At 53.6% G+C, this 67,934-nt stretch overlaps 5 protein-coding genes across 6 annotated transcripts in view; 3 read left to right on the top strand and 2 right to left on the bottom strand.

The window, feature by feature from the left end:
• Window positions 1-17,465: 17,465 nt before the first annotated feature.
• On the bottom strand, window positions 17,466-29,145 carry CES3 (carboxylesterase 3). The gene is given in 17 exon segments (XM_035024519.1): window positions 17,466-17,661; window positions 17,766-17,835; window positions 17,994-18,089; window positions 18,092-18,142; window positions 18,776-18,923; window positions 19,969-20,049; window positions 25,100-25,239; window positions 25,584-25,671; window positions 26,208-26,312; window positions 26,413-26,566; window positions 27,089-27,222; window positions 27,389-27,459; window positions 27,462-27,517; window positions 27,621-27,674; window positions 27,676-27,790; window positions 27,793-27,822; window positions 28,902-29,145. Coding segments are annotated over 17 exon segments (1,671 nt in total). The 5' UTR covers window positions 28,984-29,145.
• A 2,371-nt stretch (window positions 29,146-31,516) lies between these two features.
• Window positions 31,517-43,770, bottom strand: CES2 (carboxylesterase 2). Its single transcript, XM_035025029.1, has 12 exons — window positions 43,695-43,770; window positions 39,154-39,358; window positions 38,140-38,281; window positions 37,186-37,319; window positions 36,846-37,104; window positions 36,483-36,581; window positions 36,076-36,216; window positions 35,876-35,956; window positions 35,480-35,624; window positions 34,927-35,064; window positions 34,328-34,400; window positions 31,517-33,869 (listed from the first exon to the last, which is right to left on the bottom strand). The coding sequence occupies exons 1-12, from the start codon at window positions 43,768-43,770 to the stop codon at window positions 33,683-33,685; spliced, it is 1,680 nt and encodes a 559-aa protein (XP_034880920.1). The 3' UTR covers window positions 31,517-33,682.
• Window positions 43,771-45,169: 1,399 nt separating this feature from the next.
• CIAO2B (cytosolic iron-sulfur assembly component 2B) lies at window positions 45,170-47,081 on the top strand. The gene is made up of 5 exons (XM_035025038.1): window positions 45,170-45,377; window positions 45,535-45,614; window positions 45,855-45,980; window positions 46,434-46,479; window positions 46,871-47,081. The coding sequence occupies exons 1-5, from the start codon at window positions 45,233-45,235 to the stop codon at window positions 46,966-46,968; spliced, it is 495 nt and encodes a 164-aa protein (XP_034880929.1). The 5' UTR covers window positions 45,170-45,232; the 3' UTR covers window positions 46,969-47,081.
• A 5,551-nt stretch (window positions 47,082-52,632) lies between these two features.
• On the top strand, window positions 52,633-55,918 carry RRAD (RRAD, Ras related glycolysis inhibitor and calcium channel regulator). Of its 2 annotated transcripts, XM_035025039.1 has the most exons (5): window positions 52,633-52,742; window positions 52,986-53,370; window positions 54,032-54,105; window positions 54,236-54,440; window positions 55,286-55,918. In XM_035025039.1, the coding sequence occupies exons 2-5, from the start codon at window positions 53,001-53,003 to the stop codon at window positions 55,561-55,563; spliced, it is 927 nt and encodes a 308-aa protein (XP_034880930.1). In that variant the 5' UTR covers window positions 52,633-52,742; window positions 52,986-53,000; the 3' UTR covers window positions 55,564-55,918. The 2 variants fall into 2 exon arrangements, with proteins under 2 accessions (XP_034880930.1, XP_034880932.1); XM_035025041.1 differs by lacking the exon at window positions 52,633-52,742 and having other exon boundaries at window positions 52,971-53,370.
• A 3,578-nt stretch (window positions 55,919-59,496) lies between these two features.
• CDH16 (cadherin 16) overlaps window positions 59,497-67,934 on the top strand; it is an 8,966-nt gene continuing 528 nt past the window's right edge. Inside the window, exons 1-17 of the mRNA XM_035025042.1 lie at window positions 59,497-59,610; window positions 59,895-59,978; window positions 60,394-60,549; window positions 60,620-60,758; window positions 61,142-61,300; window positions 62,070-62,266; window positions 62,878-63,000; window positions 63,210-63,360; window positions 63,550-63,777; window positions 63,858-63,934; window positions 64,007-64,195; window positions 64,291-64,532; window positions 65,092-65,225; window positions 66,017-66,259; window positions 66,387-66,494; window positions 66,796-66,912; window positions 67,679-67,934. The exon at window positions 67,679-67,934 is cut by the window's right edge and continues 528 nt beyond it. Of these exons, the coding sequence (XP_034880933.1) occupies window positions 59,566-59,610; window positions 59,895-59,978; window positions 60,394-60,549; window positions 60,620-60,758; window positions 61,142-61,300; window positions 62,070-62,266; window positions 62,878-63,000; window positions 63,210-63,360; window positions 63,550-63,777; window positions 63,858-63,934; window positions 64,007-64,195; window positions 64,291-64,532; window positions 65,092-65,225; window positions 66,017-66,259; window positions 66,387-66,494; window positions 66,796-66,912; window positions 67,679-67,776 (2,490 nt within the window). The 5' untranslated portion in view covers window positions 59,497-59,565 and the 3' untranslated portion in view covers window positions 67,777-67,934. The remainder of the gene's footprint in view (window positions 59,611-59,894; window positions 59,979-60,393; window positions 60,550-60,619; window positions 60,759-61,141; window positions 61,301-62,069; window positions 62,267-62,877; window positions 63,001-63,209; window positions 63,361-63,549; window positions 63,778-63,857; window positions 63,935-64,006; window positions 64,196-64,290; window positions 64,533-65,091; window positions 65,226-66,016; window positions 66,260-66,386; window positions 66,495-66,795; window positions 66,913-67,678) is intronic.

Below are 67,934 nucleotides of genomic sequence, written 5' to 3' on the forward strand. Positions count from 1 at the left end.
CACCTTCCCTCCCAGTTGGCCTCCAGGCCTCTGCTCCTCTTTCTTTCTAACCCAGTTCAGTACACTGAGCCATCTCTCTAAATGCACATCTGGCTGTCACTTCCCTGCTTCAAATCTTTCCCAGGGTATTTTGAATAAAGCTGTTTAGCTTTTCTGGGCCTCAATTTCTTCATCTGCAGAATGGAGAAAACTTCTCTTTTTGTAGAACTGTAGAAAGAGGAGACTTCCCTTTCTGGATTGTTGAGGGAATTGAATGAATACACAGAAACGGTTTAGAAGAATGTCCGGCACACAGAAAGTGTTCAAGCGTTTCAGTATTATTACTGTGGCGGGTAAAGCCCTGTGTGATGTGGTCTCAGCTCACCTCCGCAACGTGGCCCTCAGAGGGTACCTGACCTTACACCCCCACTCCAGGCACACTCCAGGTCAGTGGTTGCTCCCCAGTCTCCAACCCAGGCCCCTGACTCCCAGGCCTGGTCTGGGCCCCAGCCTTGCCCACAGGACAGATGGTGCACTCTGTTCAGGGGATAGAGCTTTTGGGGGAGGTAGGGAGACAGGAGGTGCTGGGTGACAATGCTGAGTATCCCTACTCTCAGCATTGTCCTCTCTCTTGGACTGGCTTGGTTTTCTCATCAGCGCTACCCCTGGCCAGAGTGGTACCCTTGGCCGGGGTGAGGGCAGGTCTGTGGACCTGCATGGTCCTGTACACGCACATCTGCACATGCATCTGTGCAGTGGAGGATGCACTCATGGATTGCGGACCTGAGTCTGTGCTGGGTCTGCCCGGGGACTGCACTCACCAGTCCCGAGATAGACATGGCCCACGAAGACTGGCCAAACAGGGTTACGCAGCCTGGGTCTCCACCGAAGGCTGCGATGGTTTTTTTGTACCCAGGGCTGAGCCGCCACCTGGTCCAGCAGCGCCCAGTTCCTGCGGGTCTGCGTGTCGCCCGCATTCGGAGAGCGGGGCTTATAATCAGGGTCCCGAGCCCCGACCGTCTGGTTGCTCAGGGAATCCTGCCTGGTTCCGCCTGGCCCTGCCTCTCCTCGCTGCGTCCCTGAGACACCTGGTCTTGGGACCACACCTCTTACCCTAGAGTTAGGTCCCTCTCCATCGCAGTATGGAGCGTCCGCGGAAGTTAGGCGCAGCCCCTGCACGCACCTCTTGCAGCCAAGCCCCCACAGCCCCCTCCCCTCGCCTTCCACCCGGACCGCACCTCCTCCGCCCTGAGCCCAAGTCCGGAGGAGGCCGGGTCCCTTGTCCCCCGCGCCGGTCCCCGGCCCCGCCTACCTCAGGACGGCCAGCCTATGCCGAGCCTATGCCGAGCCTATGCTGCCGCAGCACAAGCACCACTTTCTCGCGGGCGGCCAGTTCAGAGGCATCGTACGTGGAAGCGGAGCCCACGAGGAAGGCGCCTCCTGGGAACCAGACCATCACCCGGGCGTGGAAAGCCGAGGCCTGAGCGGGGCGGTGCAGTGGCTGAGCCGGGCGGCGCGCAGGAAGATGAATACTCAGCCGCAGCAGAGCGTCCGCAGGCGCGCGCTGGCGGTACACGGTCAGGTACAGACCGTCCTCGCTGAAGCTCAGCCACTTGGATTGTTTGCGCGTGTTGGGATACATGGAGGCGATATGGCCCAGGCCTCCTGAAGCCCCCTGCGGCCACGATACGAGTTTGGGCCATAGAGTGTGGCCAATGTGGTGGCCATAGAGCTGAGAATGGTTGAAAACCCAGGTTCCGCATTTGAGGGAATAGAACCAAAAGCAATTATTTAGGCAGTGTGTGTGTGTGTGTGTGTGTGTGTGTCTATCTGCCTGTGTCCGAGTGGCTTCCACTAGCGTTAGGGTCCAGGGGTGGGAGGCAGCTTGGCTTCCCCAAGATCCACCCCTCTGCCTTGAGCCTGGCCCCATGAGTCTTTGTGGGGAGAGGTTCCCTGCTCCTGTTGGAGAGGCTGTTGGTGCTGTCAAGCCAGAAACCTGGATACCCTGGGCACCTCCTTGTCTTTCATATCCCCTCCCCTCCCTCAGTCTCTGATCTGCCTCCCAAACAGCTCTTAAATAGGCCTCCTCCTCTATTCCAGAGCTGCTGCCCTGCAACGGCCATTACCACATCTGGCCAGGACACTGCCCCAGCCTCTTTATATCCCTTCCAACTCATCCTCCACAGAGGACTGATAGAAAACAAAAACCTGACCTTTTCACTCCCCACCTTAAAACCTTCCTGGGCCCCCTGTGTTCAGGATTAGGTCCAGATTCACCTGCACTGCCCCAGGCCCTCTCCATCTAGCCTTCTTCTGGCCACCCTTTCCTGCAGATACACATGGACCCTAGCCTCCCACCTCTAATTCCCTTTGCTTCTGTCCCCTCTGCCAAATGCTTTCTCCTCTGCTTGGCAAACTCCTGCTCATGTTTAAGGCTCAGCTCAAGTGGTGCCCCCTCTGCTGGGCAGTTCCTCTCTGTGCTTCCCCAAAGCTCTATCCATGTTGACTATAGTACTGGGTTGGAGTTGAACCATGTACTCCCAAGGGGCAGGGATGGATGAGGATTTATCTGAGTCCTGGCACCCATGTGGACATTTGTGGAGCTTGGCTCTTGGGCCACCTCACCTTTTTTCCCTGCTGGCCGAGCCCTGAGAGTGGCTGTTCTCAATAGTTGGGGCTGGGTCCATCTGACTGGCTACAGGAGACCCTCTGCCTATTCTGCTCCATTCTCTGCTTGTTCCCTTGCTGCTCTGGCCCCAAACTAGTCATTATCCAAACTAGTCACTGGTCTTCTTCCCCTCTTAACTACCATCCCGTAGTCTGTTCTAAGCCATCCACAAATTCCTATACCTAACACTCTGTGTTGCAAACAGCTGTTGTCTGACAGTTCATGGCCAGTGTTCCAACAACTGACACCCAGACTTCGGTGCAGTGGATACCCCAATCTCTAAACCCCTGATCCTTGGGGCTCTAGTAATGGCTATCCCATGTTCTGTCACCTGATCCATGGGATTCCAAATAACAATCACAGAGTGTTCAGAATGTCTGGGCTTCTCTCAGTGGTAGTCATTGTTCTAATGACTAACACCCCAGCACTCTAGTAACAGCCATTCATGTTCTAACAGTGGATGCCCTGTTCTCAACAAATAGACACCCAGGGTGGTGGTTATAGTTTTTTTAACATTCTTTTTTTTTTTAAGATTGATTTATTTGAGAGAGAGAGAGAGAGAATGTGCATGAGCAGTGGAAGGAGCAGAGGGAGAGGGAGAGAGAATCTCAAGCAGAATCCACATTGAGTGCAGAGCCCTTGGCGTGCCTGATCTCATGATCCTGAGATCATGACCTGAGCTGAAACCAAGAGTTGGTCACTCAACCGACTAAGCCACCCAGGCACCCCTCCCCCCTTTTTTTCTACAGAGCGAAAGGACACCTGTGCTTGTGTGGGATGGGGGAGGGGCAGAGGGAGACAGAGAAAATCTCAAGCAGGTTTCACACCTAGCGCAGAGCCCAGCATGGAGTCCAGTGCAGGGCTTGATCTCACAACCCTGAGATCTTGACCTGAGCCGAAATCAAGAGTCAGAGTCTCAACCCACTGAGCCACTCAGGCACTCTGGTGGTTGTAGTTTCTTTCTTTTTTTTTTTTTTTTTAAAGATTTTATTTATTTATTTGACAGAGAGAGACACAGCGAGAGAGGGAACACAAGTAAGGGGAGTGGGAGAGGGAGAAGCAGGCTCCCCGCAGAGCAGGGAGCCGGATGTGGGACTTGATCCCAGGACCCTGGGATCGTGACCTGAGCCAAAGGCAGTCGCTTAACCGACTGAGCCACCCAGGCGCCCGGTTGTAGTTTCTTAATATCAACTGACACCCAGGTTCTTACAGTAGACATTTTTCTAAACCCAGTGCTTTATCCAACTAATTGTTAATGATTGCCACAGAATACTCTGGACAGTGGGTTACTCAATGGTCTGAATAAATAATTAATACATTTGTTCTGGGTAAATTCCCAAGCCCAAGGCTTCAAAAGGCAGTCATAACCTCAACATGCTCACGTGACTCAGGGTTTGAGCCTTGCTAGAGATTGCATTAAGATTCTGGGACATTAGGGCGCCTGGGTGGCTCAGTCGTTAAGCGTCTGCCTTCAGCTCAGGTCATGATCCCAGGGTCCTGGGATCGAGTCCCACATCAGGCTCCCTGCTCGGCGGGAACCCTGCTTCTCCCTCTCCCACTCCCCCTGCTTGTGTTCCTGCTCTCGCTATCTGTCTCTCTAATAAATAAATAAAATCTTTTAAAAAAAAAGATTCTGGGACATTAAAACTGAACCTGAGCCTGTGACCTCCCCATCTTGGAGCTCCTTCTGCAGTGAAAGGTTGGATGTGCCATGTGGGCTTGTCCTTGGGCTCAAGTCCCAAGTGAGAGGGAAGAGCTCAGGGTTCACTGAGTATGGGCTGTGTGTGTGTGTGTGTGTGTGTGAGTGAGAAAGAGAGAGGGGGAGAGAGAGAGAGAGAGAGAAAGAACAAATGAACTGCTCCTCACATACTTTTAGGACAACTCAGCTCCCCAGAAGGTGCCAGGGGCACATCAGTGAGCACCTCCTCCTTACCTGGAGCTCTCCCATGAGAGAGCCAAGAACAGAAGTATCAGTGCCTTAAACACCATCCGGGCCAATTACTTCATTATATAGGTTTGTAAACTGAGGCCCAGAATGGGCCCCTGGCCCACTTACGGCCACACAGTGGACTCTTTTTAGTGAGTTGTTCAAACCCTGACCCAGAGGCAGGCATTGGTCCACCGCCCTCCTTAGGGTTTGCCCACCTCCCAGACAGTAGTCCTTTGGCTCTTATGCAGGGACATAGGTGGTGGCATTTCTGAATCCTTCCCAGGATTCTGGGGGCCCTGGGGCAGTGATCCTGCAGGCACCCACAGGAGGTCTGGAGAAGGAAACTGCTAGGAAGACACTGATGGGTGTCTTCCCATGTGCATCTATTTTCCTTGGAGGGTCCCATATTTGGTAACCACTAGAGGTTCTTTGGTGTGCAGGGTACCTAGGAAGAGAGGAGAAGGGTCACTCTGGCCCTGAAAGAACTCTGGCCCATCTGCCATGGCACCAGTTGCAGCTTGCAGCTTTTCACAATTGCGTACTTGCCCACTTTTTCTGTGTTTCTCTCAGTATGTTTCTCTATCATTATTTAAGATCTAAGATTTCAACGCTATGTTGGTAGGTGCGTAAAGGTTCATGTCTGTTATATAAAATATTTTCTGTCATTTAATGCATCATTTAATGTCAATATCATTGTATCATTTTGATTCTGCTTGTCTGATATTGATATTACCATATCTCTTTCTTATTGCTAACATTTACCTGGCATACTTCTGGGAAGAAATCACACACATATAGGCATTCTCATTCATATATCTGCTCAAATTAATACTCACATGTACATACAAATCTACACATACATAGGTACATACGAGCTCAGCTTATCTACGGTGAAGCATGCAGAAATGCAAGAGCTAAATGCACACCCATATGCATACATACATGTATGTATGAACAGTTATATAAAGGTTACAGTGTATCCATATGTAGCATACATTGATTCACATGTTACACATAGGCACACAGACACACTACAAGAAGATCTACACCTTAGCCAGCTCTTGGACTGAATATGAACTAGACCAAGTTGAATTTACCCTCTGCCTATGGCACTTCCTCCTCTTCTGGGCTCTCATCCTGCCCCACTCGTGTTGCCAAGCGTCACTTAGGCCTCACATCTGTTGCCCTTTCCTGAAGCACCCTTGTCATTTCTTCCCCTCCTTTATCAAAACTGAATTGTTCTGTGCCCTGGTCCCCTAGGGTTCACTCTGCAAATGACAGAAAGCAAATATGATCCAAGTATTACTGAACTTGGCTGTGTATCAGAATCATGTGGGGGAAATCATTGTTAAAACCCAGGTTCCTAGGCCCACCCTCTGAATGAGAATCTCAGGGTTGCATCAGGAAAGTGATTTACAAACACCTCCTGGTTTTGGGAATAGCAGTTGGAGTTGGTGTGATAGAGGACACACTCCAGCTGCAGGTGGCCAAAAGTACCTCTCTGTGCATGTCCCCAGGTCTCTGCAGGGCTGACGAAAGCAATATCTGAGCACAGAGGGGTGGTTGTAATGGTGAGCCCGCAAGCACGTAGGCAGGACAGTGCGGGCAAAGGGTCATCTCAAATCTCCTATGTGTGCTGTTCTTTGCAGTTTACAAAGCCTTTTCACATGGTCCTGCCATGTGAGCTTCTCATTGGCCCTGGGGAGAGCTGGGGGAGGCCTATGGGCCCAGAGAGGGACAATGACTAGCCTGACGTCTCATAGGACAGAGCACGGAGGCAGAGGTCTGCCACATTATCTGGGTTTGCCCTGAAGCCTGGGTCCACTCATGATCAACTAGCCAACAACCATGAGTTACTGATCCTCTGGCGCTGTGCCAAACACTTTACATGGACTATCTCACCTTGTCCTCCTAAAACATGTAGAGGGTAATTGTTATTATTATTGCACCATACATATGTGGCAATGGAAGCTCAAAGGGGTTATATAACTTGCTTAAGGTCACACAGTGAGGCTCTCCTCAGAGTTTTGCTCTAAGCAGTGTTGTTTTGCTCTCCTCACTCCAGTCTCTGGGGGCACCTAAGCATGCAGCAGAGTGCTCTATACCCCTGAACAAGAGCTGCCTTGGAGTGGTCTTTTTTTTTTAAAGATGCTTCACTTTTTTTTTTAAGATTTTGTTTATTTATTTGACAGAGAGAGACACAGCGAGAGAGGAAACACAAGCAGGGGGAGTGGGAGAGGGAGAAGAAGGCTTCCCGCTGAGCAGGGAGCCCGATGTGGGGCTCGATCCCAGGATCCTGGGATCATGACACGAGCCGAAGGCAGACACTTAATGACTGAGCCACCCAGGTGCCCCTTGGAGTGGTCTTCATCGCAGCCTTGTTATCCAGAGACAATAGGTAAGCACTTATGAAAATATTCCACTTTTTGAGTAGGCATAAAATGTTAATTAAAACCAGGAGTTAAGGGGTGCCTCGGGGGGTTCAGTTGGTTAAGCATCTGCCTTCAGCTCAGGTTATGATCCCAGGGTCCTGGGATCGAGCCCTGCCTTGGGCTCCTTGCTCAGTGGGGAGTCTTCTTCTCCCTCTCCCTCTGCCTGCCACTCCCCCTGTTCGTGTTCTCTCTCTCTCAAATAAATAACAGCAAAATCTTTTAAAAAATTGTTTATGTGATAAGTATCCTGTAGCCTTGTTGGCCACAGTCTCCCCCGCCCAACATGACCAGAAGGGATGGGTGAGGAAGGGATGTTATATCTACATTATATAATATATATTACACGGTCAGTAATGGCATGTTCTGTAAGACTCTGTAGCAGCAGATGGCTTAATGTGGTGGCTCTGAGCAAGGCTGCTGGGTTTGAATTCCAGCACTGCCATTCATAAGCTGTGTGACCGTGGGAAAATCACTTACCTTCTCTGAACCTCAGTTACGCCATCTGTGAAATCAACATAATAATAGTACTTAACTCATACAGTTGTAGTGAGGGTTAGATGGGCTCATGTAGGGAAGGCACTTAAAACAGGGGAAACCCATTATGTTAGCTGTTGTCATCAGTACTTGGGAAAAAGCTGATGTCGTTCAAGAACTTGAAAAGGGCAGAATTTGAAATTATATATTAGTCATGGAGAGTGAACACCAAAACACTCCAAAGATGTCTGAAGTAACAGGAAGGATTAATGTCAAAATGGTGTCAGTGGTTGCCTCTGAGTTGCAGGCATTAGTTACCTTGATTTTTTTTCTTTAACTTTTCCGTATTTTCTTTATCAACATTAATGGAGGGGGCGCTCAGTCAATTGGGCGACTAACTCTTAATCTCATCTCGGGTGTTGATCCGGAGTCGTGAGTTCAAGTCCCATGTTGGGCTCCATGCTGGGTGTGGAGCCTACTTAAAAAAAAACAACCAAACAAAAAACAGTGGAGAGTTCAGCATCAGTGTGGGGTTCAAGAGACTAGGGATGGGAAGACAGGGAAGGCAGGACCAAGGAAGTGGGGGTTATCAATAGTTCTGTCTGGTCTGGACCACAATCTTCTTTCTGGACCACATTCCCCTCCTCATCACTTCTACCAGCCTCCCCTGCAGGTTGTGTGTGGCCACATCAATAGGAATATGGAGCCCCATTTAGAGGAGGTGACAGAGCTGCTTGTTTCTTCTGCCTAGGATCTGACAAGTTTGGTTTACCTTAATGCAGTAAGCATGTGTCACTCAAAGCAAGGGCCAAGCCGGGGGTTGGAGGACAAGGGAAGGGAGTGGTAGAGAAGGCAGACAAGACTGTGAGTCTACCTGCCAGGCCTGGGGGCCAGGCACATAGAGACTACTCCACTCAGCTGTGCAGCAACTTGGCCAGTTCTTTTCTCTTTTTAAAAAATTTTATTTATTTATTTATTTGAGAGATAGAGCACAAGCAGAGTTGGGGGAGGGACAAAAGGAGAGGGAGATGCAGACTCCCTGTTCAGCAGGGAGCCTGATGTGGGGCATCCCAGGACCCCAAGATCATGACCTGAGTAAAAGAGGCTTAGCTGACTGAGACGCCCAGGTGCCCCACATCTTGGCCAGTTCTGGGTGGGCCTTAAGGTCTGGTCCTGCCAACACCTGGCTCTACTCCTATCACTTCTCCCTGAGTAAGAAACAGCCTTTCACCTGGTCCATCCATATGGGGAGGAGTGTGGGCTAGGACTCACGTGGGCTCCATCCAATGTTCACATGGGGCACAGGGAATGTCGAATGGGGAGCTGGGTCAGCCAGGTGGCCTTGGTGCAACGCTGTCTTAGGGTTAAGAATCTGTGATTCTGATATGTAGCACAAAGTGGCTCCTGTTCTGAGTCACCCAGCATTCTGTTTTTTGTGGGGGGAAGACCGAAGCCCCATCTGGTCCACTATTGGGCTTTACACATAAAGAGACATGTCTAACAAGTGAGGTGGAGTGTCCTTAGAGGCCAGATGACAGGGTGAAGTCACAGTCCTGGAGAGAGGAGACTTGCTTGGAGCTGGCCTAGCAGTTGGGCCTGGGGTGAAGGTAGAGGGCCTGGTTCTGGACCCACCGGGGTTCTGATGTGACCTCCCACCCACAGGGGCAGTAAAGGGTACCTGTGAGGGTGGAAGAATCCTCTCACTGAGCTGAGATCCTGCGCCCAGGCTGGTCAGGGATGACTCTCATCAGGGTATATCAAACATGGGGGAGGTACACTTCTCTATTCCAAACAGCATCAAAGGTAGCAACTGCAGACCCAAGGAGAGTGTGTGTCTGCCAGGATCGCACCCTTAAGGAATCTCTGGGACATTCTGGCAAGCAAGGATTCGTAGATGACTAGCCCTGAGGGAGCCTAGAGGCCAGTGCCAGGGGTGAGGGTAGGAGAGTGTAGCCAACACCGAGCCATGGATGGTGGATACAGCTAGGACCCCTCCCCCGCTCTGCCGCCAAGAGGGGCGTGGCCAATGTGCCTGGTTACCTCTGCATCTACAGGCGCTGCCCAAGAAAACACAGACTCAGTTCAGCTCTGGACTTGATAACTTCTGGGGTGCCTTCATGGCCTGGAGGCTCCCAAACAAAAGAAGTCCAAAACTTATACTCTGAAAACTACAAAACATTGTTGTAAGAAATTAAAACAGATCGGGGTGCCTGGCTGCCTCGGTCAGTAGAGCATGCAACTCTTGCCCTTGGGACTGTGAGTTCAAGCCCCATGTTGGGCCTAGAGCCCACTGTAAAAAAAAATAAATTTATTTTAAAAAAGAAATTAAAGTAGATTCAAACGAATGGGAAAACACCCTGTGTTTGTGCATGAAAGGACTTCATATTGTTAAGCTGGTAAAGTAACACTCCCCAGATTGATCTACAGATTCAGTGCCATCCCTGTAAGAATCTCGGCTGACTTCTTGGTAGAAATCGACAAGTGGATTCTAAATTTCATACGGAATTGCAAGGAAGCTGGACTGGGTGAATCATGAATAAGAATAAAACAGGAAGACTCATAATTTCCTATTTCAAAACTTATTACAAAGAAATGGTAAGCAAGAGAGGGTGGTATATACTGACATAAATCAACCATAAAAATTAATGGAACAGAATTGAGAGTCCCGTGTATATATGTATAAATAGACCCATGTATCTATGCGTGGCTGAGTTTCGACAAGGCTGCCAAGGGTGCCAAGACCATTCAGTGGTGGGGAGAATGGTCTTGTCCACAATATGGTGTTGGGACAATTGGATCGCCACATACAAAAGAACGAAGAAAATGAAGACAAGCCACGGAATAGGAGAAAATATTTGCAAATCATATAGCCGTTAAGGGACTTGGATTCAGAATATATAAAGGACTCTTACAACTTAACAAAAACAAAAACAAAAAACTCAATTAAAATTGGGCAAAGGATATGAAGAGATATTTTTCCAAGGAATATGTTTAAAAGGCCAATAAACATATGGAAAGATGTTCAACATCATTAGCCATCAGGGAAATGCAAATCAAAACCAAAGTAGATACCACTTCACACCCACTGGGGTGACTGGAATACAAAAGTCAGATAGTAGATGTTGTCAAGGACATGGAAAAATCCAAATCCTCATAGACTTCTGGGAGGAATGTAAAATGTGCAGCCACTTTGGAATACAGTCTGGCAGTTCCTCCAATGATTAAACATAAGAGTTACCATATAACTTAGCAATTTTACTCCTAGGTAGGGGTGTGTGTGTGTGTGTGTGTGTGTGTGTGTATCTTCAAGAGAAATAAAAACATGTCCACACAAAAACTTGTACACAAACATTTAGAGCAACATTATTTCTAATAGCTACCAGGTAGAATCAACCCAAATGATGAATCAGCTAATGAACAGGAAACAAAATGTGATATATCCATAAAATGGAATACTATTTTGCCACACAGAATGAAGTACTCATACATGTGACACCATGCTTATGCTAAGTGAAAGAAGCCAATCACAGAAGACTATGTCTAATAAGATTCCATGAATATGAAATGTCCAGAACAGAGAAGCTAATAAAGACAGAAAATAGATTAGATATGAAAAATCATTTCACTGTACACTTCAAGTAGGTGAATTGTATGGTATGTGAATACAATCTCAAGAAAGCAATCTAAGAAAAAGGGAAAGCTGATGTGAAACAGACCGACAATCCCGACATTTTGGCAAGGATTTGGATCGACCAGAACTCTTATGCGTTGCTGGTGGGAGTGTAAATTGGTACAACCTCTTTGAAAACTGCTTGGCATAATCCACTCGAGTTCAAAACTACAACACCATGACTCAGCAATTCCAAATCCCTCCACTAATTCCACGTGGTAGATATATACTGAATGAACATGTCTGTATGCTCACCAGAAGGCGTGTTAGAAAGTTCCTATCAACACCATTCATAAAAGCCCCGACTGGAGACTACCCAAAGGCCTGTTAAGAGAACGGGAAACATGCCGTGGTGTATTCACACGATGAAATCCTGTTACAATGAGATTGAATGATCCTTGGATGCATCTCACGGACCTAATGTGGAGTGAAAGTAGCCTGACACAAAAGAGCATCTACTGTATAATTCCATTTTTATTCCATTTCATGGAATCATAGGCTGTGTGATTCCATTTAGCACACAAAACTACCATCTGCCATTGAGAATCGTATAGCCATCACCTTTGGAGGGGAGTCCCGGAAAGAGCGCAGGGGAACTCGTTCCAGGGGCTAATAATATTCTGTTTCTTAATCCAGGTGCTGGTTACATACTGGTGTGTATGTGAATATTCATTTTATGAAAATTAATCAAACTTTATACTTAGGATTTGTGTACATACATTATGTTTCAACATAGAAGTTTACTAAAAAAAGAAAAATAAAGGAAAGATTTGGCTGGGTCAGGGGGGGGATTTTGTGGAAGGAGTGACTCCTGACAGAGCAGGAACCTCAGCAATGTACAGAGCTACAGACCATCTCTGGAGGGTCTCTGGAGGTAGGAGTGGGCTGCTGAAACCACTCGGACCCAAGAAAAAGCTGATTCTATTTTTGGGAAAAAGGCTGCGAATCAGAAAATATCACTTGCTTCAAATGTAACCTTCGGTCACCATATGATGAAGCAGTGCTGGCTCCAGAGGAAGAAAGGGAACGGAGGGTCTAAGAGGTCTGTCACCCAACGGATGCTCAGGGAGCATCTCTGGGGACGGAGAGTCACATCCAAGTCACCGGGAAGTATGTTTGGGAGCTCCCAGGGCGTGGAGGGGCCTCCAGGGGTTATCATCAAGTCCACAGCTGAGCTGAGGCTATGCTTTATTGAGGAGCCAGCTGTGGATGCAGCCTTGGCCCAGGCACACTGGCTGAGCCCCTCCCGGGGTGTTCTATCTGCCCCCTGTGGGTGGGAGGCCAGGCCAGAATCATGCTCTCCGCCTTCACCCAGGCCCAGCCGCTGAGCTGGCTTTGAGCACAGGCTCCTTCTCTCTCCAGGACCTTGGCCTCACCCTGCGATCTGGCCTCTAAGGACACCCCACCCCACTTGCCAGACGTGTCTGCATATATCTGAAGCCCAATAGTGGACCAAATGGGGCCTTGGTATTCCCTCAAAAACAGAGCATGCTGGGTGACTCAGGAGAGGACTCATCCAGTCCTATATATCAGAATGTCCGCTCTGGCGCAGCCAAGACTCTTTCCAAGCATCTTTATTGTTGCTGCTGCCATCATTATCATTGTTCCTATTGTATATGTAAGGAAACGGAGACCCAGAATGGAGAAATGACTTGGCCCAGGCCTCACAGGAAGTGTGACTTGCATTCCCACAAAGGAAGGTGGCTTACTGCCAGTAGGAAAGAGCAGGAGAAAAAGGATGGGACCTTTGTTCATGCTGTTCCCTCTGGGTGGAATGCCCTTCCCTGCATTGTCAACCAGGTGAACTCCTGGCTATCCTCCAAAACTCAGCTCATCCCCTTCTGGGTGCCTTTCTGATATGGTACACCCCTATAGGATACAGCCAGATTCCTGCAGTTTCTTGCATGAGACCAACCTGCCCAGGCTTCATGCATAGACAGGGAACCGAAATCTCTGAGAGGGAAGGACCTGCCTGAAGTCATGGAGAGACTCAGCCCAGAGACTGGCTCCCAAGGATTACCCTGGCTGCCTGCAGGTGAGCTCACCTCATGCCCTGGAGGTGGCCCGGGACTGGGGGTGCAGGGTGGGAAGCTCTGACCTGAGCCTGCTGTCACTGGATGTCTGGTCCAATTAGGAGACAATTGAGGAATTCCCACTGCCCACCTGTATTTTTCAGGTGGCCCTAACATAGTGCAGTCCCACCCCTGACTTCAAAGGTCCTAGGATACCTTCAGGCCCTCTTGCTGCTGCCTGCAGTGCTGTCCCTTTCCCAGAACTCTGGCCATGGCATTTCCAGTGCCACTTCCCAGGCCCAGCCTGAGACCCAGGTGTGCCTCCAGCTGGCCACATGGGGGCCAGGGTGCGGCCCTGCAGGAATGGGTCCTTAGGACTGATTCGTGGGTGAAGCTCTGGGAGGCTGGGAAGGGCCAGGAGCCTCCCTCCAGTTTTGGGTCGAGGGTCACAGAAAGCCTGACGGGTTTGCTCAGTCACACTGGGCAGATTCCTCCCAGCCCTTGGGGTGGTGACTTTAGGCAGCACCCACCCCAGGGGGTGGTCCTAACAGAGACTGGGCTCCTGGGGGCTCACCCTGGCTCTGCCTCATACCTTGTCTGTCACACAGGTGTGGCAGACAAGGCCTCCTCTCAGGAGGCCGGGGCCAGGCAGGGGTGATAGGACTCTGCCCACCCACCCACCCAGTCAACTTTGCTGCTCTGGGACCCCTGTGGTGCTTCTAGGTCTGCTTGGACGGCTGTCTGGTCTCCTTAGAGGCCTGGGGGCCCAATTCCCCCTCACTGCTTCTCTCATCCAAGGGGAGCAATGGCCTGGCTCAGAGTCTTCACTTGCTTGGGGCTCTGAATGGTGTTGGGGTGTGATGGGGCCTGGAGACCAGGGAGAAAGATGGCCTGGACGCTGACCCTCCATGGTGGGGGTAGGCTCGACACCTCAAGCCCTTTACCCTGCCAGCTTCCCTATACCTGAAGACCCAGCAGCAGGTGAGGCCCTGGAGTCTGGTCAGGGGGAGGCTGTGCACACGGACCAGCCATAGCATCCGAGTGCAGGCCCGAGGATGGAGGGAGTTTGTGTGGCATCCAACCAAGAGCAGCACTGGACCCTGTCATCTCTCTTACCACAGTCTGAAGCTGTTACCCTGCAAGACCCCCTCCCTCTGGCCATCCCTTGCTGGCCTTGCCGCCCGTTAGAACCCCAGTCCCTCCACCTACATCAGCCTCTGAGATCTCTCAATTCCAGCAAAGTGCGTTCTAGACATGAGGGCACATTCTGGAGGGGGAAGGACATCTCGGAGGCCAGTGGATTTAGCTATGGGTCCGGCTCTGTCATCTCTGTGTGTGTGGCCTCAGGCAAGGCACCCTCCCCTCTGATTCTCAGTGTCCTCATCTGTAGAATGGAGATCCACTCAGGGCCCTGAAGGACCATTCAGGACCCCAGAGGACTGTCCAGACGCCTGAGGGAGATGATGGATGTGAGTAAGCCTGACACAGAGGCAAGCTTAGCAAGTGTCCTTGTGATGCCTGGCTAGCTGGTTGCCTTGTGCCCTGATCCTGGTCGAAACTGTAGTCAAGGGGGCCATCTGATTCAAAGGACAGTATGATTGTGAAAGCTGTGTCCGTATCTAGGCCAGAGAGCAGTTACTGAGCACTTGCTGTGTGTCAGGCACTCGACAGCTAATTATCACTCAGTGCTCACGGCAGATCTATGAAAGGGGACATGATCACTGCCCCCATTGCATAGATGGAAAAATTAAGAAACAACGAAGCTAAATAATTTACACAAAGATACACATTTAGTAAATTGCAGAACTGAACTGGAACCCTATTAGGGTGTGTGAATATGAGTGTGTGGGACTGGCCACGTGGGTGAGTAACTAAGTTTGGCACTGGGTATACACACGCATGTCTGTGTCTACTGGAGCAGCTGCTGGTACCTTGTCCAGGTGGCTGGGTCCAGATGTGTGCATCTGACCCCACAGTCACCCCTGGGGCACACACACGCTGCTCACATGGTCCTTCCTGTGACCCCGCCCAGGGAGGCTCCCTGGGCCCACCAGTCCCTTCGCTGCAGGACCTGGCCTGTCTGAGTTTGTGGGTTCCCCCTGGCTTGCTCCCCTCAGCTCTGTGTAGCTGCTGGATCCTCAGGGCAGGGCCATCAGTCAGTCACGGATGACCTGGCAGGCCGGGGAGGGGTGTTCCACGATCACTGGCCCAGGGAAGACAGACTAAAAAGGCAGGAGGACTGAAATCCCAGCAGCATACCCACCTTGTATGAATGCTCCCGCTGAGCGACTGGGGTGGGGCCAGGCCATCCCCCTCCCTCCCTGTGCGGAAAGAACTCTAGCAGCTGGGGTTGGGGGATGAGAGGGAGGGAAAGATGGCAGCGGGACAGGGTCTGAGGCCCACCCTCCAGAGCCCTCTGGCGATGGTGGCACCAAAGCTGGTGATGGTTCCCCCCGCCCCATGCCTCCCAGGTATGGTGCACCCTCAGGCCTGGAGGGAGAGGCCTCTGTACATCCAGCACGGTCGGATCTGGGCCCTTGATTCCCAGCCTGGGCTTGCTCGCCTGCAGGCAGCCCCTGGGGGTCTTCCTTCCCCTCACCTCTCTGTCCATCACTCAGCAGGTCTGTCTGTCTACTCTAAATCTAGAGCCAACCAGTGCCTTTCCACCTAGCTGGAAACCCACACTGGTCCCCTCCCTACTCTCCCTGTCCCCACTCTCACCACCGCCCCCCCAACCAGTTCATGTCACCTGCTGGTTAAAACCTTTCCAAGGCCCTCCATTACCCTCAAGCACACACCCCCTTTGCAGCCCACAAGGCCCCTCAGAGTCTGGTCTTTGCTGACCTCTCCATTCTTTAGAACTGTTTCCTCAGTACATTTCAACCTCCAGGCCTTTGTGTCTGCTGTTCCCTCTGCCAGGAACACCCTTTCCCGCTGCTCCCCATCCCTCAAGTCCACTGCTCTGGCCAGCACCCTGGAGTAATCTCTGCTTGTCCTTCAGGTCTCAGCTTAGATGTCCTTCCTTCCTTCCCATGTCCACCAGGTCAGGGCTGGCCCATGCCTCTGTGTACCTACAGTCCTCTGAGTCCCCAGTGGCACGCGGTGACTGGGGCTTGTTTATTTGTCAGGCTCTCCACTCACTTGTGGGGACAAACTTCCCTGTGGAGAGAAGGGGAAGGGAACGGGAGGCCTTCAGTGCCAGGTGAAGAACATGGACTTGCCCTAAGGGTGGCAAGGAATCACAGGGAACTTTTGAGCAGGGGAGTGGCATGACTCAGGGCCCATTTGGCTTTATGTCTTTCCTTCCTGCCCAGAATGGACTTCCCTGAACAGCACTGGTCCCAACTGCAAGTGCTTTTCATGTAACTCTTAGCAGCCAGGAACTTAGTCTGACTGAGGAAGGGTATTTGTGGGATTGGACCTGTAGGATGAGAGAGTGGGGGCAGGGAAAGTCCTTGTGATATGGATTAGAATCCAGATGTTTTGAGGGAATGGGGCAATGATCCTCAAAAAAAGAAATGTTTGCCCCCCCCCCCAAAAAAAAACCTCTGGTTCCTTTTCACCTGTTGTAGCCTGAGTGGGTAGGCCTCTTCTTTTCTCTGTGACAAAAGCCTGACTGATGCACTAGTCCAGACACCCTCCCCCAACTGTTTTCCTGTGTCCTGGTAGGTACTGTGGGGGCTGTGCTGAGCTCCCCTAGAAGTTGGTCTCCCCAAGCTGGGAGGGGAGGGAGGAGCCCAGCCAGCCCATAAAATGTTGAAGCACTAGGGCTGGGAAACTCACATCTCATATCCTAAGAGTCAGGGCTCCGGCCTAGCTGGATTCTGTTTTGTCTTGTGCAGGAGACAGGTGTGGGCAGCATGGAGAAAGCGATCTCCCTCAGCCTGAGTCAGGCTTTGGGGGTGATTACTGCTTGGGAGGCTAAGATCTGTTCTAGGCTGGATCCCCTGAGGTCTCAGGACTCCCCTCTACTCCAGGACTGCCTTGTCCATCCACCCTCCTGGCTAAGGAGGACATCTGTGCCAGACCGAGCATAGGTTTGGTGGCTGAAGAGCCTGGGTTCGTGTCCAGCAGCCATGGTTCCCTGGCTCTCTGTCTTTTACTCACTCATCAAACATCCCTGACTCCAGGTCCTGCCCAACCCTTGTGTGGGAGACGCAGAGTGGGGTTCAACAGAGCACAGTGCCAGTCATAGAGGGGCTGGTTCCTTAAGGGACATGTCTATATATCAGCTTGGTTTAAGTCAAAGTTTCTTAGCAGCGGGAGAAAGAAGCTGCTTTGCTGGGACTCTGTCCCCGCCCTAGGGCTCCTCCTGGGCCTTCCTGCCCTTCCGCATCTGCCGCCACTGGCCGATCTTGGCCAGAAGCCTCTCTGCCCAGAACTGCATTTGGGCTTCTCTCAGCTTCTGGCCAATTTGTGGTGTCAGGCCGATTTCCAGTTATTGCTCCAACTGGTTGAAGGGGGGCCACGGAGGCAGCCTCTCCCCATTGGGGTCCCTGGGTGGGAGGAATGAATGAAGGCTAAGGCCTCCCGCGTTGTCCCCTGGGGGAAGATCTGAGTCATCGAGGCCCAAAGCCACGTGTGCTGGCTTGTCACTCACCCTGTCCGGGCAAACTTGGTCCTCTGAGCCACCATGGTGAGACTCAGCTGCTTCTCCTCCTCTGTAGCTTCTGGAAAGGCCAGGGAAGGAACAGACCTGGATCAGAGTCAGGTGGGTCCTGGAGAGAACCCAAGGGTTCCCTGCACTGACGAGACGTGTGTGCCTACAAGCCCCAGCTTAGCCCGTTGGAGCCTGCAGCCCAAGGATCACCTGTCTCTGTGTCCTCACCCGGCAGGGAGCTCTCGTCCGTGAGGAAAGGACCCCCGAACATGAAGGCTATCTCAGCCCCATGGTCAGCCCTCACCCACTCAGGCTTGATCTCGAGAAAGAACTGGGTTGATGCTGGAACTCATAGAAAAAGACGGGGACTCCAGAATCTGTGGAGAGAGGGCTGCTTCAGGGTTAGGTACCGTCAGCCTGATCGCAGGCCCGGCTCATAGTAACTCCAGTCCCAGTAATAATACTGATGATGACAATGTCATTATCAGCAAGCGCTTCCTGAGCACCCGCCGGCTGCCGCACACCATTCCACGTGCTTTCTGCGTCACCGCTCATTTCACCCTCCTGACAACAGACGAATTAGAGTCTGTTACTGTCGCCATTTTACAAATGAGGAAACTGAGGTACAGAGGGGATAGGCGTCTTGCTCAAGGTCACAAAGAAAGGAGCTTGGAGTTGTTTGAGGGCTATGTCAGGGACTAGCCACCAGGCTTGGAGGAAGCAAGACTTTTCTCCCAGGAGAAGTGCTGAACGTGGGAAAAATCACTCATGATTCAAATGAATCCCTGAGAATTGGTGATGAGCCCTGCTGGGTGACCTCTGATGAGTCACTGCACCTCTCTGAGCCTTGGTTTACTCGCCCGCAGAGTGACCTGCTAGAGTCCCATCTGCATCCCAGAAAGGAAGGGGGGTGTGGAGGCAGTGGCAGGGTGTGGGTCATGTCGCCTGTGATAACCCAGCTCCTGGTCCAAAATGGAAAGGGTGGGGCAGGTGACCAGGGATAGATTCACCTCGGAGGTTTCTAGAGAAATTCAAGGAGGGTAAGATAATGGTGATGTCAGCCAGAATGTCCTGGAAGGCATTGCATTTGATTTCTGTGTTGGAACTGCTGCCTAGGTATTCATCTATGATGCTGGGCATCACCTCAGGGGGCACATCCTGGGGCAGGAGGCCAGACTCAGGCCCACTCAGGTTCCGGAAGCCCCAGGAGACCCTCCCAAGAAGCCCCACACCCACCAGCATGGCCTCTTTCATATCCCAAGACTCATGTGCCCAGAACTCCTCCCTCCCTTGGGGGTTCTAGATAGTGTCTGGGCAGGATCAGGTCAGATCTGGAGCCAGAATGCCAGCTCTGCGATTGCTGCTTGGCTGTGTGATCTCAGCTAGGTTGCTGAGCCTCCATGAAAATTAGTTCCTGCCTGGCAGGGTTGTTTGGCAGCCTACATGAAGTTCCTAGCTAAGGATTCTGGTCTTGAGGGATTGCCCGGTTGAAGTTAACCAGGAAGTTAGTGAAAGAACAAATCATGGGGGCTCCCCGAGAGCTCCAGAGAACAGTAATGAGGTTGTATGAATGGGGAGGGCTCTAGGGGTTCCAAAGTAGGGAGGGAAATATGCATAGATTGAGCACCCTCTGAATACTAACTCCCAGTAGACTTTTCAAATACAGCACCCATCATTTACAGATGAAGAAATGGGCTCAACGGCTAACTGTGGACAAGTGACCAGGGTTGGGTTTGGACTTCGGGTCCAACTGGCTCCACATCTGACAGGATGATCTTAACAGCTAAAGCTCTGGGATCAGACAGACCTGGCAGAAGTTCTGTCTCTGCCCTTTACTTATCATGAGACCTGGAACCTTGGTTTCCTCATCTGTAAAATGGAGATGATGAAAATTTCTATTTCACAGGGTTATAATGAGGATTGAAGGAGATGAATGCCTGTCCTAGGGCTCAGCACAGTCTCTGGCACATAGTATGGGCTCATTAGGGGGCAGTCTATGATGACAATGATGATCTTCCTTTGGGAACCACACTGACTCATGTGCAAGAGGATTTCTGGGTGGAACTAAAAGTCAGCAGTTGAACCAAGGGGTTTGGCAGTGTGGGGGTAGCTGTGGGGGATGGAGGGTAAGAGGAAGAGGAGGGTGCCCTACTATTCTGGATAGGATACCCACCGGACTACCTCTTCCTCCCTTTTGACTCACCATACTGGCCAAGTAGGGTTTCACCATGGCCAATATATTCTCTGTGCTCATCTGTTGCACCTTATCCAGGAAACCCTAGCCCTGCGGGGACATCAAGGTCCTCTTGTAACAGCCTTATCATCGCCACCCCCCACTCGCAATCATGAGCAGACAAATGTTCACGGCCCAGTGAACGGAGCCAAGTGTGACCAGGTGCTGTAGGAGGGCCCACAGGGGAAGTTAAAATGCTGTCTTTATTTATTATTATTTTTTTTCAAAGGGCTCGGTTTTTGTTTGTTTTTTTTTAAAGCTTTTATTTATTTATTTGACAGAGAGAGACACAGCGAGAGATGGAACACAAGCAGGGGGAGTGGGAGAGGGAGAAGCAGGCTTCCTGCCGAGCAGGGAGCCCGATGCGGGGCTTGATCCCAGGACCCTGGGATCATGACCTGAGCCAAAGACAGTCGCTTAACGACTGAGCCACCCAGGCGCCCCAAAATGCTGTCTTTAAAATGAAATTTTGTCGGAGCGCCTCGGTGGCTTAGTCGGTTAAGCGTCTGTCTTCAGCTCAGGTCATGATCCCAGGGTCCTGGGATCGAGTCCCACATTGGGCTCCCTGCTCGGCGGGAACCCTGCTTCTCCCTCTCCCACTCCCCCTGCTTGTGTTCCCTCTCTCGCTGTGTCTCTCTCTGTCAAATAAATAAAATCTTTTTTAAAAAAATAAGATAAAATGAAAAGTTGTCTTTATATGTTACAGTTTTAAGGGCATAGTCTCTGGGTTCGAATCCCAGCTCTGCCACTTTCTAGGTGCATGACCTGGGCCTATTACTTAAATTCTCTGTGTCTCAGTTTCTTAATCTGTGAAACAGAAATGACAATAACCTGCCTCATAGGATTATGAAGACCGAAGTAGCAAATACAAGGACCCTGACATTCAGTAAACACTGTGGAAACATTAGCTATTGAAGTTAGTTTCATGGCTACAAGGCTCTTTGTTAATCTTTGTGAAAACAGGAAGAGAAAACCCACAGATGAGTGAACTCAACAAGTGTATACCTAAAGGGGGATGTTAATTGCACTAAAAAATAAAGGACTAAGCTAAAGGCCAGAGTAGCTAAAGGTGCAAATGTCTTAAAAATGATGGTCAACAAGAACAATAGACCAAAATCAGTTGTGTTTCTACACACCAGCAACGAACATCTGAAGATCATGTGCAGAAAACAATTTCATTTACAATAGCATCAAAAACAAAATACTTAAGGATCCACTTCATTAACAAAGTGCAAGATTTGTACATTGAAAACTCAAAAACATAATTGAGGGAAATTAAAGAGGACCTATGTAAATGGAGAGACCTCCTATGTTCGTGGGTTGAAAGACTTCATCTTGTTAAGATGGCGGTACTTCCTAAACTTATCTATAGATTCAGCGTGATCCCTATCCAAATCCAGCCACTTTTTTTTTTTTTTTGGCAGAAATGCACAAGCTGATCAGAATTCATATGGAAATTCAAGGGGCCCAGAATAACCAGAATAACCAGAACAATTGTTACGGACTGATTTGTATCTCCACAAAAGGGTATGTACAGTCATGACCCCCAGGACTGCAGAATGTGACTTTATTTAGAGATAGGGCCTTTAGAGAGGTAGTCAAGTTAAGATGATTACAAAGGTAATCATTAGGGTGGGCCCTAGTCCAATATGACTAGTGTCCTTGTAAAAAGGGACAATTCGGACACAGAGATGGATGGTACAGAAGGAAGACAATGTAAAGACTGAGGGAGAATGCCATCCATAAGCCAAGGAATGCCTGAAGCTACCAGAAACTAGAGAAGAGGCATGGATTCTCTCTTACAGTACTCAGAAGGAACCAGTCCAGCTAACACCTTGATTTCAGATTTCTAGCCTCTAAAATTGTGAGGCAATTGATTTCTATTGTTTAAGCACCCCCACCTTGTAGTCCTTTGTTATGACAACCCTAGCAAAGTAATGCAGCAATCTTGAAAAAGAAGAACAAAGTTGAAGGACTTATACTTCCCCATTTCAAAACTTACTACAAAACTGTAGTAATCAGGATAGTGTGGTATTGGCATAAGGATAGACATATAAATTAATGGAATAGAAGTGAGAGTCCAGAAATAAACCCTTACATTTATGGTCAATGATTTTCAGTAAGGGCACCAAAACAATTCAATAAGGAAAGAAAGGTTTTTTAAACAAATGATTCAGGAACAGCTGGATAACCACATGCAAAAGAATCCCTAACTTAAACCATATACAGAATTAACTTCAAATGAATCAGACCTAAATATAAGAGCTAAAACTATAAAATTCTTTGGGAAAAACATAGAGGTAAATCTGGGTGACTTTGGATTAAGCAATCCCTTCTTAGATATTACGCCAAAAGCACAAGCAACAAAAGAGAAAATAAATCAGACGTCATCAAAATGAAAGTGGTTTTTTTAAAAGATTTTATTTATTTATTTGAGAGAGAGAGAGAGAGCACGAGAGAGGGGAGGGTCAGAGGGAGAAGCAGACTCCCTGATGAATAGGGAGCCTGATGCGGGACTAGATCCTGGGACTCCTGGATCATGTCCTGAGAGCCACCTAGGCACCCCAAAATGAAAGTTTTTTGTGTTGTAAAGGATACCATAACAAAATGAAAAGACAACCCACGGAATGGCAAAAAAGATTTGCAAATCATATATCTGATAAGGGATTTGTATCTACAATAAATGAAAAACTCTTACAATTCAACCATAAAAAGACAATGCAATTTTAAAACGGGCAAAAGACTTTGAAAGACATTTCTCCAAAGAAGATATAAAAATGGCCAATAATCACATAAAAAGATGCTCAAGTCATTAGGGAAATGCAAATCAAAACCACAATGAGATACCACTTCACACCCACTAGGATGACTATAATCAAAATGAGAGCTAATGACTGTTGGCGAGAATGTGGAGTAATTGAAATCCTCATACATTGCTGGTGGGAATGTGAAATGGTGCAGCCACTTTGGAAAACAGGCAGTTCCTCAAATAATTAAACAGAGTTACTATAGGACCCAGCAATTCCACTCCTAGGTATATAACCAAGAGAAGTTAAAACATACACTTGTACATGAATGTTCAGAGTAGGATTACCCATAATATCCAAAGAGGTAGAAACAACCCAAATATCTCTGAACTGATGAATGGATAAACAAATTGTATTGTTATCTATACAAGGCACTATTCAGTCATAAAAAAGAAGGAAGTACTGATATATGCTCCAACATAGATGAGCCTTGGAAACATCCTATTGGATGAAAGAGGTCAGACAAAAGAACCCCACACATTGTAGGATTCTACTTATTTGAAATGTCTAGGAGGTACCTGGCTGGCTCAGCTGGTGGAGCATGTGACTCTTGATCTCGGGGTTGTGAGTCTGAGCCCCACTTTGGGTGTAGAGATCGCTTGAAATGTCTAGAACAGGCAAATCCACAGATCTGACAGAAAGTACATTAGTGGTCGCCAGGGGCTGGGGGGAGGCGGGATGGGAAGTGACTGCTAACAGGTACGCGCTGCATTTTAGGGTGATGCAAATGTTCTGGAATAAGATAGTGGTGATGGTTGCACAACTTTGTGGATATACTGAAACCCACTGAATTACACGCTTTTTAAAAGGGTAAATTTTATGGTATGTAAATTACATCTCAATAAAGTTGATATTTTAAAAATTATGGTCTGCAAATGCCAGTAAAGTTGTAATAAAACCTGTAGACTCAAGTTGCTGGCCGCAGTTTAAATCGGCACAGCAATTTCACAAAGTGCTAAGCGAGCGGCAATGTGTAAGAGGTGGAGAGGTCTCCATAAGATGTATGGATTACTTTCCATAGCTAATGCTTCCACCATGGACATTTAGTAAACATCTAGTCAGCTGAGCAATGTATGGTTGTGCCCATATGGATGACAGGGGGAGTAAAGAGAATGCCTGCACCAGCGAGGAGGTGAGCAGCCCCCTGAGCCACCCAATTCCTGAGAAACATCCTTGGCTACAAAGTCCCAGGCACAGCATTCTGCACCAGGCAGGCTTGCCTGGGTCTTGGGAGCCAGCCAGGTTGGCTCTTCCTCACCGTTCGATTCATGGCTCTCAGTTGACAGTGTGGGGCCAAGGCTGCCTGCCACTGTTTCCCCTTAACGCTCTTCTGCCATTACACACACCTCCCCCCCGCACACACACACACATACTGCATACACACACCTGGCCTGGAAACTTCTACAAGCTTTTTCCTTGAATGTCAAGATTGCATGAGCCTGTCATCCAACAAAAACCCAAATGTCCTTCCTGGAGAGCTATTCCAAAGGAAGAAATCAAAGGACAAAAATCTATGAATGTGCAGAGGTTCACTGCCCTATTAGCTTCGGTCGTAAAAACTAGAAAGTACCCAAGTGTGGAAATTAAGGAATATTATGATGGGACCCTCCCTTTGTGGAAGGTTTTGCAGTCATTAAAGTCAATCACCGTGGGGCGCCTGGGTGGCTCAGTCGTTAAGTGCCTTCGGCTCAGGTCATAATCCCAGAGTCCTGGGATCGAGCCCCGCATCGGGCTCCCTGCTCTGCGGGAAGCCGGCTTCTCCCTCTCCCACTCCCCCTGCTTGTGTTCTCTCTCTTGCTGTGTCTCTCTCTGTCAAATAAATAAATAAAATCTTTAAAAAAAAAATTTTTTTTAAGTCAATCACCGTGAAGATGGGTAGAAGAAGGAGAATGATAGGAAAGATGCTCAGAAGGAAAGCATGATGTTAACGCTTTGTGTGGGGAGTTCTGTGCACCTGCAAGGGACTGGAAGGCACTTGGGCCATGATGTTTAGGCACAGAGTCATACTAACCAGTCTCATAGAGTTTGATGTATAAACCAGACACCAAGGCGAGAATATGCTGTGAATCAGTAACTGCCCAGAAGGCTACTTTGTGCAAAAGCTTGGTCTCCAAGCTTTTGCTTTGGGAAAATTAAGCTGGGTAACCTTAAGCAAGTCCCATAAACTTCTCTGAGCTTTACCTTCTCACCTATCAAATGGGAGTGTCAGCTCATAGGTTGCGGTGATGATGTTGGGGTGGCAGAGGATTGGCTAGGGCAGGGCCTTAAAAGCACAAGAGCCAGAGGACACTCACCCTGGGGATGAGCCAGCCAAACTCGTGATTGTTGACACCCACGAGGAAGGGCACAGAGTAGAAGTGCCTGTCCCTCCAGAGTTCCATGGGGCTCTTGGGAAAGAAGGTGCCATCAACAGTGTAGGAAGCCGTAGTGTTCTGCAGGAGAAAGCAAGGCCTTAAAAGATGGCATGCGGGGGTCCCCCGGCTGCGTGCCTGGGTGGCTGAGCCTTAGAGGGGATAGAGGTCACCAGGGTTGGAGGACCAGGAGCAATAGGGAGACCAGGCAATGGATACTTCCAAGCAGACCTCTTTCCTAGAAGAGCTGGCCCTGCATTCATGCTCCCAGGCCTGCTTGGGCCCTCCATCCCTTCCCCTCAGGGGTGGCTGCCCCAACGCTCACCCCAGACTGCTGATTGCTTCTCTGCTCCCACAGGAGCTGGACGGACCCCTCTGCGCCATTGCCTGCCACCGCCCCCCGAGAGGTAGGCATACCAACTTCATGTTAAGGATTTGCTCTTTGCCATCTGCCGAAGGCACTGAAACATCTCAGCTGAAGAGGCAGAGCTGCAGCCCAGGGAGTCTGCGAAGCTCTGGGGACAGACAAGAGCCTGGCCTCTCCCTCACTCATCCACCCCCACCTTCCAGCCCTCTGCCTCCCACACACAATGGGTGTATCTGTGGGAAAGACGGGGCAGTGATGTCAGAGATGGGGACTCGGGACTGGCCAGAGACCTGCCGCCAACCCTGAGAAGGCTTCTTTGCCCACAGCTTGGGTGGTCCCCAGGCACCCCGTGTGTCCCCCATTACATCATACCATCATTATTTGTGCGGGTAGTGGAGTCCCCTTTACCCCTCTGAGAACAGTGTCATTATCTAGTTAACCATATTCCCAGAGCCAGCAGGCTCAGTCAAGTTTCGCAGAGTGAGTTAAGGAAATGAGACAGGGTTCAGAGAGGAGGGATTCCAGCACGGCCAGTGTGGCGGGGAGGGGACGACAGAGGCTGCCGAGACCTGAGCCAGGCTGGGGAGTCAGCTCCCTACTGGTGACACCCTCTGGGACTTCAGGGCAAGCAAAGGGTGGCTGTGGCCGGCACACGTGGGGTGAGAGAGGCAAAGAAATGCCGACCAGAGCCAGGACCCTCGGGTTAGGATCCATTAACGTTGGCATGGTGACGCTCCCACTCTGAGCTATGGCCCTGTAGAAGAGCCCTGCAGCCAGCGGGGGCAGGACCTGGGTGCCGTGTTGAGGACAGGGGGCTGTCAGGGGAGGGCAGAAATGCTGGGTGGTCTGGGGCCACGGGAGATACTCTTGCCAGCCTGTGGAGACTCACCAGGGCAGAGACGATGCAGGCGCCAGCCGAAGCACCTAAGATGGTGACAGAGTTGAGGTCACCTCCAAAGGGGGAGATGTTCCCCTGCACGCAGTTCAAAGCAGCCACCGCATCTAGGAAGCCCCAGTTGCCAGCCGCATGCTCATCCCCAGTGCTAGGGGGCAGGGGGGAGGCAGTGGTTGGGGGAGGCAGTGGTTAGTGGAGGCGGCGGGGCTCTTTCTCAGCCTTTGCCTGTTTGCTCCGAACCAGCCGCCGGGCCGGCAGACCCTTCCCCTTTCCCCAGGTCTGGCCTGGCTATGAGGCATGCTTCATAGCCCCCTGCCCAGCACGTGGTGTGGGGTGCCTAGCTGGGGGGCCAGCCAGAGCTTAGTGCTCCTTGCCCCCGCCCCTTGCTGGGATCCAGGCCCCAGACCAGCAGTCAACAGTTCCTGTCCAAAGGACCAAGTTCTCTGTATGCTTCTGGCTTCGGGAGAGCCCCTTCCCCAGAGGGGAGCGATGGGGAGCCTCCTTCTCTGCCCCGGACGGCATTGGGGAAGGGTCCTTTGCTCTCCAGCCACCCTGCTTGCCTGAGAAATCTGCATTCAAGCTCTGGACCCCTACCCTAGTTCCCCAATTGCCCTCACAAGCTGGCCTCTCCCAGTGCCAGCAAAGCCCTACCCCAGGCTGGCCACCTCACCTGAGGAAGCCAAGGAACCCCAGGCGGTACTGGACGGTGACCACTACCACATCTCCGTAGGCAGCGAGGGCTGACCCGTCTTGGCAGGTGGCAGCACCCGCCACCAGAGTGCCTCCATGGATCCACAGCATGACCTGCAGAGAGGCCATGGGGCAGTGACCCCCAGCTCCTGGGACACCAGCTGCCCTCCCATCAACCCAGGGTATTCTTGGGGCCCCTGAGGCAGTATGAGAACGGGGCTGGGGAGGGGACAGGCCAGGCAGAGCCGGATGTGCAGACAGGGCCCTCAAAGCTGCACACCGGCCGCCTGGCCCCTGCAGGGGCCTCAGCGGGGCTGCAGCTGTTGAGGATCAGGCAGTCCTCTGAAACAGGTGCTTTCCATTCAACACAGATCTGCTGTTGTCCATTCTCTCCAGATCCTGCAGACACCTGTGGCCGGGGATGCGCCCAAGGGCCAGGGGGTCAGCCCATCAGCCCCGCCATCTAGATCCCTGCAACCTACCAGCTTGTCCACCTCCAAGGGGCTACTCACATCGCAGGGGCATTGCTGGTATCCCCCACACCCTCCCAGGACTGCGCTGGGCGCAGCTGAGAATCGGCCAGGCCCCAGAGGTGCCTGCGCGAACGGGAGGCCCAGGAAGACATTCACAAGGCGGTCTGTGCCCCTCATGGCCACCTGCCGGCCTCGCACGCGGCCCAGGGGGTGTCCACTTCAGGCTGTGTGACCTCAGGCCCTGCGGGCAGGACAGAGGGCCAGCGAATGAGTTTGCAGCCTCCACAGGTGATGGGGGGGGCCGGGCAAATGGACTCACTACACAGTGGTTCTTGGGGCACCTACTCTGTGAGCCCTGTTCTGAGCACTTTGCACACAGCACCGTGACTAACCTTCCCAGCAAGCCCGGGGGGTGGGCCCTATGATGACCCCCCACTTTCTCCTCCCCCCTCGCAGGTCTGCCACTCTCCTCTGGGCCAAACCAATCCCCTGAGGGTGAACTAGGTTCTCCTGGGACCCACAGACCTGTCGTGGGGCTTTGGGCCTTGGGCTAGCCATTCACCCTCAGATTTCTCATCTGCTAAATTAAGTGTAATAACCATGTCTTTTCGTTTTCTTTATTTTGACATCTTGCAGACTCTGGAGGGACTGCGGGTTCCAGGGCTGGCCAGTCCTTAGAGATAGTAAACAACTCACTGAAAGGTGTCTTTCAGATGCGAACCAACCAATCCAGAGCCTGTGCCCCCAGCCACCTTCTCTGGGCTTCTCAGATTCCCCACCACTAACCACCTGCCCTAATCACCCCAGGGCCAGATACCAGATAATGAGGGACCGCCCCATGCCCCAGAGCCCACTGAGAACATTGGAATTAGCCAATCCAGAACCTGCTTAGCCCCCTGGCCGCTTCTTTCTGCAAACAATAAAGGTTCTTGCCCACGGTTTCCCCTCCCCTGCTCTGCCTCCTGACTGACCCATGCTTCCCTGCATGCCGCTTGTTTCTAGGACCTGGAAGGAAACCTTTCGTGACCCTCCCTTCTGTGTCTGTGTCTTGCTGATTAATCAAATCCTGGGTGCCCTGAAAACATAAGGACAATCATGTCCTCTGGCAGGCCTGCTCTGGAGACCACACATGACCACAGTGGCTGAGACCCAGCCCAGAGAGGATGCACACAACCCCTGGCATTTCTTGGAACTGAGGGCTTCTTCCCTGAGCAGGCTGTCCACCCCTCCCGGTCCCTGCCTCCCTCTTGCGCCTTCCACCCAAGTCCTCCCAGCAACCCTGAAGCTCCCCCCTCTGCAGGCTAAGCTGGCATGTCTTACCAGTGGCTGAAGCAGGGAATGCCAGGAGCAGACAGGGCACCCACAGCTGGACCCTGGACCCACTTCTTAACACTGTCCCCATGCTCCTCACAACTAACTGGGGGAAGTGGTGGAAGGTATAAGAAGGCCCTGCCCTTTGGCACAACCAATCTCTAAAGGGTTATGTTATAAAAACCTCAGTGGCCTTACGCATCTGGCTGGTGGCCAGCCCTAAGACCCAGTACCCAGGTGGGGGAAGGAGGGCTCAGAGAGTGCACTGCAGGGGCGTGGGTGATGCGATATTTCGTGAGGGGGGCGGGAAGGGGCGGGCAGGCAGGGGGGAAGGGTAAGAGTCTGGGCTTTGGAGCTCTGCAGCCCTGGGCTCAAATTCCAGCTCTCCTGGTTCAGTGAGCTCCACCAGACCCTGTGCGCTCATTACAAGAGACACACGCCACTGATCTGAGGGAGTGGTGGCCAGTGACTGGGCTGAAGTTCCGAGGGAGCCCATGGCTCGGGGCAGAGCTGGTGTCCAGTCCTGCTGGCCAAGGGGGTGCCTGAGGATGTTGGATGGAGGGAACTGAAGGTGATCCTCTTTGTTGTTGTTGTTTTTAAATTGAGATTAAATTTATATAACATGCAATTAACTATTTTAAAGTATATAAATCGGTGGCACTTAAGTGTATTTGCAATTTTGTGCAATTACCACATCTCTCTAGTTAGAAAACTCTTTCATTGCCTCAGCAAAATATCCCATACCTGTTCAATAATCGCTCCCATTGCTACGCGACCCCACCCCCTGATAACCTGATAACCATTCATCTGCTTTCTGCCTCCCCGGATTTTACCTACTCAGGATATAGCACATAATAATAACCAGGCAATATGTGACCCTTTGTGGCTGGCTTCCTTCACTTCGCGTAATGTTTCTGAGGTTCAATCAAGTTGTAGCACATATCAGTCCTTTGGTCCCATTTTATGGTCGAATAATAATATTTCACTGTATGGCTATATCACAATTTGTTTTTCCATTCATTCAATGATGGGCATTTGGGTGGTTTCTACCTTTTGATTATTCTGAGTAATACTGCTACAGATACCCATGTACAAGTTTCTGTGAGTTCCTATGTTTTCATTTCTCTTGGCTACATACACTTAGGAATGGCTTGTGGTCACCTGGTAATTCTGTGTTTAATGTCTTGAAGGACCGGCAAGCTCTTTTCCATTGTGGCTTGCTGATACCCTTGTAAAGCCTCAGGGCCTTGGGCCTAGGTGGCCCTGCCACGGGGCCCCAGGACTGAGGATGCCCAGGGTGTGTTTTGGGCGTGATTTTCTCATGTCCGCCCCCTCTCTTGAGGCTCCTCAAGTAACAAGGCAGAAGCAGGGCACTGCCCTCAAGAGGCCCTCGGGCTCCTGGCGGGAGGATCTGAGGTCTGCAGGTAGAGAGAGTGGAGGAAGAGGAGCAGGAAGCTTCTTGTTCACAACTCAAATCCTACTCTGCATCCCAGAATGACGTGATTTAAGGGCCAGACCTCCTGCGTTCAAATCCCGGCCCTGCCGAGCACTGGCTGTGTGACTTTGTACCCAGAGCCCTGGGTCTGGTTTTGTCGTCTGGGAAACAGTGATGATTCTAGGAAGCACCTCACGGGGTCTGAGGTTACATGTGTGAAAACACAAGACACGGAACCAGAGCCACTGGACGTCTGTTCTTGCCTCAGGCCAGGCGTCTGTCAGGGTGTCTGTCTCTCTGGGACAGCCTCTACCCCAAATAAAGGCAGGACTCACCTCTGGGCCTTGGTGTCGGGAGCACGGCTGGCAGGGAGTTGGGATGGTGGGGGGATGTGTGGGGAGTGCGGGGGACTGGCAAATATTTACTGATTCGAACAGAAGTGCTGGCTCAGTGAGGAGCTGGGTGAGGGTCATGCCTAGACAAGATGCCAGATTCTCTCGTGGGGTTCCAGCTGGCACTCAGAGCTGGAGGGACCCAGGATCAAACTTCCCTCCCGGATTGTCTCTGGCAGGCTTCCAGGTGGGGTCCATCCCTCTCCCTGCAGCTTGATCCATAGGTACATGCAGGAGAGCACGAGCAAGGACGGGAGAGAGACAGAGACAGGGACAGAGAGACAGAGAGAAAGACACTGAAACGGGGAACCAAGCACAGTAAGATATCACTACACACCCACTACAATTAATCAACGGTAGAAGACTAAGACCAAGTGTTGACAAGGCTATGGAGCAATCAGAACCCTCATAGGTGGCTGGTGGGGCACAAACATGGTACAGTCACTTTGGAAGACAGGTTGGCATTTTCTTTAAAAGTTAAACATGCACTTGCCATATAACCCAGCAATTCCACTCTCAGCTATTTCCCCCAAAGAAGTGAAAACACTGGGTGAGTGGGTGGCTCAGTCGGTTAAGCATCTGCCTTAGGCTCAGGTCATGATCCTGGGGTCCTGGGGTCCTGGGGTCGAACCCCCGCATCGCATTGCATCTCAGGCTCCTTGCTCAGTGGGGATCCTGCTTCTCCGTCTCCCCCTGCCCCTCCCCCCTGCTCGTGTGTGCTCTCTCTCTCAAAGAAATAAAATCTTTTTAAAAAAAGAAATGAAAACATATGTCCACACAAAGACCTTTCTCAAAATGTTCACAGCAACTTTAATAAAGCCAAAAAATAGAAATCACTCAAATGTCCATTAATTGGTGAATGGAAAAAAATGTAGCATACCATATATGACATACTACTTTGCAACAAAAGGAAACCACTGGTTGAATCTCAGAAACATTATGGTAAATGACAGAAACCAGTAATAAATGATTCCATTTCTATGACATTCTAGAAAAGGCAATCTATAGCAATAGAAAGCAGTTTGGTGGCTGTGTGGGACCAGGGTCGGGGCAGTGATTGACTGCAAAGGGGCACGAAGGAACTCTTTGGAGTTTAGAAACATTCTAAAACTTGAGGGATGCCTGGATGACTCAGTCAGTTGAGCGTCTGCCTTCGGCTCAGGTCATGGTCCCAGGGTCCTGGGATGGAGTCCTGCATCGGGCTCCCTGTTTGGCAGGAAGCCTGCTTCTCCCTCTGCCTGCCGCTCCCCCGGCTTGTGCTCACTCTGACAAATAAATAATATCTTAAAAAAAGAGAAACATTCTAAAACTTGATGTGATGGTGGTTGTATGTCTCATATATTTAGCCAACTTTGTGAAACCGTACACCTAAAGGAATTTAATTGTATGTAAATTATTCCACAATAAAACTGTTTAAAAAATAAGATGACTAAAAAACTAATACTGGGAACCCACTTTTGGAAAGTATATTGTGCATCTGAAGGACTGAAAAACATACAGAGGCATGCATGCAGTGGGTGCTCAATAAATGCTTTCAGGATGCAGGAGAAGCATTATGCACCAGTGTCCCCTAAAAGGAAAGCCCCTCCCCTCTCCCTAGTTCAAGACGGCCCAGGCTTAAGGTTACTCTTGTCTGCCATCTGGTGGCCAGTCTCCATCCTTCAGACCCCACTTCCGGAGGCTCTGTGGTTAGGCTTACAGGCAGTGGAGGGAAGGAAGGGGGCTTTCCTCCTGGAAAATCTAGTGCCTGGAGAGGGCAAGTTGGTCAGAGGCAGGGGCACAGCAGGACTCCTAGGTCTATGAGAAGAAGGAGGCTGTAGCCTCTTAGAGAAAAAGTGCTTTGATAGAGCAAACAGGCTGTGAACACAATTTGGTATCTCTGCACACTGAGATCAAATACTGTGTAAGAGAGGGTTTCCTTTGCGGGGGGGGGTTGGATAAGGTGAGGGAAGGAAAAGTTTAGGGGAGGCAATGGGGTAAGCAGGAAAACTGATCATGTGGATGCCCACGGTGAGTTGGGGGAAGGTCAGCAGAGGGTGGGGGAATGGTTGACAAGGAGTATTCCAAAAGGAAAGAGATCTCCTTGGATGGAGAGACATTTGGAACCAAGGAGAAAAGAGTCTCTTCTCCTGGACTTTCTGGTCTCCCAATCCTACTTCCAGGGAACATCTCACAGATAAACATCTGTATTGATGTGCAGCAATTGTGTAAAGTTTGCCCTCCCCCCCCCAGCTGTGTCACAGAACCACTGAAAATAAAGGCAGACTTCAGGAGGTGGGTGGCTGAGGGACCCATCTGGCTCTCCTGGCCACTGAACAGCTCGCCCAGGCTCCAGGGGCCCATGGACAAGCTCAGTCTTCTTACAAAAAATGGAGTCGGCCACCTTGTGTGACACAGGTAAGTGACTGGGTGGGTGTTTAAATGTAAGTGGTAGATGACATTTCGTCTAGGAGACAATGGGTGGGGACGGGGACTTCTACATCCTCAGTAGTTGGTGGCCTCGATGGCCAAGATCTCGGAGCTCCTGGGTTCCTGGCATCCAGATTTTCTACTGGCTCTGTACAAATATGGGAGCACGTGGGGCTTGCTGAGAGCCAGGTGTGGGTAACACTTCCCAAAGCACCCTCCTTCAAAGGGAGAGGGGAGGAAGAGGGGACGGGGCCTGAGGCTCGGTGCGGTGTGAATTTCCATTGGGGTTTGCCAATGGGGGGATTCACTGAGTGCGTCTAACATGAGAGGACCTATGGGGGCTTGGCAACTAACAAGATGCGGTAGGTTCTTAGTAAATGCTGGCTGGCTGGCTGGCTGGCTGGCTGGCTGGCTGGCTGGCAGAACGAATGAATGGCTAAGGGAAGGAAGGAAAAGCCCCTGGCTCCTCAGTGCATGTGTGTGGGTATATCCGGCAGACCCCCACCTGCACTCGAGCCCCCCCTCCCCGGCCCTTCAGCCCCAGACACAGGAAGCTACAGCTCTGTGTGCTTCCCCTCCGCCTCCATTAGCTCCCGTGTCTTCTGGGGTAGGGTCTTCGTCCAGAACTGAAGCCTCTGGGCCTTCAGGGCCCGGCCCACTGCAGGCTGCGTGTTCAGCTGCAGGTACTGCTCTTCCTGGTCGAACACGGGCCAGTGGGGCAGACCCTCGCCGTTGGGGTCCCTGTAGACATGCCCACCCAGCAGGGCAGGGGGAGAGTCACTCGGAGCCCTGCTGAGCCCAGACCTGGCACCCCAACTGGGGTCAGGCGAGGTGCCAAACAGGCCAGGTGGCCTTGGGGAATGACAGGGGGATGCTTCTAGATTTAGGAAAGAAACTACCTCCCACTAGAGTGTCACCAGGAGGCAGGGCAACCTGGACTGCTTCTTCCCTTCCCGTCAGAGGGAGGCTCTGTGGGTAACATAGCACTGTCCCCCTCTTCCAGGTCACCTGGAGATGGACGGAGCACCCAGCACCCACAAGGCCCCTCCCTGTCTGTGTGGGACCTGGAGCTGGGGAAGGAGCCACCATGCAATTAAGGATACATGTACGCTAATGAGGTCACAACAGAAAAGGGGGGCCCGTGAATGGGTTCAAGCCCCCCCCAGCCCTGGAGGTTGGGGTGGGGTGTGACATCTCACCCATTTCGAGCAAAGTTAGCCCAGTATTTCATCATCTTCCTGCTCAACAGCTTTTCTTCCTCCGTGACTTCAACTACAGAGAGCAAGAGGAAAAGGGTCCAGGGGAAGGCCAACCCCAGTTCAGCACACAGGTCAGCCCCCACCACACTCGCCAGCCCACGTGCAACTTTTCCTTGGGCCCTCTTCTGCCCTCCCTGGCCTGGCTCTCTGCCCACTCCCCGTCCCAGGCCTGGGGCGCCAGGCCCTCTCCTCGCCCCAACAAGGCTCATTCCTAACCGAGAAGGCTCTCTCCTTCCTCCTGACACCAGAAAGTGATTTAAGAAACAAATATGCCTGCGAAACACCCTCCTCTGCACCCATGCCAGGCATCCACGGTTCGGGGGGGGGGGAGTGGGGGGAGCACAGGCCCCATTCTGAAGAGTCTTGGAGTCCAATTCTAGCTCAGCCTCTCTAACTGTAAGATCTTGGGCACCTGGTCCCATCCTCTCTCTGAGCCTTGGTTTGCTCATCTGTCACCCTCACGGAGGGACCCAGGCAAGGCCCCGTCCCCCATTCTGGGAACGAGGAGTCTCTGAGGGACCTCTCCCAGGAACACTCACCGTAGCCTCTCCAAGAGAGGGTTCCGAAGACAAAGAATACCTCATCACCATGGTCTGCCCTCACATGGGGCGGCCTGATGTCCTTGAGGAAGCTGGGCCGATGCTGGAACTCGTAGAAGTAGACCGGGGCGTGTAAGCCTAGGGGGTGGGGTGGACAGGCCATGACATGGTGGTCCCTTACCTGGGGCTCTCCTGCATCACCCGTGGTGACAAGATAGCTAGGTCCAAAGCTGGTTGGAATCTGAACAATGGGTGAGGGAGCCCCTGGCTGGAGTAAGAGGAGGGGGAAGGACCTGGGTTCAAATCATGACCTCGGAACTTCCTAGCTGTGTGGTTTTGGGCAAGTCACTGAAGGTCCTCATCTGTAAAATGGGGAAAATGTCCGTCTCTTAGACTAGCTTTGAGGATTTACTGAGATGAGGGACATCAAGTGCTTGGCACCTAAGGACCCAATATATAGACATGGGTTGGGACCTGGACACCAATAGACCTCACGAGGGACCTATAGCTCTGAGCTGCCCCCTCACTGCTCTGGCCTTATAGATTTACTCACGCTGAAAATTGGCTACTTGGAGTGTAGGGATCACGAAGATGCAGTCCCCCATCATCTCAGAGAACTGGACTCGGAGGGTCTGTGGGTCCCCACTGTCCCCCATGTACTCCTCCATCCACAGGTCAACAGACTCAGGAGGCAACATCTACCCCAGGGGGATCAGAAATAGTCAGGTTAGGCAGGCTGGCAGCAGCAGGGAGGCAGCAGGGTCAGGTTTGGGGAGATGGATTCTGGGGCGGTATAGGGAATGGGAGGAAGGGGCTGAGCTCTGGGGTGACCCCAGCCTTTGCTCATGGGAGATACTGCATGGACAAGATATCTTGGGGCTGGGTTTTCCCTTGCCTCTGGACAGGAGAAGAGTCCCCCTCCATTGGGGCAGGACCCCAGAAGCCTCACCAACGTTGTCGACACTTGCTGCAGGATAGCCTTCACCGTCTCTCTGTCCATTTCCTTCTGGGTGTCAGAGATTTTCATGGTCTGGGTAGTGGGAGAATCTCCAGTTGAGGGTAGGATGGGCCTAGAGCTCTGATGCCCTGAGCCCTGGCCCCACCACCCCCGGGGGCCCCCGGCACCTGGAGCTTGGGGCTGGGCCTCACCGAGGGGATGAGCCAGCTGTACTCATCGTTGTTGACACCAATGATGCTGGGGACAGGTTGAAAGTCAGCGGAGGCCAGAAGCTCCTGGGGGTGCCTGGGCAGGAAGGTCCCATCCACTACGCCAGGGGTGATCGTGAAGGGCTGAGAGGGCCCACGAAGTGAGGTCCCAGACATTTCCTGATGCGCTCTGAGTCCCATTCACCCGCTCCCAGCTCATCCAGGATGCTCACACCCCCTCCCCCAAGAGGTCCTGCCATTGGCTTAGCATGGCCTGGCCTCAACTTTCCACCCAGGGCTGTGAGGACACCAAGGTGTGGAGATGGAGTAACTTGCCCAGAGAATGTAAAGCACAGGCTCCCCACCCCTACTCGTCCCCTTCTTCCATACACACGTCCATTCAGCCCAACCTGGCTGATGGCCAGAATCTCCTCTTCAGTTTTACCCCGCAGGCAGCCCACAAGGGCCTCTGAGTCAACCTGGCCACAGGCAGACAGGTTGGCCACCATCTGTAAAGAGACCAGGCAGGGGCTGGCTCATCCTTCCAAACAGGGGAGAAGGATTTGCCCAACGTCCCAGCCGGGGGCAGGTGTACCCCAAATCTCAAGGTATTAGGTGTGGATTCGGAGGTCTCAGCCAGAGGGGCTGGCCCACCTGCCTGGACAGTCCTGCCCATGATGGGGCCCCTTGTTATCCCCACTTAACAGAGTAATGGAGGCTGAGAGGTAAGAGATGAGGCAGCAGTCTGGCTTCCCACAGTTCAGGGTACTCACCGTGGAGACTGCATTGGATGAGCTGACAATGAGGCCAGGCAACAGGGCCACACCGCTCTCCATGATGGCACGATGGAAGAGTCCTTGGGACATGGGGGACACGACATGGGAGGACACGCTTGTGCCACCCGCGGACTGGCCAAAAATGGTGACAAGGCCAGGGTCTCCTCCAAAATAGGCAATATTTTGCTGGACCCAGCGTAGCGCGGCCACTTGATCCAGGTAGCCCCAATTTCCAGGTGCATGCTTGTCTCCAGTGCTGAGAGGTGGCAAGGACAGGGATGATGGGGCTGTCCTGGCTTCATTCAGCCGGCATTGCCCTGCCTAGCCCCAGTCTCACCTGAAGAAGCCCAGCATACCCAGGCGGTACTGGATAGTGACTACCACCACATCCTCAAAGGCCGCCAGCACAGAGCCATCATACATGGAAGCCATGCCCATCACAAGACCACCACCGTGGATCCACACCAACACCTGGGGAAATTGAGGCACAGACACCATGTGGCTCCCACCGAGCCCAAACCCCACTGGGGCTGCTACCTGGACTCTCCACCACTTTTTTTTTTTAATTAAAGATTTTATTTATTTATTTGATAGAGAGAGACACAGCGAGAGAGCGAACACAAGCAGGGGGAGTGAGGGAGGGAGAAGAAGGCTTCCTGCCGAGCAGGGAGCCCGATGCGGGGCTCGATCCAGGACTCTGGGATCGTGACCTGAGCCAAAGGCAGACGGCCAACGACTGAGCCACTCAGGCGCCCGACTCTCCACCACTTTGGCTCTGTGTGCCTAACCACATAGATAGATAGGCAGGAGTGGGTGGTGTCTTCATGACCTGGGCTGAAGGTGACCCAATTTCTATCAGGAAAACTGGGCTTCTCATACTTTGGGTCCCACCCTATGTACCAAAGCCTGGCTCCATTTCTCCTGGAACTCTCTCTGAGGTGAAAAGAAAAGGGGTGTCATCGCACATGCACGGTAGTTAAAAGTTTCTCCATTCTCATTGGTCCAACAGATACAGCACCTGAGTGGGTCTCCTGGGCATGAGTGGGTTGGGTGAGTCTTGGGTCCGTCCCAGGGCCACAGCTTCTGACCTCCGGGAGCAGCCAGGGTTCTATGACCCCATGCCCGAGGGTCAGCCACTCATGCTGGGTAAGAACACTCTCTTGGCCCCAACAGTGAGAGGCTTCTTAATAGGGTCCACACTGCAGAGGGGCCCCGGCTGATCCTGGCCCTTCTAATCTTCTTGCAGAAGAAATGTGCTCCCACACCGCAGCCGGCAGGGCCTGGCACTCACCGGCAGACTGGAACCTTCCCGGGCGTAGGCAGGCGTGTAGACGCTGAGGTACAGGCAGTCCTCGGACATGGAGGTGACAGGCAGGGTCATACTCAGCAGTTTCAAAGCCATTGCATTCATGATAGTGATGTTCTGCAGACACCTAGCGGGGCCGTACCATGGTCAAAACCAGATCCTGGGCCCAGATTGGTTCCCCGCCACCTTCAGTCCCACTTCCCCCGAGACCTTGCTCACACACGGTCCTTCCCCAAAGCCCCTCCACACCAAGTCACAGGCCGCAGGCTCTGGGGAAGCTGGGAGGGAGCCCCGTCTTCCAGGGAGGCCTCAAGGTTATGAAGGTCTTGGATATCAACCCTCCTGAGGCTAGGAAATCTTGACTCTTGGGGGTCTCTGTGAGAGCCGTGAGTTGCAAGTGTTGACATTCAGCTCTGTATTCCTGTACCCAGACAGGCGTGGAACAGGGGAGTAGCCCACATCCGTGGGCTGCCCGAATGAATGGATATTAACTTCTCATGAGAAGGGCAGTGGGACAGCCCTCAGCTCCAGTCAGGCTCTCAGGCTCTCAGGGAACCTCATCTCTCCCACAGAGTTTCCAGTTGCAAGAACATATACATGCCCTTTGGCCCATGGCAGCTGGCCCTGTCACTGGCCCAGTAACTGCACACAGAGGGGGTCCTCCACTCCTCAGGGATCTATAGTACCTGCTGCTGGAGTCAAGGGCTATTACGGGGTTCATGGAGCCAACCCAAGCCTCCCCTGGGGGCAGAGAACACCTGACATGGCTAGAAGTGAGGCAGATGTGTATCTCTGCTTTAAGTGTCAAGCCCAGAGCCTGGGCAAGTTACTTTACCCTTCCAAGTGTCTGCATGCTTATGGGAAAAATGCATGTGGGGATCCACTAAACTCAGAGGGGAGACTGGCCGTGGGGGTTTAGACGAAATGACAACTGCAGCCTGGCCTAGAACTTGGAGTACCCTCCACCCTCCACTGGAGTTCCTTGGACTCCCTGCTTACATGGCTGGGTGGGAGGTCCCATCCTTTACTCCACTCCAAGGTTCAGGAGGCTCGGGGGGTGCAAATCGCAGGGGCCCTAGAGGCGGCTTGGCAAAGGGAATTCCCAGGAAGGTGTGGACTCCCACATCAGTATCTTTCACATGGACGAGGCTCCCCCGCACCTGCCCGGTGTGTGTGGTCCGGATGGGGCTGGCAGAGTCCTGGCCTGTGAGCAGAGAAATGGACATCAGGGTTGAGTCTATCCATCAGCTGCCCTCCCAGGCTATTGAAGTTGCCGGCTGCTTCCGGTCCCCAGCTGAAGGGACTCTGATCTACAAACACTTGCTTTACAAACTTCCTGCCTTTAACCCTGTGTGTCCACAGCACCCCAACCCACTCCCGCCCACTCCCCCAACTCTCTTCACTGGATCTGGCCCCAGCCTTTTCCACCACACTCAGCGAGGCTTCCTGGGACCCAGCACCATCGTTGAGCCCTGGGAGCTTCAAACAAATGGTCACATAAGCTTGAAGGGGTGAGAGTATCCTTTCTGCTGACTGTGTGGATCACATGAGGCAGTAGGAGAACTGTGGGAATAGGACATGCAAGGCTCCTGTCCCTAGGGATCTCATGCTCTAAGTGGCAAGAAATGACATAAAGAAAGCATCTTTCAAACCAAGAGTGATGATATGGTGAGGAGAGCTACGAAAATGAGGTACCACTGTAACTAGACGGTAAGAAGTACCGCCCGCCCTACTATGGGGATCGGCGGGGAGGAAGCGACTGAGGGTCGCCTAACACAATGAGCCCAGGTGAGATTCTTAACACACAAAGAATTTCTACAAATGAAAAAGAAGTGTGCCAGTTGTGCATATATGGTGAATAACTGTGAAATGGTGAGGGAATACGTTCAGAGTAAGGAATACCAAAAAATGGCTCATACGCCAAGGAAGAAATGTTCACTTCACTCCTGCTAAGAGAAAGGCTCGCTGAAATCTGACTGTGATGTTAACAACTTACTTTGTCACAAAAAGTCAGATGATGTATGTTTTCTGATGGAAGTCCATAGCCCCACATGAAATAGTCTTGCCCCGAAACATAACAAAGCAGAACCTGAAATTGAAATCTGATCCAGCCTCTAGAATACAAATAAATGAACACAAGCATACAGGCATACTGGGGGCAGGGAAACAGTTAAAAGACACCATACGGATGTAATCAGCAAAGCCCAAACTCTGGGATCCTCTCCAGAACAACTAAACTGGTTTCTTCGATATAAAAACAAAATTACAAGGAAAATAAAAGAGAGGCAGAGGAAGACCGAAGACTCAAAGAGATTCACATAAAAAAGGCTGATAATAACACACATTGGTAAGGATGTAGAAAAACTGGAACCTTCACACCTTGCTGGTGAGAAGGTAAAGTGGTGCAGGTGTTTTGGAAAGCAATCTGGCAGTTTTTCAAAAAGTTAAACATAGTTATCATACAACCCAGCAATTCTACTTCTAGGTATAAGCCCAAGAGAACTGAAAACATCTATCCACGCAAAAACCTGCACGTGAATGCTCATAGCAGGATTATTTATAATAGCCAAAAAGTGGAAACAATCCAAATGTCCATCAACTGATAAAATGTATCTCACCTGTACAATGGAACATCATTCAGCATACAGAGAAAAAAGTACTGAACATGTCGACATGGATGAACCTTAAAAACCTTATCTTCAATGAAAGAAGTCCGTCACAAAGGATCACATATGGGATGATTTCATTTATATGAAATGCCCAGAACTAGCATATCCATAGAGACATAAAGCAGATTGGTGGTTGCCTAGGGCTCAAGGTGGGGGAAAGGAGGAATTGATGTGCTGAACTTTTGAATATACTAAAAACCATTGAATTGTATACTTTAAACAGGTGAATGGTATGCTATGTGGATTATATTGCAAAGCTGTTATAAGCAACACATCTACCAATTTTCAAAGTATGGACCTTATTTGAATCCTGATTATTAAAAAAAAAAACCCTGTTAGTATCATCTATGAGATAATATGAAATAAGAACATTTGGCTAGATACTTGATTGCATTAAGAAATCATGATATTGTTATATGTATATATATATTCCTTTTCTCTTAATAGGACATAGAAATATCTACAGATGATATAATGTCTGGGATTTGCTTCAAATAATGGTGCAAGGGAGAGGTGGTAGTCTAGACACCAGGTTGCTCAGGTCTTGATAATCATTGAAGGTATGTCATGGATTCAGTGGGTGTGTTATAGTGTTCTACCACAGACCGGAAACCCTTTGGTGCTGTGTGGCTGCGGGCAGCGCCGACCCTCTCTACCCCTCAGGGTGCAGGGAGGTAAGCAGTCCGGCTCCCAGTTCCCCTGGTGTCATCTCCACCAGCTCCTGCCTGCCTGGAGCTTTCCTTCCACAGGTTCAGGTTCTGCTTCTGCAGAATTTGGCCTAACTGAGCCCGGTTCATAATAAAAAGTAACAAACAAAACCAAAAAACAGCCTCAGGGATCTATACTACCTACAGATCAGAGACAACAGGGCATGAGGGACCTTGAGGTGGACCCAGAAACTGAGTCCTGAAAGCAAGGAAGAGCTCTCAGGATGGGCAGTCCCACCTCCCTACCTTTGCTCATACGGTTCCCTTCACCCTGAACAAAGGTCGTTCCCATTTCTACATCTGGGGGAATCCTGATCGTGCACCTCCTCACGGAAGCTCTCCCGGGTTCCCCAATCACAGCTTATTGCTCCTGTTCTCCAGCCCTGAACACCCTTATCAGGCCTGTGACCATGAGGACAGTGAACACAGTGACTCCAGTTTTGAGGAGAGGGTTGTTGGTATTGTGGAGGGGCTGCAGAAGCCTCGCCGCCCCTTCTGAGGAAGCCCAAGGAGGTCTGGGCAGAGGGGAAGTGGCCATGCAGTGCCTGCCTGTTACTGGTTTTTGCCTGTTCAGTCCCACTCCCCTGCCAGACCCACCTTTCCCTTCCCAGCTCGCCTGCCTATTCCCTGCTCAGATCACCTACTGGATCAACACTGATGCACATGAGCCTGATGCCAGAGCGTGTGGATAAGGCCGGGGTCAGCAGCCACTCACAGGTTCCACCGAGGGCAACTAAGCAATGTCTTCCCAAGTCAAAGGCCCACCCCTCCCCCCAGTAACATGCTGTCTACACAGGTGGGACATCTGTCCATGTAATTCACTATGGCCACTGGCCTCCAATGCCTGAAAATTGTTATGGCAAAGGACACAACCTGTTGAAATGTCCCTGATCAGAGGCCAGTTACATCAAGGATGCTTCCTCTTTGAAGAGAAACCCTTGCAGGAAACGGTATGAGGAAGCTCTAGCATGTACAGCTGTGGGGAGGTCACCCCCTGTGTCAGGAAGTGAAAAAGCTGTGTGCCAGAAAAGGAGGGAGTTTGTGATCATTTAGGTGAAAACCAAGGATGTGTGCATCCTGTGTGCATCCTCAGGAGTAAATTCCTGAGCAGTGTGTAGAAGGCCCTGGGGATCCTAATGGTCCCTGTGAAGGAGCCAGGATGGGATGGAACAGGAGAGGGTCAGACATTATCACCTGTGCCCTCTTACGGCTTGTCCATTTTTTCTTTTTGAATGTAGGTCCAATCTGAAACATTAACATTTTTTAAAGGGAGGTATCAGCAAGGCCTAGCAAACTGTCCTGCTGGAGGCTCTCAGTGACCTCTGAGAGCCTGGTGAGCAGCTGGGAAGGGCGGAAGCCTCTTGGGGTGGGCCATGTGAAACGGATTAATGTTGATGCCTCCAGGGCAGATCGGACTGGGAAAGGGGAGGATAGCTGGGTCTCACAGGTAGGGCCATTTGGGGTGAGAGGATCACACAGTTAAGAGGGGGCAAAGGAGCTGCGGAGGCCCCATGCATGGTTCCAGAATAGCCTACGCTACTGGTAACAGCCAGGAGAAATGGAAGTTGGCCCGAAGTGCAATCACCTTTGCTCTGGAGAACAAAAGGTGACCTCACCCCAGATGGATGCATGAGGTGAATAGAAGGATATGACAATCTCTCCAACAGACAGGCTTTAGGATGCAGGGGTGTGGGCTTGCGCAGATTCCTCAAGAGCCAGTAATCTTGACTTGGGCCCCTTTGGAGGGGCACTTGGCAGGTGCTGGGACGCCCCTCTGGCCAAGGGCGCAACACTCAGAGCCAAACCGTGGCAGGAAGTTAATTATTATTTTTCGCAGGCAGCGCTAGCTCTACCACAAACACTAAGAAGGAAACGTCCTGAATCATGACCCCACTCCCGCCTGCCTCGCCAGGTGCCCCTCAGAGCTCCTGGCCTCGCTTGCCCCTCCGTACTGTGTGACCTCGGTCAGCCACGACTCTCTCTGCACCTCAGGGGGCCCAGCCAGGGGTTTCGAAGCATTGGGTCTGGTGCAAGTTTCCCCATACTGTGGTTCTCCACCCTAATCCACCTCCCTGGGGCCTTCCCTCCTGCAGTCTCAGGTCCTGTCTCTGCAGAATCTGGCAAATCCCATCCCAGTCCTTGCCGCCCCTCGAAAGAGCCTCACCCTGGCCCAGGACGAGGAAAAGCAGGAGCCCACAGACCACGCCGTTCAGCCGCACGCGAAGTCGGTCCAGCAGCATGGTCTATTCGCAGCACACTGCTGTTTTCACCCAAAGACTGCCCTGGTGCCCATCCAGCGGCGGTTCAGAGAATGTCTCAACCAGGTCTGGAGTTTGGACTGGTCTAGGAGTAGGCGGGGCTAGCTGGGCAGGGAAAGCGCGGGGGAGGCGCGGGGGGCGGACTGAACAGCAAAAACCAGTGACAGGCGGGCACTGCATGGCCACTTCCCCTCTGCCCAGACCCCCTTGGGCTTCCTCAGAAGGGCCGGCGAGGCTTCTGCAGCCCCTCCACAATACCAACAACCCTCTCCTCAAAACTGGAGTCACTGTGTTCACTGTCCTCATGGTCACAGGCCTGATAAGGGTGTTCGGGGCTAGAGAGAGGGAGCAATAAGCTGTGATTGTGGAACCCGGGAGAGCTTCCGTGAGGAGGTGCACGATCAGGATTCCCCCAGGTGTAGAAATGGGAACAACCTTTGTTCAGGGTGAAGGGAACCATATGAGCAAGGGCAGGGAGGTGGGACTGCCCATCCTGAGAGCTCTTCCTTGCTTTCAGGACTCAGTGTCTGGGTCCACCTCAAGGTCCCTCGTGCCTTATTTTCCTTAATCTGAGGGTCTCCGCGGGCCTCCTCCCTATTCAGCCACAGCCTGCCTTTTGAAATGCACCCATGACTGTGGCATTATCTTTTTTTTTAAGGTTTTTATTTATTTATTTATTTATTTGAGAGAGAGCACATGAGAGGGGGGAGGGTCAGAGGGAGAAGCACACTCCCTGCTGAGCAGGGAGCCCGATGTGGGACTCGATCCAGGGACTCCAGAATCATGACCTGAGCCGAAGGCAGTCGCTTAGCCAACTGAGCCACCCAGGCGCCCGTCTGTGGCATTATCTTAAGGACAACGGCAACCCAATCCTATGGCTTCCCCTCTCCCCACCTCCCGCAAAGATCGGTCATTTATCTATTTGACAAACATTTAAGGAGCGCTTGCGGGTCCGTGTGCTAGGGACTCGGCAGGGCACTCTGGGGCCCAGGTGGAAAGGGCGAGGCAGGTGCGTCACCGGGTGGCTCCGAAAAGCAGTAAACGGTGCCAGGACAGAGGACGCTTGGTACGCGGGGACCTGCCCAGCCTGAGGGCCGACTTCCTGGAGGAAGTGGTGCCCGAAGATACGCCTGGCCGGTCTTTAGTGTCCCCAAGAGCCAGCCGTGGCCTCCGCCGTCCAGCACCTAACTCACGGGCTCCAACGGCCCCGTGCCGCTCGAGTGCCCTCTCTGTGTATTCGCCGGGGTGGTCTGCATTTCTCCGGGTTAACGTACAGACGGCACCGAGGCCACCGCTCCCCCTCAAAACCCAGGTCGAGTAGGGCGGTGCAGCATGTCCCACAAGCGACCCCGTCGCCACGCCCCGCCCCGCCCCCTGCCCGTTCCCCGGAAGTGCTCCTGCGGGAGCGGAAGTGCGCGCCTACAGCGGCCGGCGCGGTTTCGGGATGGTGGGCGGCGGCGGCGCTGTGGGGAGCGGCCTCCTGGAGAACGCTAACCCCCTCATCTACGAGCGCTCTGGGGAGCGACCGGTGACTGCGGGCGAGGAGGACGAGCAGGTTCCAGACAGCATCGACGCGCGCGAGATCTTCGATATCCACCGCTGCCGCACGCGGGCGGGTTCGCGGGGGCCTGGGAGGGGGCTGAAGTGATGATGTCCAGTAGTTAGTGGCGCTGTATCAGGGCCGGGCATTCCCGGCGGAGGGTTCTGAGTGGGCTAAGGCAGAGTCCCTTTTCCTTCACTTGCCACATCTGATTCGCTCCATTAATGACCCGGAGCATCCACTGACACTGGAAGAATTGAACGTAGTAGAGCAAGTCCGGGTTCAGGTGAGTCACTGCCAGCGTCCGTGGGGGGCAGATGGTTCGGAAGAGTCAGAAAAGTTCATCTGCACCAGGAGACTGGCGTTCTGTCAGCTCACGGAGTCGTCAGGGGATCCTCGGAAGGGGGGGATTGCTGTGCCCATTTCGTGGGTGAGGAAACAGGCCCCTAGAGGTTAGACGATTTGGCTGAAGCAACATACTAAGAGGAAGGGAGTGCCTTCTTCTGAGATCTCATTCTTCAACTAGGTGAGCGATCCTGAGAGCACGGTGGCCGTGGCCTTCACACCCACCATTCCACACTGCAGCATGGCCACCCTTATTGGCCTATCCATCAAAGTCAAGCTTCTTCGATCCCTTCCCCAGCGTTTTAAGGTAAATTGGAACTGAGCCCCAGGGGTAGGACAGGGGTGAGCTTCTGCTTCTGAGGAAGACATGGAGAGCATGAATGTGGACATCTGAGTGAGGCCTGCAAGGATCCCACATAGTGGTGATGAAACTGGGCGGAGCCTTTCCAATTGAATGGGACAACAAATATAAAGGCCTGTGCTGGAAAGTGCAGAAAAGTAGTGAGTGTGGCAGGAAGGGGAGTAGGAAGCTGTAGATAGATTTGGAGCATGGATGGGGCAGAGGCAGGCCTTTAAGTCAACAGTAGCAGTCAGTTCTTTGGGTAGAGATGGAGTGGCTGTGGGTGGGTTTGGGGCATAATGGGAGGTCCAGAGTCCACAGTCATGATTAGGAGGATCAGTGGAAGGTGATGAGTGGGGGGAAGGGGACGAGGGGGTAGATAGGTGATAAGTCCTCACACCCCACCTATCTCCCTCCCAGATGGATGTGCACATTACACCGGGGACCCATGCCTCGGAGCATGCAGGTAAGCGTGGGCTGATGTTGAGGCATTGGCCCTGAGGCTTCCCCCTTGCCATGGTGGTTTGTAGGGCAAGATGGAAGGAGGAGGGCTGGGTGGGTGAGTCCTCAGTGGAGGTGGCAGCCTAGAGTGAAGCTGGCTTAAGTGTCCTATGCTTACCATGTTCTTCCAATCCTGCCCTCTCCCTCTAAGTACACAGGACCAGGGTGTGTCAGACTTAATAGTACAAGGGGCAGCAGGTGGTTTGGGTAGCTTGGTCGAGGCTTGGGGTCCTGGGAAGGAGGTGACAGGAGGTTGGTGCAAGTGTGTATGTATATATACAAGGGTTAGAAGTGGGGCTGGTTGGCAGGCTGGCCGGAGCCTGGCTTTGATCCTTCTCCATTACTTTCCCATCCAGTGAACAAGCAGCTTGCAGATAAGGAACGGGTAGCAGCCGCCCTAGAGAATACCCACCTGCTGGAGGTTGTGAACCAGTGCCTGTCAGCCCGCTCCTGAGCCTGGCTTCTTGCCCCCAGTCACACCCAGGGCTCATGGCCTTGTTTTCTTGAATCACTGACAATGAGAAACTAACATTTTGCATTTTGTAATAAACCCTTAATTTATATTCATTTCCCAGTGTGTCTCAGAATCTTTCATCTTGGGTCATCCCGGGGTTTGGGAGGAGATGGTAATCGTGAGTACAAGTTCCTATACAGGCTGGGATGATGAGATGCAGTGCATTTTTAAAATTTCTTCCAATGGTTTCATCAGGAAAAGTTGCAAGTATACAAAAAAATTGAGAGTAGTGAACACACCTGTATATCCACCATCTATATTCAACAGTTGTTAACATGTTGCAACATTGGTCTGATTTATGTGTGTATGTATAATATAAATGTATTTGAGAGTAAACTGTAGACACATGAGCCTTCACTTCCTAAGTACTTCATCCTGGTCTCCTAAGAGTAAACCTGTATAACCATAGTACTCTTACCTGGCCAAAAAATGAAAAATTCTCTAACATCATCTAATATCCAATCGTTTATAAATTTCCCCAAAATATCATTCATAGTTGTTGTTGTTTTTTTTTTCTTTCCTTTAAATCAGGCTTTGGGGCACCGGCGTGTCTTAGTTAAGCATTCGACTCTTGGGGCGCCTGGGTGGCTCAGTCGTTAAGCGCCTGCCTTCGGCTCAGGTCGTGATCCCAGGGTCCTGGGCTCGAGCCCCGCATCGGGCTCCCTGCTCCACGGGAAGCCTGCTTCTCCCTCTCCCGCTCCCCCTGCTTGTGTTCCCTCTCTCGCTGTGTCTCTGTCAAATAAATAAAACCTAAAAAAAAAAAAAAGCATTTGACTCGATCTCAGCTCAGGTCTTGCTCTCAGGGTCTCAAGCTTGAGCCCTGCGTTGGGCTCCATGGCCGGTGTGGAGCCTACTTAAAAAAAAAAAAAAAAAAAATCAGGCTCCAGTGATACTTTATGTATTGTATTGGTATCTCTCTTTAGCCTCTTCTAGAACTGTCACCCCACTCCTCATCTTTTGATCTTTTTTGACATTGACTTTTTTGAAATTCAACTCAGATGAGTTGTCCTGAAGTCCTGCAATCCGTGCTTCTTTGTCTGCTACGCTTCCTATAAACTAGAAGTTGATTGAGTTCAGGTTTGAGTTTATTAATGAGAACCTGGCCCAAGAATTCCGTATGTATCCTTTAGCATCCACCAGTAGCTGTGCGATGCCTGCTTGTCTCACTCTTGGTGATGCCTGGTCTGGTCCCCTGGTCAGGGCAGTGACAGCCAATTTCTCTGTTCAAAGGACCCTGAAGCGCCCTCTTCACCAGCATCCCCAAAGATGTGTGTCACTTCAGGTGCTGAGGTCTGGGCCCTCTGCCTCCCCCAACCCTGTGCCCAGAGCACAGTCGGTCACCAGCATGGACCATGGGGTTTGGATCTGGGATCAGCCAGTTAGAAACTATAATGCCATGATTCCCGGCCTCAGTTTCTTTCTCTGAGGATAAATAGGAATATTAAGAAGCCTTGCCCTAGCCACTTCTTCCCTGCGAAGGCTCAGGTGTGATTGTGGGCAGAGACTTCCAGAGGCTCTTTGCAGATCTGTTGAGGGTTGCTGACAACATTGAGCCTGTCCTGAGAGTGGGCACTAGCTGAAGGTCAATCCTCCACCCAGCCCTGCGTTGCAGTTGCTACCCTTTATTATCCCTATTTCACAGATGAGGAAATGGGCTTCTGAAATAAATAACTCACTCCCCAAGACCTCCAGCCAGGGAGTAAAGAGGAACCTGAGCAGTTTGGCACGTACTCCTCAGCTGGCAGGGGGCGCTGTTGCCTGGATGGAAGGGCCTACGCCCCCACTGTCCCCCTACAGCCGCCAGCCCCCAATTCCAGGAAGGAGGGGCTTTGCCACCTAGTGACCAAGATCTGGCTGCCCACGCTTAGAGAGATGAAGTCATCAGCCCACATTCCCCAGTTTCTTCATGTGTAATGTGGGCATAGCTGTGACGATCACTTGGGACTGCTCTGTGGAGATTTAAAATGGATCTGCACCCATTTCAGGTGATCTTCCAGGCACTGTACCCCCTCTCCAACCTTTCCAGAAAGGCAAGGTGACCAACCAGAGCCCCTTGGGCCCAAGGAGCATTCCCAACCACCTGTATCCAGCTGTGGGCTTCACCATGTATGTACATCTGCCCTGCCAACCCCAATCTGTCTAAGGTGTCTGTGGTGTCTGTGTTCAGCTGGGGGTGGGAGGTCATGGGGGAGGTAGGTGTCACTGAGTCATTCAGCTAGCCCTCCTGGCAGCCAGGCCATGGTGGGCAAGGGACATCAAGCTGCTCCTGTCACAGCTGGCATATCAGATAGTCCCCTTGTCAGTCTTGACTCATCTGTGCGTGGCCTCTGGCTGCCTGCAGGACACCATCTGTGAATCCTGGGCTGGTGCCCAGGGAACTTTCTGGAACTCCAGCTGTTTGTACATGGGTATGAGATCGGGGTGAGGTTTGAGGTCTCTGAAGCCCTCTGTCAGGTGTGTCTGGCTCTGCTATTTCTGGCCTGTGACTTCTCAGGCTTTGGTTACCATGTCTACAAAACTGGAACAACAAATCATAGCTGGAGAGATTGGCCCAGGGATTAGATTACATGTATGAACATGCCCAGCTATGTCAGTTTGTGCTTATTATCATGCCCACAGCACAAGGGCCTGACACACAGTAGGTACTAAGTACAGGTCAGTGAGATGAATGAATGAATTGAGCCTTATTTATTTATTTTTATTTTTTACTTTGTTTGTTAAGTAGGCTCCACGCCCAGTGTGGGGCTCAAACTCAAGACTCCAAGATCAAGAGTCGCATGCTTTACTGACTGAGCCAGCCAGGTGCCCTTGAATGAAATGAGCCTTAGAACAAAGGAACTGGGGCATAGGGGCTGTTGTGTGAGGAGAGCTGGGAATACTGAAACCCAGCCAAGTTCCCTTTGCAACCTTTTGCTACTGGAGGGAGAGGGAAAGGTGTGGGGTCCCACAGAGGGAAGGTGGGTATGGAGGGGAGGGGAAGGGTATCTGCAATGCCCCTCTCCTGGGCAGACCACTGTTTTGGAGAGAATGGAACAGAAGCAGGAAAGAAGAAGCAGGAGGGGGCCACAGATTCACTCAACCTGTCCCGTCCAAACAGGGATGGTAAAAGTGTTCTTACTGAGATATGACTATATGCCAGGGCTGTGCCAACCATTTACCTCTGCATTTCATGTTTTATAACAACTCCCATGCAGACATTATCCCTGTTCTACACAGGAGGAAACTGAGGCTTACCCAAGATAAATGGGCAGAGGTGAAACAGCTAGCAAGCGGCAGAGCTGGGATTTGAAGGCTGGGCTGTCCTAGGTTGTTCCAGACTCAGTTTGCTCCTTCTGGGTAACCAAGCTCAGCCCAAGAGCTGGGAGGACCAGTAGTGGGAGTGGGGATGTCTCAAGGTCATGTCCTGGTCTTGGCTCCTGGGGCCCCTGACCATACCCCACTTGTGGTGAGTGCATCTGGCCTGTTGGGGAATGCCTGGGGCCTGACTGGCCCAATGTGGATGCAGTTTACTTGGCAATGAAGAAACATTGCTGAAGTCAAGAGTTCAGATTACTGGAGGGGAAACCCAGCCCTAATTTTTTGCATGGCTCCTGCTGGGAAGGGTCACAGCTACACCACATACCTACCTTCTGCTGGACATTCGGGGTTTATTTTCAGGGGTAAGATCATATCTGAGGTGGGTAGGAGGGCTCACAAACAGCCCAGGCCAGGATTCCTGATGGGAAGTGGTTTGCTGGCTCTTGAGACGCGTGTCCTGGCAGGAGGCTCCACCCACAACTCCCTCTTGGCCACTGGATCTCATCCAGTAAGCTGGAGCCAGTCTGGGGTTGCCCAGGCCCCCAAGACCCCGGGGCCATGGGAAGGACACAAGCGGCCAGGACACCCCTCAGTCTAGCTGCTGCCTACTTTGAGGACCTCAAGACCAGAGGGTCCTGCATGAACCCCCTCATACTTACCTAGCCAGGCCCTCCTCACTCCAAGGCCCTCTCAGCTGTTGCCAAGGAAACTGATAGAGCGCCAGAAAACCCCACCCAGGTCTCCATGGCAACCTACAACAGCCCACCAGGATCTCCATCGGTGATGTCACCTGCGCCCTGAATGGGCGCCCCCACCCTCGCCACACTCATCACAATCAAACGTCAGAGTCTGATAGCAGATCCCTGTCACAAAGTACCTCATAGCCTGCCTGCCCCCAATCCTCACACATCTTAGACATGAACGAAGGAGGGAACAGGTCATTTTATAGCTGGGCACCCTGAGGCTGGGAGAGGAGGCAAGACCCAGGAGCCTGGAGGCAGAGACAGGTCTAGAAACCAAGCTCCCCCATTTTATCTCCTCCCCTCTTGCCTTGGCATCCACCCTAGTTCTAAGGAGTGGGTGAGCTCTGGGCAGCGGGGGCACCAAATGGTGGCTCATCCCATCCACCAGCCCCAGCCCTGACCCAAACTGGGGCCCCTCCTATGCCCCTCCTAGATGGGAGTCTGAACTTCCAGGCACTGCATATGCCCTGAACTACAGGCCCATCTGGGGCGAAAGGGAAGGAGAGAGACGTTGAAGACTCTTAGAGCAGCTGGATCCGGCCCTGACTCTGGTCCAGTCCCACCCCTAGCCACTCTTGCTGCCATCTGACACCTGTCTGCCAAGATTTCCCCAGCTTTGAGCAACCTCCAGCCTAGGAGCAGAATGATCGGGAGCGGAAAGGCCAGGAGCAGAAGGGCCAGGGAGGGCCAGGAAGGGCCAGGACCAGGTATTTTTAGCAGAGTTGCTGGCAGCTGTCTGGAGGGTGCTGGGAGGTGAGGCGGTGCTGAGTTCATCCTTTCCCTTCTCTGGGCCTATATTCCCTCCCCCAAAACCAAGCATGCACCCCTACCTGCAATACACTGCCAGAACACCTCCCTTCCTTCACCCCCTCCCCCAGAAAGCTCTCCACGTGTCCCCAGAGGCTCCCATGGTGACACTAACCCTCACCCTGAAGGACAGCCTCATCAGGTAGAACCTTCAACTCCCCAGGGCAGGGAGGGGAATAGGGAGGACTTGGCACCAAGGCCAGAAGCCCAGATTTAGGACCCTTCAGTTCTAGCTCATATATGGGCCTGTGGGGAGTGGGTGTCCTGAACAGAGAAGGGTGAAGTCTGTCCAGCCTGTATCCCTCGGCTTGCTTGGGCAACAGGCCAGGGCTGGGGGAGAGCAAAGGGAGAATTCACTGGTAAAGGGCCAGAAGTAATTCTTCCCCAGAGAGGAGCTGGCACAGTTGGCTAGTCCGGCTTTCCCCCTTGACCCCACCCAGGATGGTACCCCCAACTCCAAACCCTCCCCCACACCATTCAACCTAGTCCCCCCCCGCCCCGTCCTGGTCCCTCCTTCCCTGCCTCCCACCGCACGCGCTCAGACGCGGGCTTTGTCTGCCCAGTCGGGTGGGGCGGGGTCTCGGTGGGTGGGGGCGAGGTCCTGGGAGGGGGGCGGGGGATTCCCCCGAGGGGGTGGCGGACCGACACGTCAGCCCCCGCGGCAGCGGGGACGTGGGCGAGCGCGGGGGTGGGGGCGGGGGCGGGGGCGGGGGCGGGCAGGCGCTTAAATAGGCAGCTCTGGAGCCGGGACCCAGAGCGGACTGAGGAGGCGGCGGCTGCGGCAGCGTCGGGCGTCCGAGCCAGGGTCTGCGAGTGGACTGTATCCGGGCCTGGAACCTACTTCGGACCGTGTCCGTGTGCGGTTGGGTGAGTGTCCTGGCGGCCCGGGGTGCGGGTGGTCGCAGCGTCCGTCCGGGGTGCGGATGGACGAGTCGGGAGGGTGGCTCACGAGTCAGGGCGCCAGGACCTCCGCGGCCGGGAGGGGACTGCGGCAGGTCCTCGGCCCGAGCGTCGGGCCTGACCCCGGCGTCGGGCAGGCGCGCCGGGGGTCCAGCCTCCCACACGGTCCGCACGGCGGCTGACCCTGCCGTCCCCACTCCCGTGCCCCAGACGGCGTCGGGCGCCATGACTCTGAATGGCGGCGGCAGCGGAGCGGGCGGGAGCCGCGGCGGGGCCCGGGAGCGCGAGCGCCGTCGGGGCAGCACACCGTGGGGCCCGGCGCCCCCGCTGCACCGCCGAAGCATGCCGGTGGACGAGCGCGACCTGCAGGCGGCGCTGACTCCGGGCGCTCTGGCAGCGGCCGGGGCCGGGACCGGGGCCCAGGGTGCGACGCTCGACTGGCCCGAGGGCTCCTCCGAGTCGCTCAGCTCAGGGGGCAGCGACTCAGACGACAGCGTTTACAAGGTGCTGCTGCTGGGGGCGCCTGGTGTGGGCAAGAGCGCTCTGGCGCGCATCTTCGGTGGTGTCGAGGATGGGCCTGAAGCAGAGGCCGCAGGTGAGGGGCTGCGACTATTCAAGGGAGGGGAGATGCCAGGGCAGGACTGAGGGCTACAGGGCTGGGGACCTGGATTAAAAGCGGCACATACCATGGAATTCTGAAGGCACTTTCAGAATCATGCCTCTACCTACCCATTTCACAGATGGGGAAACTGAGGGAGAAGGGATCTCCAGCCCTTGGTAGGGGAAGAAATGCCCAGAGTAGAAGGCCCAGACCATACCTGTAGGTTGGGGATAGGACATCCCTCCCTGCCAGGGCTGGCAGGAACACAGCCAGAGGGAGTTTCTAGGAGAAGAGCCCTAGGTGACTAAGGCTCCCAGAGAATGTGACAGTCACTATTCTAACTCAGGCTACTGTGGTCAGAGCTACCCTGGGGCCCACGCAACAGGAGGGCGGGGAACGCAGGAGTGGCAACCCAGGACATTGTCAGCTTGGGGAAGCGGTGTCTAGGTGAGGGTCAGACACACCACACCCTGTACGGCCCGCTTCTCGGCCCTGTCATTTCTGTTGTCACATAGTGGCCATCAGTGGAGGGAAAGGTTAGGGGGGCTCTAGGGTGAAGATGGAGGGTGTGGCCAAAACAGGAAACCTGGCACATGGTGTGGGAGGGTGGCTTTTGGCAGCCAGCAGATCACCTGACTACTAGTCTCCTGCCTAGGGCACACATATGATCGGTCCATCGTGGTGGATGGAGAAGAAGCATCACTCATGGTCTATGACATTTGGGAGCAGGTAGGCTGCAGGCTGAGACCCAGGCCAGGGTGGGAGGGGTGACCTGGGTATAGCGGCCTGCTTAGAGGGGCAGCCTTGTAGCCCGGGCATGAGAACTGTTGGTAGATATGCATGTGTATGTGTTCCCCAGGATAGCAGCCACTGGCTACCTGGTCACTGCATGGCTATGGGGGATGCGTACGTCATCGTGTACTCAGTGACAGATAAGGGAAGCTTCGAGAAAGCCTCAGAGCTGCGGGTCCAGCTGCGGCGGGCACGGCAGATGGACGACGTGCCCATTATCCTAGTGGGCAACAAGAGCGACCTGGTGCGCTCTCGAGAGGTCTCCTTGGATGGTGAGCAGGGAGTGGGTCGGAAAGGGAGGGACATCCTGGCTGGGCTGTGGTCCATTCAGTCTTGGCTCAGCTCAAGTCCCTGGGGATCATAAATGGCTAAAAATGTTCAGGAAGAAAACTTGAGGGGGAGAGGGGGGAAAGCTGCTGCCCTCCCACGGGACTCGCAGCGGGCTGAGAGGCCTGGGGGAAGGACCAGATGCTCTGGGGAGGAAGAAGCTGCTGGGCACTGAGCTGGGCCACCTCAGGACCCTCCTCTCCTGTACCCTTTGGCCCTGGCCTGACAGATGAGGAGTGAGGAGAGTGCAGGGAACTGGGCTAGGAGGTCAGAGTGTGGATTCAGGGCCGGGGCCGGTCTCGGCGTGGGCTTGACCCTGGGGAGGATCTGCTCCTCTTCAGCTCAGCATTCTCTTCTGTGGCCCCCAGAACGGAGTCCCTCAGAGGAACCTAGCAGTGACTCAGTGACATCCTCCTCCCAATTTCACTGGTTATTCATTATAACCTCAAACCATGAAATACTAAGGTGCCCAACAAAGCTCTCCTTCTCTTGTGTTGACTACTTCAGCATTTCCATTTAAATATCAGGCTTCAAATTATTTCAATAAATGAGTTTCCTCTTGCAAGCCTTTGTGAGCTCCTTAAAGGTGGGCACATTCTGCCAGTTGGGTGACCCAGCAATGCCTTGGATCCTCTGTACAGGAGCTGGGGTCAGTGTTTCTGGGGACCCCTCCAGAGCTCCTCCCCTGGTCCCCAGATTCCTGAGTGGTAGCTGCTACGGGGTGGCTAGAGTCTGAGTGGGCTCCTCCCCCCCCCCCTTTATTTCACTGCCATGTGCCTGTCCCCACCAGAGGGCCGGGCCTGTGCTGTGGTCTTCGACTGCAAGTTTATTGAGACCTCCGCGGCGTTGCACCACAATGTCCAGGCCTTGTTCGAGGGTGTTGTGCGCCAGATACGCCTGCGCAGGGACAGCAAAGAGGCCAACGCACGTCGACAAGCGGGTACCCGGCGGCGAGAGAGTCTTGGCAAGAAGGCAAAGCGTTTCTTGGGCCGCATCGTAGCACGCAACAGCCGCAAGATGGCCTTTCGTGCCAAGTCCAAGTCCTGCCACGATCTCTCTGTGCTCTAGACTCCACAGGCACATACTGCGTTGTGCATACAAATGGGCAGATTGGTGGGCTGGCCCAGCCACCTGCCCTGGGTGCCTCAGGGCACACCCCACCTCATGGTCATGGACAGATAGACAGTGCTGCCCGGGCAGCTCCCAGCGGCCATCAAGGGCTGGGCCCTCGGCGATGCATGTACAGGCCAGGGTGTGTCCCCAGTAGTGGCCCGAGCCCAGCCCGTGGGGCAGGCCTGTGTGTGGGGACAGGACTCTAGCTTTCTCCACACTTGGGCTGTGCATGCTCTGGAGGGAGGCTGTTCAGTGCAGTGGTTATTTGTTTACATGCAAATTTTTGTAATAAAGACTATTTCCTGATAGATCAGGGCTGTTGACTTTGTGTTTCCTCCCAATAGGGGGCTGTGAGAGCAGGAAGGGTTCCTGAGGTGGAGGGATGGGGCCTCACTGCCCTACCCTAGTGTGCGGCCTTGACTGTCCTAATATTTGGGCTCCGATCTAGCCAGATGGACCAGAGGGGCAGGTGTGGGTCGTGGCCTGATTGGACAGCCAAGCAGCAGGAGGAGATAAAAGCCCCTCCCAGATCTTTCTCTTGCACTGGCGCCTGGCATTGCCCAGCTGATTAAGGGTTCAGCCACCCCACTGTATGTAAGGAAAACTGAGTCTGTCTGAGGGACCATGGCCTGCCCCAGATCTCATGGCCAAACAAAAACACTGGGTCTGACTTCTGGGCTGCTGTCTCCATCCTGCCTCCTCCCGAGGGGCTGGAAAGTTGCTGAGGTGGGGTAGCTGTGGAAGATTTCTGAGACTCCCTGGCTGGGAAAGGAGGAGGCCAGTGTCTGGGGCTGGGCCACGGAGCAAGGGCCTCGCTGTTGTCTCCTCTGGGAGGGGCCGGGCCAGAGCCTCCCGTGCTCAGCATTGGCTGACATGGTCTTGGCGGGAGCCCCTCCCGGAGCCCTCCCTGCCTAGAAGGAGAGGCTTTGTATTTGTGTGGGAATGTGTGTATGTTTGCTGATGGCTGGGGCTGTGCCTGTCTCCCCGCCACCGACACCAGACACAGGTGACTGCTGGCACTTGCCCTACGGTGTTTGGGGAAAGAGTATCTATCTCCGTTTGGCAATGGCAGATGGGGAACCGAAGAAGTTGAGGTCACACAGGTAGAAGTGGCTGAGTAGGGACTGGTATATAAGTCTGCTGGTCTCCAGAGCCTGAAAGCAGCCTGTGGCGAGGCCTGGGACAGTTTCTGAGTTCTGGGCAAGGGTCTGTACATCTCCTTCATTGGTTCAATTCCTTTATTCCACAGGCCCCTAGGAGCTCTTGCAACCTGGTTAGAACACTGATTGCAGTTGTTCAATGGCAGAAGGTGTCAGGGCCACTTCTGAATGAGCAGGACCTGTCTTGACTCACCCACATGCCCCCCAGGGCAGTGTTAACTGCTCAAAGCTGCGGCCGCTCCCCACTCCCACCCTGCAACATACTTAGAGGCATGTGGAAGGCATGGTTTTCTCAGAGCAGGTGGACATCCTGAGGCCTGAAGAAGAATCCAGGCCTTCCTGGCCCCGCTACTTATTGGCTGTGTGACCCTGGGCAAGCCACCCAGCATCTCTGTGCCCTAGTATGCGACATGGGGACAGTGCCCCTTCCAAGTGGAGTTGGGGGAATACTGAAGGCATGTGCTTAGAGCAGTGCTGGGTGCATAGTAGGAGCTCAACACATGGGAGATCCCTTCAACAACCCCACAGTGCCCTGCTCCAGGCTGGGGTGCGTGGGGTGCCTGAGTGACCCTGAGGCAGGCGCTGGGCTTGTGGCAGACAAGGCTGGAGGCGGGTGAGGCGTCCCCGCCCATCCTCCAGATATGCGGTGAGAAGGACTCAGGGAAGACCATGGGAAACTCCGAGGACAAGGATGGACTGGCAACAGGATCCCTGACCCTTCCCCCACACACCCCTGGTCGTGGACTCCCAGGCCCCAGAAGCTTCTCCTGGCTCCACTTGGCTGCCTTCGGTGGGGGAGGGGTCTCTGGCAAGCCCTGTGATTCCCTCAAGGTCACCTGAGCTGGCTCAATCTGCTCTTCCCTCTCAGAGGCACGGGACAGTCCGTTGTCCCAGCCCTTTCCGTGTCAGCAGCCAGTGTGAGCCCTCTGGGAGCCTCAGGGGATCTCACGGGCTTCTGTGCCCCCACCTACTGGTCCCACTGGTGGGTGGTCTGGAGCCACAAATACCCAGTTCAGGTCATGCTCATGTATCCTTCATGTGCAACCTCTAGCTCCTTGTTTTTGATCCAGTGAGAAGCTGTCAGGGCCAAGTGAGGGCAAGGTCGTGACTGGGTCCCTGAGACCTGCCCTGGAGGGGTCCCAGTCTGATGGGAGAGATAGACAATGACAATTTGGTGTCTTTTCTGCCTTGATAGAGGTATAGCACATGGCATGGCATAGAGGGTATTCCCAGAAAAGATTCCTGAACAAGCCTGGGAGCCCAGGGAAGGTTTTCTGGAGAAAGGAATATTTGAGCTGAGTACTGAAGTCTGAGTAGGTGCTCACCAGACAGATGAAGGGAGGGAAGGGCATTCCAGACAAAAGGAACAGAGTGGACCAAGGTAGAGCTGCAGATGCTGGTGCATGGGGGAGAAGTGGGATAAAGTCTGGAACCACAGAAAAAGAAGTAATGTCCAAGCCCAGAGGCCCAAGAAGTCCCCACTGGGCTGTATAGGAATGGGAGAAGTGCCAGGCCAATGATCTCCCCACCTCCCGGGGCTGGCAGTCACGGATGCTGAGCAGCCCCCAGCTTTCCAAAGTCAATGAGTAACTTGGGGGGCTGGGCAGGGCCAGGCCTGCTGCCGTAGGCCCAGTGGTGTTTTCCACTCCTGAGCAAGCATGGCTGGACCGCCTACCTGCTCAAGTGTCCGCCCTGCCCTACCCCACCCCACCCATCCCGGCCTGGCCAGCGCTCCCTGGAGAAAGAGCCCTCTCTCCAGGCAGCTGGACCAAGGGAGCCCGCCTTAGGCACCGGAGGGTGAGGGCCCTGGAGTGGAGGGGTGAGCAGGGCTGAGGCTGGGGTTGGTGGTAGGGGAAGGAAAAACATTGGCCTGTCCAGCCCTTGTTCAGGGAAGAATTCCCAGGAGTGACTAGAGTGGTTGTCCATGCTCTGCATGCCCAGCTCCATGCTGAGGGCTGGCAAATCCCAAGAGGAGGGCAGAGTTCCTGCCCCGAGGGGACTCTGTGTCTGAAGGATGGCAGTGGGTGGAAAAACAGGGCCCAAGACCCTGAACCATGGGTCCTCTGCTCCAGGAGGAATTGTCCTATGGTCAAGTCCTGTGTGACCTTGGTCAGGCCTTGCCCTTCAGGCTTTGCCTACAACATGAGGCGGCTGCAGGAAGTGACCCTTAGGGTTATCAGGGTCTTTCCAGCTTCAGACTTTTGTGATATTTGGGGCTGCTGGGCAATTACCACTTTGGGATCTCTGTACAAGCTGGGGAGGCTATGTCAGCAAGGAGCCAGAGGTGTGGAGGTGAAACTCCCATGGAGATCCTTGTGGCAGCAAGAACCAGAGGCAGGCTGGCTGGGCCTAGGGGCCTGGGTGGGCCTGGTTGAGGAGCTGGATGCCCTTCAACCCTGCAGGAGGTGGGGAGTCACAGGCTCCTCTAAGGGGAGGAAGAGGAGGCCAGTCTGTTGTGAGGTCCCTCTGGCTACTGGTATGGAATAGACCGAGGTAGGGGACAAGGATGGGAGTGGGTGGAGGGCAATGTCCAAGTGGGTGAGATGGGGAGGGGCAGCTCTGAGAGTATAGAAGGACAGGGGACAGGAGGAGGTCTGACTGCCTTTCCCATAGTGACAGGTAGCAGAGGTCCCACTGAAGAAGGCAGTGGCCTTCTGTGGGGCCTGGGGAAGCCATGGCTTGGGCTGAGTGGGGATGAAGGGAGGGATACTCTCTAGGAGGAGAGTAGTGGGAGGGAGCCCTTGCCCGCTGATCTGGCTGGATCTTTCCTGCCACGTCCCTCAGGCCTGTCCTGACCATGGTGCCTGTCTGGCTGTTGCTGTTTTGCCTCTCTGTAGCCCAGGTGAGCTGGGCCCCACTCGTCCCCTTCGGATCGTGGCCTTGGGGGTTGGCGCCCTTCTCTCCCATTCTACCTGGACCAGCCGCACTGACCATGGAAGGGACTAGCTGTGGGAGGGTGTGCAGAGCTGGCTATAGACCTCCTGTGGGATCAGGAGGTCGAAGGCCAGAGGGTGGATGGGCTAAGGTATGGCCAGGCCCATGGAAGGGGCAGAAATTCCCCATCCTGGTCGGGCACCCATGACAGGAAGGCAAAGCCTGGAGACAAGGTGAGAGTCCTCCCCCCAGGTTTTCCCCGAGGTCCAGCCTGCAGAACTGTATGTGGAAGTCCCAGAAAACTATGGTGGAAATTTCCCCTTGTACCTGATCAAGGTGAGCCTAAGAGGTGGGTGGGCTGCCCTCCCCGCAGGTCCCACTTCCCCCACCTCCCGCATTTCTCTCTCTTTCTTGCTCTGCCTTTCTTTCAATCCTGCTTCCTGGACAGTATGTGATATAGTGTGAGTGACTAACAAAATTTCAATTCCAGAAGAAAGTAGAGTTTTAATAAACTATTGGTGGTGGGGTTTTGGGCTTAGAAAGGAGGGCGGGGAGTACTGGGGAGCATCAAGTACAGGGGAAAGATTGCTGGCTTTGAATGTTGGTCCTGTGATTTATTGGCTGTGTGACTTCAGGCAAGTGCTAGCCCTCTCTGAGCCTCAGTTTCCCCACATATAAAATGGGGCCATTGGGTGAAGGGGCATCCCCCAGGGGTAGCTCCCACTGCCTTTACCTCTGCTCTCCCTCACAGCTGCCACTGCCCCCTGAGGAGACTGAGGGCGAGATTGTGCTGTCGGGGACCCGAAGCGTGGCAGCTGAGGGCCCCTTTGCTGTGGATCCAGAGTCTGGCTTCTTGCTGGTGACCAGGGCCCTGGACCGAGAAGAACAAGCGGAGTACCGGCTACAGGTATGACTGGGCCCAATGTCGGGGAGAATGGTGAAGGTGGGCCAGGGTGCTGACGGGCCTTCCCTGCCAGGTCGCCCTGGAGACTGAGGATGGACGTGTCTTGTGGGGCCCGCGGCCTGTGCTTGTGCATGTGAAGGATGAGAATGACCAGGTGCCCCACTTCTCTCAGTCCATCTACAGAGTTCAGCTGAGCCAGGGCACCAGGCCCGGTGAGTGCTCAGGGCCACCAGCGAGCGACAGGTCAGGTGGGCCCTGAGGAGAGAACAGAGAGTAAAGGGATGGCTGACCATCAGCATAAGGACAGGGCGGCCAGGGTCCAAGCTGCCCCCTCCCACTTCTGTCCCATCTCGTTTCCCCCACCCCACTGAGAGTCCTCCAGTCCCATCCACTCTTGGCCTCAGTTTGCTCCCCTGCAAACTGAGTACTGAGTCCCCTCAGTACTCCCTGTCCTCCTTTCTAATCTGTGGCTCACCTCCAGCGTCCCGATATGATGACGGATATGGAAGGAAGTACCAGGGAGAGATGGGGGAGGCATGGGAAATTCTCCCCACCCCCCGCACCCCTTAAGGTTTGCCCTCTCCACACACGCCAGGCATCCCCTTCCTATTCCTTGAGGCTTTGGATGAGGATGAGCCAGGCACAGCCAACTCAGATCTCCGATTCTACATCCTGAACCAGGCCCCAGCCCAGCCTTCCCCAGACATGTTCCAGCTGGAGCCTCGGCTGGGGGCTCTGGCCCTCAGCCCTGAGGGTGAGCCTAAGCTGGGTGTGATGAGGGGGGAGGGTCAGGGAAAGGTGGGGAAGGCGGCATGTGAGCTGTAATAGTAGGATAGGTTGAAGCTTGAGAGATGAAGAAGAAAGAGTATTCTAGGTGGAGAGCGGCAAGGCAAAAGGCTTGAACCATTCATGGAGAGAAAAAATGGTATGAACGGAATAGCCTCAGCCCTACACTCTGGACACCCAAGCCTAAGGGTCAAGGATAGGAGAGTCCTGAGGGGTTGTAGCCTAGGATGTTGCCGGGACACCTTTGGACTGATTGTAAGGGAGAGCTGGACCTGGGAGTTCAGACCAGAGGCACAGGATGGAGATGGAAAGCAAAGCTAACCATACACCTACCAGCCAGTCACCCATTCACCCATCTACCACCCAACCCCATACGCAGCCCATCTATTCAAATACCTACCCAAACTAACCCATCCACACACCCAACTCCCCATCCATTTACCTAGTCAACCATCCATTCATCCAGCTGGTCATCTACTCATCTCCCCATCCACCCATGGACCCCTCCCCTCATCCTAGTCATCCAGTCCATCAGCCATTCATTGTGTGGATAGCTATAGAAATGACTTTGCAAACTTTCAAGTCCTGCTTGGGCCTCATTCTGGTGCTAAAAGCACTTCTTGCCCTTGGGCCCAGAGGGCATCCTAACCACCTGCCATATGCTTGGCTTTGTGTTTGTTACCTCGCTGAGAAGGATGCCCTGGACTCCTGCCAGCTGACCACCCTGCCCCTTCTAGGAAGCACCAGCCTAGACCAGGCTGAAGAAGGATCCTACCAGCTATTGGTACAGGTCAAGGACATGGGTGACCAGGCTTCAGGCCACCAGGCCACAGCCACTGTAGATGTCTCCATAGTAGAGAACACCTGGGTGCCCCTAGATCCTGTCCACCTGGCAGAGAATCTCCAAGTTCCATACCCACACCACATGGCCCAGGTAAGTGAGTGGCTGTCAGTTGTTAAAGTAGTCCCGTGGCTGGTACAGCTGGGACTGAGTCTCAAGATTTGGGGGGGGGGGTCTGAGGCCCAACCTGACCCCTGCTCCTCCCCTACTTATGTTCCTCCCTCTACTGTCCCCATCAGTTCCCATCATGGAGTACAGTGTCCAAGGCCCTGGGACCAGGCCCATAGCCCCTCACCTGCTCTCCTCTGGCCAGCGTGGCTTGGGCCCTGACCTGCCCCTGCCCCAGGCTTCCCTAGGGAGAACAGCTGCCACCTCCCTGCTGCCATGGGGATTGTCACCTGGGCTTGGAATGTCTCAGACCTCCTCGAGGAATGCCCTGGGGGCAGGCCCGGCCCAAGAGGGCAGAGAATAACACTTTGGCCAGGGACCAGACTTGGACCAGAGCCACCAGGGACTTGCTACATCAACAAGTGTCCCAAACCAAAGGACCCTACCTGGGACCCAGGGAGGAGAGCAACTTGCCTGAGGTCCCACAGCAGCAGGGACCCAGGCTCCCCACCCAGGAAGAGTTGAGGCAGAAGAGCTGACATGGGCTACTCCTGGCCCTCATCCCAGGGTGCCCTCATTCTGTGTCCCACTGCCAGGTACGCTGGAGTGGGGGAAATATACATTATCACCTGGAGAGCCAACCCCCTGGACCCTTTGATGTGGATGCAGAGGGGAAACTCTACGTGACCCAGGAGCTGGACCGAGAAGCCCAGGCTGAGGTGAGGTGAGGGGGAAGCCAGGAGGGCAGGCTGAGGGGTGCCTGGTCACGGTCTGGTTGGCTTCTGGGGGTGTCGCATCCCCCACAGGCACTGAGGCAGTGGAAGAGCACCCAGAAGAGCGGGAACTGGCCACCAGAAGGGAACTCAGACCTGGGCCAGGCTGGAACTGCCCTTGGCCTTCATCTGAAGCCCCCCACTGCCCACTTCAGTACCTGCTTCAGGTGCAGGCTCGGAATACCCGCGGTGAGGACTACACAGAACCTCTGGAGCTGCATGTGGTAGTGATGGATGAGAACGACAACGCGCCTGTCTGCCCCCTACGTGACTCCCCAGTCAGCATTCCTGAGCTCAGCCCCCCAGGTGGGCTATGGGCCTTGTTAGGGGATGCGGGAGGGTTGAAGTCCTTATGACCCATCCCATTTTGCTCTTATCTGAGATGGGCCCCTCCTCCACACAAGCTCAGGTTCGGTCCGGCACAAAAGAGGAATGGGTGCAGGGAGGCCTCCAGACTGGCCTATGGTCCCACCCAGGTGGGTGCTGTCTTCACAGGCACCAAGGTGACTAGGCTGTTGGCAGAGGACATGGATGCCCCTGGTTCTCCCAATTCCCACATTGTGTATCAGCTGTTGAGCCCTGAGCCTGAGGAGGGAGCAGACGGAAGAGCCTTCGAGCTGGACTTCACCTCAGGCAGTGTGACACTGGGGGATGCCCCCCTCCGAGCTGGCCAGAACATCCTGCTTCAGGTGATGGCTGCTGACCGAGGAGGAGCTGAGGGCGGTAAGTGCCCGGTGGTGACCCGGGCTCTCTCCCTCTCTGGTCCTTTCCTGGTCTCTCCAACACGCCCTGTCCTGCCTCAGGCCTCAGCAGCACATGTGAGGTTGCTGTCACAATCACAGACGTCAATGACCATGCCCCCGAGTTCACCGTCTCCCAGGTAAGCAGGAACAGGGGAGGAGATCTTGGGAGGCACTGATGAGCGGCTCATGGCCTGTCCCCATCTCTCCAGATTGAGCCTGTAAGCCTCCCTGAGAACGCAGAGCCAGGGACTCTGGTGGCCACGCTCATGGCCACCGATGCTGACCTTGAGCCTGCCTTCCGCCTCATGGACTTTGCCATTGAGGCGGGGGATGTGGAGGGGACCTTCGGCCTCGATTGGGAACCAGACTCCAGTCATGTCCAACTCCGACTCCTCAAGGTAAGGGGCTGGGAAGGGGCACATATATACCCACGTGCATGCACCAGGGTGCCACCCCCTGGTCCAAACAGTGACCCAGACCCCATTGGTTCTAGAACCTCAGCTATGAGGCAGCTTCACGCCACAAGTTGGTGGTAGTGGTTCGGAGCGTGACAGAATTGGTGGGGCCAGGCCCAGGCCCTGGAGCCACAGCCACAGTGACTGTGCTGGTGGAAAAGCTGGTGCCACCCCCCAAGTTGGACCAGGAGCGCTATGAGGCCAGCATTCCAGTCAGCACCCCAGCTGGCTCCCTCCTGCTGACCGTCCAACCCTCAGACCCTGGAAGCAGTCCCCTCAGGTGAGCCAGACGCCCAGCCCTTAGCTGCACTGGACCTCCTCTGCTCCCCAGGGATGACCCCCAGGGCCTCAGAGGGGACTCACATTATCTATGTTCTGGAATGTTCCTCAAACCATGGCCAATGCCAAGGTTGTGACTTGCGGGCGAGTCAGAGCTAGATGAGTTGGATAGGGCATGGAGAGGAGAGTTAGGACTCCATGCAAGTTCAGATGCTGCCTCCCATGCTGTCCTAATGGGCCCTCCCCCATCCCTCACCCAGAGTGCAGCACAAGGGCTCTTCCCTGGCCCAATCCTGTCCCTTTATGGGGTGACCTGAGACTAGTGGAGTTGAGTCAGGCCCCCCGGGCTCTGATATCTCCCCACCCCCCACAGTATCCGTGATTCAAGCCCTGTCCCTCAACAAGTCCCTAAAGCTGGGGAGAGAAACTGGCCACCCCGAGTGACAGAGAGGATGTGGAACTTGAGCAGGTCACATGGCCCTGGGAGGGTCTCTGAGTAAGACCCCATATATGGTCCCAGTGCCTCCCTGCCCCCTCTCCCCATCTTCTTTGGGCCTCAGGTTCTCCCTGGTCAATGACTCAGAGGGCTGGCTCTGCATCAAGGAGGTCTCTGGGGAGGTGCACACAGCCCGGCCCCTGCAAGGCGCCCAGCCTGGGGACATGTACACAGTGCTCGTGAAGGCCCAGTATGAAGGTATGGCCGGGCACAGTGCTCGTGGAGGCCCAGTATAAAGGTGGGGCCTCTGGGAGGGAGAGTAAGCCTCGGGCAGACAGAGAGATGGGCAGGGCTGAGCTTCCTTCCCAGGGTCCTTCCTGGCATCCACTCTGCCCCAGAGTGGATCCGAGGGCCGGGGCCAATGTCGGTCTCTGGGACGCCTGGCGTCTGCTTCCCCTCTCAGACCACGCTCCTCACTGGACACTTAAAATCCTCCAGCCCTGCCCCTTGGCCCTGGAGGGCCTCTCAGGTGTTGGCTTCAGACATAGGCTAGGAGCAGAGGCTGCGGGGCCAGGCAGGTGGAAGGAGTACTGGGGCTGTGTTTATGGCAGGCGAGGCAGGACGGGAGCCTGAGTGGGACACTGAAGCCAGGTATGGAGGACTCTGAATGGCACATTGACCGGATGAAAGGCTGGCCCTGGGGTGGGTATGTCAGGGAGGCGGGTCTCAGCTCTGGGCTGGACTGTCCTGTGGTGCACGACAGACCCAGCAGAAGTGAGCGCCCCCAAATCAGGGCATCTCCACATTGTCGGGCCCTGATACCAGTAGGTGGGGAGGGGGTGGGGCAGTGAGGGCAAGCCCGGCATCCGGAAAGGCACAGAAAGGTCTGGCAGCCGCTTGAATAGTGAAGGGGGCAAGTGCACTGTGAGCAAGAGACAGGTGCGAGGATGCTGCTGGGGATGGGGAGGAGGGGTGGAGTAGAGCAGGTGTGGCAGAGACTCAGCAGGGTGAGATCTCCACCTGGGGCTAGCTCAGCACTTCCTCTGCAGATGAGCCGGCACTGAGCACTTCTGCAACCCTCGTGATCCACTTTCTGAAGGCCCCGGCTGCCTGGGCCCCCACCCTGCACCCCGTACCCGCCCGACACCTCTGCACACCCCGCCAGGACCATGGCGTGGTTATCAGTGGACCCGGCGAGGACCCTGGCCTGGCCGGGGGGCCTGGCCCCTACAGCTTTGCCCTGGGCCCCCACCCTACGGTACAGCGGGATTGGCACCTCCAGGCTCTCAACGGTGTGTGGTGGGGAAATGCGGGACACTGTGGCCAAGGCGGGAGGCAGTGGGGCTCTCGGAAGTGAGATGGGGCTGGGCCTCGGGTCTGTCCAGGCTGGGGCTCTGGTCATTGCTCACGGTCCCACAGGTTCCCATGCCTACCTCACCCTGGCCCTGCACTGGGTGGAGCCACGTGAGCACGCAGTGCCCGTAGTCGTCAGCCACAATGCCCGGACGTGGCAGCTCCGGATCCGAGGTGAGGCCAGGGCACTGTGTGCCTGCAGTTCCCCAGGGAGCCGCTGCCGTGCAGGGGGAGGGGTGGGGACACGCGCCCGCAGGGTCACGGGGGCTACAGATGCGCGTGCGTGCCTGCGCATGCGTGGCCAGGCACACAGATGCCTGCGCCCAGAGGCACGCACAGAGAGGAGTGCCGCACGCACGTAAATACACACGTGTGCCCCAACGTGTGTATTAGCCGGCTGCGCTGGAGCCTCCCAGCGGCTCGAGAGCCCTCCCCCACCGCCTGCACCTTCCTCCCCTGCCCCCTGTCCCCCCAGTGATTGTGTGTCGCTGCAACGTGGAGGGGCAGTGCATGCGCAAGGTGGGCCGCATGAAGGGCATGCCCACGAAGCTGTCGGCAGTGGGCATCCTCGTGGGCACCTTGATGGCGATAGGTAATGGATGTTGGGCTCTTGAGTGGGGGAGGGTGAAGGATGGTTGGAGTGCTAGTCTCCAGGTGCACAGTGCCCTATCCCACGGTGTTCCCCAGGGCTGGAGAAGGAACCCCACAACTCTCCTAGTCATCATGCTCCTGCTTCGTACTATCCTACTCGTCATCATCATCACTGATGACAGTATTTACTGTTACATTATTATACGTTGACTGTGTAATATAGGACTGTCACATTGAATCCCCCCCACAACCTTGTGAGGTAGACTGTGGCATCTCCCTATTTTCCAGATGAGGTCCCTGAGGCTCAGAGAGGTTAAGTGACTTGTCTAAGGTCACACAGCCAGAATGTGGCAGAGCCCAGGTCTTTCCAGCCTAATCCCTTTAGTCCAAGCCTCCCTCTTTATCCCCTTGATTTCTTTGGCCCTCTAGATTTTTCCCTGGCTGTTTTTTGTTGTTGTTGTTAGTTCTAGCACAATGCTACCATGTGCCTTTTTGTCAGAGTCCATGGGAACAGCTCACTGTTTCCCAGATGACTAGCATTGAACCGTTCCCCAGAGAAGGGGGCTTTGGAGGCTGGGGTGTTCTGGACAGCTGCAGGCCAAACAGTCAGGCTTCTTCTGGCCCCAGGACCACAGTCATACTCACCCGGCGTTGCGGATGCTGTCTAGGAAACCTTGTTTCCTTATTAAATCAATACCAATAGCAGGGTGGTGGACAAGTCCCATGGTTCCTTCTGAGAGCTGATCCATCCCTCTTGGGCCCCTCAGGCATCTTCCTCATCCTTATCTTCACTCACTTGACCCTGGCGAGAAAGAAGGACCTAAATCAGCCAGTGGACAGCATGCCCCTGAAGGCGGCGGTTTGAATGGTCCAGGCAGCCCCAGCTGGGAGCTTGGCCTCTAACTCCATCTGAGTCCCCTGGGAGAGGGCCCAGCACTGCCGATCGCCGGGAGCTAGGACAGAGTAGGAGCCCCTTCACCTGCCCTCGGGTGGAGTCAACATCACCAGACAAGTCTGTAGAGC

This window comes from Mirounga leonina, unplaced genomic scaffold (assembly GCF_011800145.1).
Source record: "Mirounga leonina isolate KUSES-001 unplaced genomic scaffold, KU_Mleo_1.0 Mir_180, whole genome shotgun sequence".
NCBI lineage: Eukaryota > Metazoa > Chordata > Mammalia > Carnivora > Phocidae > Mirounga > Mirounga leonina.

Excerpts from the sequence above, each read along its gene's own strand:
- CES2 (XM_035025029.1), bottom strand. The coding sequence starts at position 43,770 with ATGCTGCTGGACCGACTTCGCGTGCGGCTGAACGGCGTGGTCTGTGGG. Across the intron at positions 35,625-35,875 it reads AGCAAGTGTCGACAACGTTG|ATGTTGCCTCCTGAGTCTGT; the intron begins GTGAGGCTTCTG and ends CCCCTGGGGTAG. Across the intron at positions 33,870-34,327 it reads GCTAACTTTGCTCGAAATGG|GGACCCCAACGGCGAGGGTC; the intron begins GTGAGATGTCAC and ends GCATGTCTACAG.
- CIAO2B (XM_035025038.1), top strand. The coding sequence starts at position 45,233 with ATGGTGGGCGGCGGCGGCGCTGTGGGGAGCGGCCTCCTGGAGAACGCT. Across the intron at positions 45,378-45,534 it reads CGACGCGCGCGAGATCTTCG|ATCTGATTCGCTCCATTAAT; the intron begins ATATCCACCGCT and ends TTCACTTGCCAC. Across the intron at positions 45,981-46,433 it reads CCCTTCCCCAGCGTTTTAAG|ATGGATGTGCACATTACACC; the intron begins GTAAATTGGAAC and ends TCTCCCTCCCAG.
- RRAD (XM_035025039.1), top strand. The coding sequence starts at position 53,001 with ATGACTCTGAATGGCGGCGGCAGCGGAGCGGGCGGGAGCCGCGGCGGG. Across the intron at positions 53,371-54,031 it reads GCCTGAAGCAGAGGCCGCAG|GGCACACATATGATCGGTCC; the intron begins GTGAGGGGCTGC and ends TCTCCTGCCTAG. Across the intron at positions 54,106-54,235 it reads TCTATGACATTTGGGAGCAG|GATAGCAGCCACTGGCTACC; the intron begins GTAGGCTGCAGG and ends TGTGTTCCCCAG.